This window comes from Platichthys flesus, chromosome 16 (assembly GCF_949316205.1).
Source record: "Platichthys flesus chromosome 16, fPlaFle2.1, whole genome shotgun sequence".
Taxonomy (NCBI): domain Eukaryota; kingdom Metazoa; phylum Chordata; class Actinopteri; order Pleuronectiformes; family Pleuronectidae; genus Platichthys; species Platichthys flesus.
Genome location: NC_084960.1, coordinates 13,871,418 through 13,932,365, shown reverse-complemented (window position 1 = coordinate 13,932,365; position 60,948 = coordinate 13,871,418). Strand labels below are relative to the sequence as shown.

The 60,948-nt window shown below is 42.2% G+C and overlaps 4 protein-coding genes across 6 annotated transcripts; 1 reads left to right on the top strand and 3 right to left on the bottom strand.

Moving 5' to 3' along the window:
• Nucleotides 1–355: 355 nt before the first annotated feature.
• Nucleotides 356–11,056, bottom strand: tlk2 (tousled-like kinase 2). 3 transcript variants are annotated; one of them, XM_062408493.1, is made up of 21 exons: nucleotides 10,389–11,056; nucleotides 9,227–9,309; nucleotides 7,747–7,818; nucleotides 7,571–7,640; nucleotides 7,439–7,482; nucleotides 7,167–7,265; nucleotides 6,511–6,612; nucleotides 6,215–6,307; nucleotides 5,910–6,020; nucleotides 5,662–5,798; nucleotides 5,249–5,401; nucleotides 5,080–5,146; nucleotides 4,873–4,970; nucleotides 4,698–4,779; nucleotides 4,063–4,154; nucleotides 3,855–3,944; nucleotides 3,559–3,728; nucleotides 2,964–3,102; nucleotides 1,815–1,926; nucleotides 1,458–1,565; nucleotides 356–1,288 (listed from the first exon to the last, which is right to left on the bottom strand). In XM_062408493.1, exons 2-21 carry the CDS (start codon nucleotides 9,305–9,307, stop codon nucleotides 1,115–1,117), a joined length of 2,094 nt encoding a protein of 697 aa, XP_062264477.1. In that variant the 5' UTR covers nucleotides 9,308–9,309; nucleotides 10,389–11,056; the 3' UTR covers nucleotides 356–1,114. The 3 variants fall into 3 exon arrangements, with proteins under 3 accessions (XP_062264477.1, XP_062264474.1, XP_062264476.1); XM_062408490.1 differs by having other exon boundaries at nucleotides 5,080–5,401; XM_062408492.1 differs by lacking the exon at nucleotides 7,167–7,265 and having other exon boundaries at nucleotides 5,080–5,401.
• Nucleotides 11,057–11,353: 297 nt separating this feature from the next.
• Nucleotides 11,354–15,149, bottom strand: mettl2a (methyltransferase 2A, methylcytidine). Its single transcript, XM_062408895.1, has 9 exons — nucleotides 14,970–15,149; nucleotides 14,243–14,331; nucleotides 13,758–14,014; nucleotides 12,910–12,959; nucleotides 12,739–12,799; nucleotides 12,500–12,639; nucleotides 12,296–12,402; nucleotides 11,994–12,059; nucleotides 11,354–11,899 (listed from the first exon to the last, which is right to left on the bottom strand). The coding sequence occupies exons 1-9, from the start codon at nucleotides 15,119–15,121 to the stop codon at nucleotides 11,736–11,738; spliced, it is 1,086 nt and encodes a 361-aa protein (XP_062264879.1). The 5' UTR covers nucleotides 15,122–15,149; the 3' UTR covers nucleotides 11,354–11,735.
• Nucleotides 15,150–20,069: 4,920 nt separating this feature from the next.
• itgb3a (integrin beta 3a) lies at nucleotides 20,070–32,500 on the bottom strand. Its single transcript, XM_062408469.1, has 15 exons — nucleotides 32,263–32,500; nucleotides 30,720–30,805; nucleotides 30,183–30,387; nucleotides 29,756–30,008; nucleotides 29,453–29,615; nucleotides 29,185–29,346; nucleotides 28,999–29,094; nucleotides 28,828–28,917; nucleotides 28,602–28,736; nucleotides 28,094–28,523; nucleotides 23,728–23,950; nucleotides 22,715–22,815; nucleotides 22,366–22,485; nucleotides 21,739–21,905; nucleotides 20,070–21,553 (listed from the first exon to the last, which is right to left on the bottom strand). The coding sequence occupies exons 1-15, from the start codon at nucleotides 32,357–32,359 to the stop codon at nucleotides 21,488–21,490; spliced, it is 2,394 nt and encodes a 797-aa protein (XP_062264453.1). The 5' UTR covers nucleotides 32,360–32,500; the 3' UTR covers nucleotides 20,070–21,487.
• Nucleotides 32,501–38,691: 6,191 nt separating this feature from the next.
• On the top strand, nucleotides 38,692–40,124 carry rprml (reprimo-like). Its single transcript, XM_062408537.1, has one exon. The coding sequence runs from the start codon at nucleotides 39,071–39,073 to the stop codon at nucleotides 39,404–39,406; it is 336 nt and encodes a 111-aa protein (XP_062264521.1). The 5' UTR covers nucleotides 38,692–39,070; the 3' UTR covers nucleotides 39,407–40,124.
• The last annotated feature ends 20,824 nt before the right edge of the window (nucleotides 40,125–60,948 follow it).

Sequence of the window (60,948 nt, the reverse complement as noted above, 5' to 3'; positions counted from 1 at the left end):
ACTAAGTATTGACATCATACTCATGAACACATTGTCAGCTGTGTTGTAGACGGAAGCTGGTCCTGTGATATTAAACCCAGAACAACAAACACATTTTTAACCAATAGTATTTAATGGTTTATGCAACTGTCTGCTAAGGCCCAATCTCCCCCACAGTACTATAAGGTAAACCAGTCGCTTGCATTTCATTGGCCAAAAGTAAATTCAAAACATACCTAAATAAATATGTGTTTATGGTAGGGGGGGGGGGGGGGGGGGATATCAATCAAAACGAGAACAGCTCTAGTGAAAGGCAACTTGAAAAAACAACAGTTTTGTCCATAAAACTGGTTGCATTGAAAAGTGTTCTTTGAAAAAAAAAAAAAAAAAAAAAAGAAAAAGTAAAAAGGGGTCATTCCTCAACAGCTTCCACTTCAGATCACGTAACACGACTCTAAAACCCTTCATTATAAAACTGAGGTGGAACACTGCCACCAGCTGGAAGTTAAAAGCTTTGGTCACAGAGGATCCCAGAAACAGCGAGTTGGATAAAACGGAGCCATCGATATTTAGGGTCCAATACAATAACAGGGCAGACTGGTTCTCTCAGCCGGGTTCAGGGAAATGAGAACAAACTAAATATGTTTGAGCTTGGGGAGTTCAGACTACCTTGGAGCAGAATGGCTCATGCATGGTGTATTTGTGTGAATGCGTACAGGTATGGTGCCTTCCGCAGTCCTTTTCATCTGGCCAAGCTGAAGCAGTTCTGTACTTCTTTGTATTTTCTTTTTTCGAGCTGAGGGGATAAATCCAAAACACTGAACCCCCCCTTTTAACCAACTTAGTGCCAAACCTCGCCCCTTGCTGTGTGAGTTGTCCAGGGCTTTGACCTCCAGAACAATGCCACCCTTCTTTGAGAAAGGAGGACAGGTAAGTCGGGGTGGGTGGACATGAGAGGGCTGAAGGTGAGGTCTGTCGCCCCTGCCTAGCCAACCATGACTCCTCACGCACCCGTTGCTGTCGTCCGACTTCTTCTCTTGGACTCTTCATGGCAAGGTGGGATGCTAATGGGAAGATGGACAGTTCGGTGCTGCACCCACCCACTCAACTCTTTCATATGGTTCAGGCAGTCAGTTCAGTTTGAGGCGCTGCTGTTGGAGGAGCTGGAGGTGGAGGCCACGGCCGTGCCCGAAGTGCCCGAAGAGGCCACCGATTTGCGGATGTGGGGCATGAGGAAGGGGTCACTGGACAGCTGGTGCACATCGATTCGGTCCTCCTTACGGTAAACTAAACAGCGCCTTACAAAGGCCTGGAGGGAGAAAGAATAAAAGATTGCTCTAACTGATAAGCTACAAATACCAACGATTACAGTGTATGAACGAAAATATAAGAATTCATCATTAACAATAGTAGAAAGGGAGAATTCATGGAGGTTATTGTGCTAGTTGCATATGCATAGATGTGAGGGAGTCCATTACCTTAGCTTCAGGTGTGACTACTGGTTTAGGAGGAAACTGCACATCTGTTGCCTTCAGTATGGTGTTCTCCTGCAGGATGTCCTGCTGGGACTGGTTGTGACCGAATGGCTAGAAGGTAAAGAGAGATAAAAAAGAAGTGTCATTGAAAACACGTTCATAAGGGGATCACAAATTTATTAAATAAAGTATAGGAATAGGACCAATTCAATTCATGATAAATACGATACAAATTTAACTATGAATAATGTAACATAACAGGGACATAATCCCAACTGTATTTTTTCTGTAATATAAATATAAGCTTATAGGTCAATAATAGCTCAAATGTTTATATTATTTCCAGTTTGGGTCTCCTACCTTTCGGCCATACAAACACTGGTAGAAAATGACTCCCACAGACCACACATCCACCTTGTTAGAGATTTTGGGGGGTTCCTTGCCAACCACAAAGCACTCAGGGGGCAGGTACCTAAAGGAGAAGGGAAGAGCAACATTAAGATTAGTCAAATTGTATATGACTTTATGTACCGTCTATACAGTGTATTTAATTGTTGTGTGCCTGGCAGTATGTTATGTCTAGGGGACCTCATGGTGTGCACCTCTACATTTCATTTTTGCGAATAAATGGGTGTTGAAGCCCTGTAGGTTCATAAGTCAAGACAAACATCAGTAATATTATATCTGCTCGGAGAAAACCAGCGCATTGATCATCACAAAATGATCGATACGGATAATTAATGAGTTAAATCTCTTTCTTCAGAGCAGTGCATTCATCAGCCGCTGGCGCCCGTCTTCCCCGGTTTCGGTGGCACTGTGGCCGGGCTGTGCACCTTCTCCCGGCTGTGAAGTTATCAATGGTCTCTGCGTCTGGAGCCAGAGACTGTTTTTTTTAAGTCATATCGTTGTAGAGGATTCATTGTTAGTGTTGATTTAGTCCCTAAAATGTGAGACTAGTGTCAACAATGTGTCAAAGAACTTAATTTGCAGACCATATTACATTCTGTTAACAAATAGTGAAAATAACACAAAATTTGCTAAGAAAGGCTTAGGTATGCAGTGTACTGGTTTTCAGTTGTTATTAATAGCCCATTACTACTGTGTGCAGATATAATCCCACTACACTATACACTCTGGAATTTATTTTCTCTTTCGTTGCTGTTGCAATAAAATGCCCCACGTCCGAGTGATGTAACCGTTGTGCCTCGAGTTCTCCTTCAGGCAAAACTAGAGTTGAACCGAGGCTCAGTCGCACATAGTGACCATACTGGACACTACACTACTATATTTTTAAGCATAAAATGCCTCCAGACAGAAAAATGATGACTTCCCTCCTAATGTCATATGACGTTTGAAAGTACTCAGGCATAGAGACATGCGTCAGACCTGACTATCTGAAATAAATTTGAACCTGAAGCTCAAAACAACAAATAAAAAGCACAATTTGTCATATCACAGACAATGTCCCCCCCCCTTCAGCAGAGTGTCGACTCCCACTGTACATCTTACCAGTAGGTCCCTGCTCCCTGTGATGTCAGCTCCATCCCGTCTACCGAGTTGTAGCTGTCGTCATCCATTATCTTGGACAGGCCAAAATCTGTGATCTTGATCTCACCACATGCAGTGCCATTCACCAGGAGGATGTTGCCTGAGCGGGGGCGAGAAAAATTTGGTAATAAAGCAAATGTCCTCACAGTTCAGATTGATATTTACATTTCTATTTTAAAAAAAAGACGTTTATCCCACAGATGAGTCATAAAAAATAATGAAGTCTGCTTTTAAGTTCAAAACAATCTTTATGGAACAATGCGCAGCAACTAGGTTAGAGGTAAAACTGTCTCACTCTTTCACAAATTATACCCTAAACTGACAACAGAGCCAGATTTAATACTCCAAATACTTTTGATGAATAAATCATAACTATTATTGGAAAAAGACTGTGAACCAGAATAAAAACTCTGTCTTAACACTAACGTCACTGCAGCAGAGTCTCAGGCCTTTCCTTTAACTGACAGTTTTACTTCTACATTAATATGCAGTAACCCCCAAAACAACATCATGCAAGCTCTCGGAGTGTAGCGGTCACTGTGATGTGTAGACGCACCAGGTTTAAGGTCATAGTGGATAATGGGCGGTCTGATCTCATTCAGGTACTTGAGGGCATTGACGATCTGCATAATGATGGAGCGGCCCTCTTTCTCGGACATGAGCTTGTGCTGCTTCAGGTAGAAGTCCAAGTCGTTGCCCTCGCAGTACTCCAAGACGGTGCAGAACCTGCACCACAACAAGGGAGAAGTTTATTATTAGAAGATAAGGTTCTACATACTGAAAAAGTCCTCTGCATACACTCTGCATGAACTTAGGTTTTGGAGGACATATTTTGGAGAGGAAATGACTTACGAGTCAGTGTCGAGCGAAAAGTAGTCGTAGAGTTTAACTATTCGTGGATGGTCCAGCTCTTTATGGATTCTATACTCTCTGCATGCATGTCTGAAACAAAGATGATGTTAAACTTTTACACAATTTATTTTAAATGCGAGTATCACACACACACACACAGTGTAACAGAACATAAAATGATGTATTGCTTCAAAAACACAGCACTCACTTGTGATAATTTTCCTTCTTCTCATCCCTCCAGTTCTTGTTTAACTGGTGGATTTTGACCGCAACATACCTTTGCTCTGTTAGGTCAAAGGCCTGGAAAATAAATGTCTCCATTTAGTTGTGAGCGGCATTTGGCACAAACTTGTTATGGCTGCTATCGAGACAAACATAAAATGGACTTGTTCTTTCAGCACTTTTACAGAGGTGACAACAGATTCTTGGAATCACACTCACATTCTGACAATCATTTACTTTGAAATGTTGATGATATCAACAGAGTGTTATGTAATGAAAAATGCATCTGAAAATATTTCCCAAAGTATCTAACACTGCAATGCCAAAAGAAAACTCAACTTGAATAGACATCTGTCACCACATAAGCAGCTGAAAACTAGCTTTTATCATAAATCTATTTGATAAGATTGCAATAAATCTACATTCTTGATACGGACCTGCTATCGTACATCACTTTCAATTCTTCAAAGCTGTGTTCATCTAGTACTAGCACTAGGGAATGTTCTGGCAAAGCTCGACACTCACTTCATCAGTTTAAAAAAGTTAAAATGCTGAATGGTTGACCACTACTCTTCATCACTCTGGGGACAAAGAGCTTATTACTTCACATGTTTCTCTCACCTTGTAAACTTCACTGAAACCTCCTCGTCCAAGTAAATAGAGGAGCAGGTAACGGTCATTTAGCGTTGGGTGATCTTTGAATCTGCACAGAGTGAAAACACAAGTTCAGGAATGAGACAGAGCCCAGAGATGCTACAGAACAACTAGTGAAGGACCATAGAAGAAGAAGCCATACTGGGAATTATCTTCATTGTGGATCCTTTTCAGTTCACGAATGTGCAGATTCCGCACTCGCTCCAACCTCTCTAGCTCCGCCTGGATCTCCGCCTCCTCCTGCAAAGGAAAACAATCAAAGCAATGTTATCAACAAAACGACTAAACAAGGAGAGACCAGAGGAAGTGTGTCGAAAGCAAAAACCTGTCACTCATAAATGGGCATTACCTTCTTAAGATGCCCTAGTCTTAGCTTGAAGATTTCCTCTTGTTCGTGGTACTCCGCCTGCGATAACCTGCGAGAACACAGAACCAACCCAAGTGCAAGTTCAAAAATATGAACGCATGGTAAACCAGTGGGTAAATTAAGAGAAGACAAATAACCAAAACACACGTACGCTTCACTTTCTGTTCCGTTGGTCTTGCTTTTGCGTTTGTTTTGCTCCAAGCTCGGGGGTGGAGTCTGGGCCATGGAGGGAGGCTTGCGTTTGGCCAGTAGCTTCCTCTGCCTTTCAATGTCCTCTCGCTGGGTGTTAATCCTTTCTTGTTGTCTGAAAAAAAGACGGTACATTGGCGCCACATACAGATCGAAGTAATTTCTCAGTTAGTCTGTGTATGATGTGATGTAATTTATCTGGCTCCCTGACTGAGAGGCTGGGTTTCCCTCTTGTATAAGCTAATGTAAACACGTTCGACTTTCTGTCTAGATATTTAAAAAAAAAATAATCCTACTTATAATACATTTTGAAATCTGTTGTATTTTCTGTACTAACATTCATTTCAGCAGGGGAAAAGCATGAAAGATCCTCACTTGATAAGGTTTTGGAAGGCGTATCCATCCGTCCACTGCTCTGTGAAAGATGCTCCATGTCTCACTGTGGTGAAGTGACCCAGTCGAAGTCTGTCCTGCATGCTTTTGTCCCTACATGCCATCTTCTCCTGTTTCGACTAAAGGAAGAGCAGTCCTAAATTAGAGCTTATATAACGAGCCCACAGTGATCAAATCACTTTGGCGACTAATAGCTCATAATAAATCAGATTGGTATTCAACGGACGTACTTTTTCAATCAGCAGCTTCTTGGACATGGTCACACACTTATTTAAGCGTTCCTTGTATCTCTCCAGCATCCTCTGCTGTTCATCTATCTGCCGCCTCAGATCACAGTTTGCCTGGAGCAGAACATAGGAAGCGAAAAGCAAAAGGTCAGGTAATAAGAATTTAAATATTAGCTAGTTTAGGCATGTACAGACAGAAGGAATGCATCCACTCCAACATGCTTTGAGTAAAAAGACAAATCTAAATATTTCCAAAACCACTTGAAGTGACAAGCAGAGTAACAAATGAAATGTAATGAGATTAGTACCCGGAGCAAATCGTCTATTCGGCCCTCCTTCTTCTCCAGGTCAGAGTTCTTGTTGTTCTCCATTGCTGTTAGTTTCTCTATGGTAAGGTCAGACTACAGGGTAAAGTGGGCACAAAACAGGGTTTATGTTAATGGTGCATCATTCGGTATCAGCGACAAATAGTAGTGCAACAGGTCGTCCCATCAAACGATATTTTGGATTGATTTTTTTTTGTTGATATGCCAAGTATTGAACAACTTTTGAATTACAGTTGAGTTAAATCAGATGAATGGCCATCTGAGGGTGTGTCAGGTACCTGGGTGGCTTTTTGGAGCATGTGAGGAGGAGCGGGCTTCAGCGAACACGTCGAGTGCTCTGTGTTGGCCGAGCCGATGGAAGAGGGGCTTCCTTGCTGCACCTGGGAGGCAGACACGTTCAAACAGTAAGAAACCATACACGTACAGAGGGTATCTTAATGTGTGAATTTCAACAAAGGACATTAATTAATCAAGAGCTGATACCAGTCATGATAAAACATGAGATTAATCTGGCAGACGTAAGAGGCTAACTGTAAACACTCAAATTAACTATAAGAAGCACATGATACTGTATAAATACAAAAAAAAAGTATAGACTCTTGGATTTAACTACTAAAAAAGACTCAAACAGGTTCATCTTAACTATTTTTAATCTAATTTGAATGTCCATGTGTTTATATATTTGCATTTCAACTATGTCACTTTCATTGATTGGTTTCTTTGGTTTTTGGAAAAAACCTTGGCTAATAATGGCTGATAATGATGATGTGTTACCAAAACTTAAAGACTAAACGCTACTACACAGATTCTTCCCGTTTATGAAAAAGTGCAGGAAAAAAGAAGAACATGAAAGAGGGTTGAGAGATTAACAAAAAAAAAAACAAGAAAAAAAAAAAAAAACACACAAGTCAGACCACAGAGCAAAGGTGCTCACCGTGACAGGGGGGTTGGATAGCGAGTGTTGTGGGGAAGAGCGGACCACTGGTGGAATTCCCCTGGCAGGGCTGGTACCAGGACCACTACCTCCCGCAAACTGACAGACATGTGAAGAAAGAGGGATAGGAAAGAAGTTCAATGGAAAGCCAGAGATGGCTAAAACGAGCGGTTAGAAAATAAGCATGAAAGGTTATGCACCCATTACTGAGGCATTTGAAAGTACATGAGCGCTGCTGGAAATATAAATCCGAAAAATGTTCTGCCACTCACCTCGAAATAATCACTAATTTTATGCCCCCTTGATCCGGCTTTGCCTGGATGAGAAAGAGCAGCGATGAGTTCAGAGAGAGGCTGAAATTTGGGATGCACGATGGAAGCATCGCAGCGGTCGACCAAACTTACCCTGGCTGCCGTCGAAGTGGTCTGCTTTCCGTTTTCTCACTCTCTGGTCATTTGCCTTTTTTTCAGGCGTCTGTAAGGAGAGCAATGAGAATCAAGCAATGTGCAATAAAAGGTGCGACACAGAGGTGGTTAGGATGAAGAAGAAAAAAAACACTTAATACAGGATTCAGACTTACCTCTGGCTCTTTATCACTAAGCGAGCCCACACTGCATAAACTCTGATTGGAGGACTCGTTTTGACCTGAGCCCTGTTAAAATAAGGCAAAAGAAATCAAGCACAATTAGTTAAGAAATACGAAGATGCTTAAAAGAAGCAAGAGATTTTAAACTGTATCCTCAACGTACATGCTTGTGTACTTGTTGTGTTTGCACTTGTTAAAGAGAACAAGTGAGAGCTTTGGCTAAATAACGTCCCCAATTAGTTTGCCACTGAATCAAGACCTGATTCAGTCCCAACGCTGGTTCCCTTGGTGATGCCTGTCAGTCAAATGAATCACATCAGAATTCAGGAGGCACCGTCCAATCAGGAAGAGGTACTTAGTCATTCAGAGCACACCAGAGCTCTCTCACTGAACCCTCCTAAAATGGCTGAACATTAGGCATGCTGCTGGGGATGTATCCCCCTGTCTGTCTGTCACCTTTGGATAATGTCATCCATTTTTCTCCCTGTTCACCGGTCTTAACCATTCTTCTCCTTTCACTCAGGAAACAGCCAGTGGAAGATGCTCTGCCTGATCTAAGAATGGCTGCTCATCCCACACAAAATCTTGGTTATCTGATATCAGGCATGTTCAAAAGGAAGTGCACTTTCTAGTCATTTTAGTGGCCTTCGCTGCTCCATTACCAAATGGGGTGCTACCTGTTTGTTATCAAAGGACGACAATTTTCCTTTCAGCGATTTCAGAGAGAACAGCAGTGACACGCAGCTGCTCAAGTGCAAGAAAAAGCTGCTCAGCGACACGGCAGGATTTTTAGACCACCAACCTACATTTCTTCATAGTCATTAGTTGACACACTTCTCTCTCACTTCCCCCACACACATTGTATCCCTTGTCATATGGGGTAGCTATGGCATGATGCCTTGAAGAGAGCTGCCATTTTCTCTGCGGCAGCAGCCATGCCATGCTCTGGGCTCGGCTCAGCTCTGCCTATGGCTGGCACGGGGCCCACTCCTGGCGCTGACTCTCGCTCCCTAACTGTTCCAAGATCACCTTCCACATAGAAAGCTCCATCCACGTCGGAAGCAAGAGGGCCGAAGGGTAAACGCTGCCTCCACTCACACCTGGTCAAGAACTATTTCGGCATTCCTCCTCTGCCTTCATTCCTCCTCCCCTACCACCCTTGTCCCGTCTGTGGCCTTTTTGGCAGGCATCGCCACTTGCATATACAGCCGCTACATCATGAGCCAGGGAGAGATGCCATATCACACCAGCCAAAAAACACAGACACAGCTCAACCTTCTCCAGAGACGGACAAAGAAAAGGAGTGGGGCCAAGCTGGTCCAGGCCAAACAGCCGAATGATACTGAGGCAAAGTGAGACAAAGAGGGGAAGAGATTCGCAAGAACTGTGCAATCAAGGCAATCTGTAATTTTGAGCACGTTGACGGGACGCAGTTCCCGTCCTCCATATCTGTGACATCTGGTGCAACACGAACCTTAGCCACACCAACACCGGTGAAGCGAGCCTCCAGCAGCTCCTGCCGTCGGGGGTCCAGGCTATGCAGTTCTTCCATCATGGCTGCAGAGACAAGAGCAAAGATTAAGGACGGCGTTGTGGGGTCTGGTGTATTCAAATGGGAGTGACGGATCACTGTTTCAAAGGGCACTGGTTGTGATGAGTCATGGCTGTTTTTAGCTATATGGATGTGGAAAATTCCTGTTCTGAGTCATCAATAAACCTGACAATAAGGTTTGCCACTATCATGTGGTGGCCGCCGAGCAGTTTGAGAGCTAATATAAAATCTGGACCAAAACCTGCTCAATGACAGATATTATAGATGTATGCATCAGAGAAGTGGGCCAGATGTGTAAGAGTCTCTGCCTTGGAAATGAAATCATCATGTGATAACGCCCTGGCAACATAAGACTAAGTTACATGGGGCTGGAGTTTTGAAAGGTCACTAATGGTGGGACTGCCAAGTGTACTTACAGCAGTGGAAAAGGCCACAATAGACAATGAGTGTCTAGCTTGTTAGCGTGTGTAAAGGTTGACGTTAAAGTTTCACGCCCTGCTGTGACTGTGACTCGCACGCATTCAATGAATAATGTGACCTGCACCACTCGTGTCCACTTAGGGACACGTTCAAGTCCTTGTCCTCGTCTCAAGTTGGTTTCCAGTGGGTTTGCTGGCTCAGCTAACGATCTAACCAAATGGTTAGAAACACCACCAGTGAGTGATGGAGCTAGCTAACAAACTGAGTACACGAGCTAACGAGCCTGTCGATGCTGGTCATCACTTAGCATTGCACTCCAGGAGCTAACGGTATCGCTAACTAGCATCGTTAGATCTGATTTAGAAGCGAAGCCAAAAGAGGGAAATGTTAGGATCTGCGTTGGTCAAATCAGAGTTGTTGTGTTGGCTCACGAGTCAAAACATGCATCACAACTACTGTCCACTGCAGTCACATGTATGACAAACATATAGAGGCTGGCTAACGTTAGGTAGCCAACATGCTAGCGTCAACTCTGACTGTCTGTCAAAAAGAAGCATCTCCTCGGTTCTGTGTTGTCAGGTGCCTGGGCCACGACGCCCGGGTCTACTCCATCAAGAGATACGTGCCGGAATATTGCTTTTAAACACCCCGACGAGATACTTACTGTAATTTGATATTTTCTCGGTCCTCCGGAGGGCCGGGTGTAAACCCTAAAACCGTCCCCGTTGTCTCCCCGGTGTTCGGCAGACCCTCCCAGGCTAGGCCGCATCCACAGCCGCGTCCCTCGAGTTACTGCCTGTTCGCCTCCGAGACACTGGAGCGCGCGGTGTCGCTCAAGGTAGACCACGGAGGATTCCCCTCGGAGGCCTCGACAGCTCCGGGTATCCCAAACCCGCCTTTCGGTTATCCTTAGGCGGGGATCCCCATCATATCCCTCTCCCCGAGGACCATACCGCGGCTACGTTGTGCACCTTCCTCCCACACAATGGCGACCCTCGAAACCCTGCGTTTTCCCACCAGGTATATGTGGTGTCTTTGAGCCAGTGTTGTAGTTACCCCCCCCTGTTTTTTCCTCTCTCCCCCGGCGGTGAGATGAATTTCGGGTCCGATCAAAACAAAGTTCGTCTGCAGTCGTCCTCCTCGCTGCGGGGGACAAACCAATCTGTTTCGGGGGAAGTTGTGCCGCTGCGACTACGTTTCAGCGGAATCCGGATCGATTCGGTTCGGTTCTCATTTTGCAATGTAAACAATAATCAGTAAAATCTCATATTTTCTCGTGAGATTGTTCAAGTATTTTCACCTTCGTTCAGTCGACGCCTGCCCCCAAATCTCTTGTCTGGACCAATGGTAAATCCCCGAGTGCACAACACAATTTGATAGCGCCCACCCACACAACAAAATGATCACTTATCAGAAAGTTGCCCTGATGTTCACACCCACTTACTCCACTTCCATGTTACAGGTAATTTGGAAAACTATTATTTAGCCCCTGCAGGGTGACATAAGGATTCCGCATTCATTGCAATCATTAGAATTTAAATGTTTCTATTGTTCAATACCAAGTAAAATTATTCAACATTTTTACAGTTCAGATGTTTATTAAATTTGTCCATGTACAAAAAGAGTTAAGTGTTTTTTTGTGTGTTTTTTTTAAACATGCGATTACTATCAAAACTTCAGCTTCTTGAAAAATCGCCTCGGGCTGAGTAGAAATGTTTATTCCGGGGGAACCAGCCCTTTCTCATCAGCAGGAAATGAGAAGTCATTACTCCTTCAGCCCCATCAGACGCACTTGCCAAAGAACCAGTCCGTGGATATTACAGGAGCTGGGATAGTGTACATTCTTAACACTATATAAACTATCCAGTTGTATGGCCTCTCATAATCACAATAGACCTTTTTCAATTCCATACATCCTCAGAGAAAAATAAAACAAAGCAACGCCTTGACTTCAGCTGGGAGTTTCAGTTGTGATTGAAGGACAAACGCAGGCGGCTCCTCTCCTCCGGCCTCAGTCCTGGTTCTCAGCTGGCAGAACTCGAGCCCTGCGGTACTTGCACTGGATCCACACCCTGTACATGGTGAGCTGCTTGCCTCTGTTCACCTGGAGCCTTCGGTCTACAAGGTTCTGCACTTTCTCCAGTCCTGCCTCAGCGAACAGCTCATGAAGCTCATCTGAAGTCAGACAAGAAACAGGATTTTTTCTAAAGCACAATTCTGAAAAACATTTCTTTTTCAATAAACTTGTTTTTGATTTAATTTTTTTTACCTTGAGTAAAGAAATATACTCTTGTTCCATCACCTCGGACATAGAAGTTTTCTGACAGACACCTTCCTATAAAAGAAGTAAAGGGTTGAAATTTACATTATTTCCAATAATCATTTACATATTTAAAAGCAGATTACTTTGACTGAACACTAATGTAGTGGTTCGTGCTGAAACACTGCGATCAGAAAAACAGACCTCAGTGAAACACATTTTCAAAGATCAGCACAAGTGATCCACCATGAAAAATCTGAATCTTAACAGCCATCAGAACTGGACTCTTGCTGGATTATAGTCTGATTAACCTTTCTTGAAGCGGAGCTGTGCCATGTCGTAGCGTCCATAGTCCCTGAGCAGCATCACTCCCCCAGGTCTAAGGAGCCGCGCCAGTCTACTGATTGATCCCTGCATCCTAAGACATGGGTGAAAACCAAAGCAGGTTTTTTTTGGGTGTTCATTGAGTAGAAACCAAAAAATTAGAGAGGGGGGGGCCGAGGAAAAGTTCATACTTGTCAGGATGCAATGCTGATAGCACAAAGATTAGCACTATAACATCAAGGGTTCCATCGGGGACGGGGTAATTGGCTTCCACGTCACTCAAGTCACGAACAAAGGCGAAGCAGCGCTCAGGGTCGTACTCTGGATTAGCCTGATGACAAGAGGGCAATTTGAATTCATCAGGTAGCCCACAATCCAAGGGATGAGTCCTAATCAGCACATCATTGTTACAATGACCTCATCACCTCACCTTGACTAACTCCACAGCAGTGCTGGAAAAATCACAGCAGTAAACAAAGAGGCCCGGGTCGCTGCAAAAAGCAAAGCTGCAGTTATGTACAGTAGATGATTCAGCTTACTTCACTGTATAGTTCAAGCATGTTGTGAAATCTTAACGTGTCAATGTCTTGGCCGCGCTTACTTGTTGGTTTTTAGTATCGGAAAAAACGTGTTTCCTACGCCGCAGCCAACCTGTCAACACAAATAGTAACATTTACAGCAGCCGGAGAGAATAATCCTGCAGACAAATACAGGTTGATACCGGTAGTAGAAAGTGTATAAATCTGCAATGGATGAATCAATTTCAAAATTGAATTCAGTAAACTACAATGTCACTCAGTAGAGCGCATACATCTGCAGAGGCACCAAAATACCCTTAATGTCAAGCCTCACCCAATTGCACACACTTGTAGATACGAGTCCTCTGAATGTGCCCGATGTTTTTAATGAAGAGCCATGTATTTCTCTCCCTGGGAAATCAGTGGATATCAAAAAATCTCTCAAAATGTTTGAGAAAACTAATTCTGGTCCCTGGCCCTGATTTGGATATGAAGTTCCAGGTTTCGTTGTAATCTGTTTAGTAGTTTTTGCATAATCTTGCTTAAAAACAAACATACAAACAACCAACAAACAAACAGGGCAGGGGTGAAAACATTGCCTCCTTGGCAGAGATTAAAATGTAGCCAGTTGTTTTGAGTTGTTGGCCTCCACCATCCAGTGAGATCAGTCAGTGAGAAAAATATAGTTTTATTTTCTTTAATATTTACTGAGTGCAACCTGCCAAATATTTGCACGAGCTAGATTGTTTTATTCCTATAGCTTAGTGCAGTAGTACATTAGAAGTAGAATACAAATAGGCTTTTCACAAATATGGCTCCTTTAAACCCAATTTTTTTATTTAAATATGTTTATACGTTTTGGAGATTTCTTTTTTTAATTTAATGTGTGTGGTGAAAGTTTAGGTAACGAGTGCTCAAATGAATCTCTCACCTCCAGAATGCGATGCGTGGCAGAGGAGCCAGGGAAGTCCCCGTCTTCGACCTCCCTGCTTCGCTCTTGATCCAGACTGTCCTGCTGGACGCCATCTGTGCCGGAGTCTTCAGGATGGGATTCGGGGTTCAGGAGGCCACACTTCGGGGCCAACTCTGGGAACTCCGTGAAGAGCCAGTGGCGGTCTTTGAAGAACCGATTCTCGTGGATAGTGTAGAAATCGTTCCAGTACTCATTGGCCCGGCTGTCGTATTCCTCTGCAAGAGAAGGTCAGCCCAGTTTGATCCTGATAATCTACCACTTTCTGCCACGGCTTGCACATGTAACAGATATATGTCCTTTCAATTTTAGCTTGCTTGAAGCCAAATATTAAAACAACTCAAAAATGAATTACAGACAGAATTTTATGAGTATATTTGTGCATGCATAAAACAATGATGAGAAGTTATAGTTCTGCTAATGGATCTCGGCAACAACAATGCAACCTTGTTTCTGCTGAGGTAGAGGCTGTGAGTTTTCCAAGACTTTGTTCTTAGCAGCTTCTTCTTGTTCCTCGCTCCACTCCACGTTGTCCCTGTACACAACAGAAAAACGTCATCATGTGACATTCAGACAGGGCTGGGATATCCTCCAGCATTATCATAAACAGGGAAAGCTACATTAAGATAAGACACGACAAGACAATACGATCCTTTATTAGTCCCATAATGGGGAAATTTGCTGCGTTGAAGCAGCAAAGATGAAGCGTCAAAGAAATAGAAAGCAGTTAAGGTAATACAAAAGTTAATATAAACCCCATATAGAGAATAGAAAGAATATATAGAGTCACAAATATATTTACAGTGAAACAGGATGGCAGATTGTACACTCTAGGATATTTATATACTGAAAAGTTTTCAAATATTTGAAGTGTTGGTCTAATAAAAAAAGAAAAGAAAAGACTTCACTTTAGTTTTTTGAGATCATATTATATTAAACTATCCATTCATTCATTATTTGATCAATAGAGAAAATTATGAGCACGATAATAAACAATGAGATTAATCATTGTTCTGCAGCCTCTTTCTATATATGTTTGTATTACAGTATAAGAAAGTGACTGAAATGATACTAGGACCTGAGGTTCTCTGACTCTTCTACCAAAACAACAGACAGACAGAGAGCATGATCAGTGACAGTGATGCATTCATGTCACGTCTTGGATCCACTGACCACGCGTTGTGCTGGAACACCTGCCGCGGGTCCGTGAGCAGCCGAGTCCCGAACTGAGGCCTCTTCACGTCCCCGGTGGATGAATCCTTTGGAACCAGCCCCGTGTCCCCGCTGCCTGCCTCCACCGCGACCACGGCATGGGGCGCCGCCATGTTGGATCTGACGCGACGGAAGAAGGGCCGGCCAATGAAGTGTGCTGCGTTCACTGACACACAGGAAATAAACACACTTTGGAAATAAAAGACAGACAGACAGATGCAATGTAAAACAATACAGTAACGTCACATCATAATCCTCACACCCCGGGGACGCACCGGTAGAAGCACCGCGAAAAGCGGTTCGCCTCCTTTCCTCGTCAATGTTAAATACTTGGGTTGTCGCATCAGCAGCGTAGTGCCGGGAAGAACAAGGAAGCGCCGAGAACAAACATACACACATAATCTCCTGTGGGGGGGTGGCATGGCGGCTACAGGCTTGCGGAGGTCAGTCACCTGTGAAGACCAGCATCATTTACCCCTGATGCAGAAATTACGATTATGATAAAAAATGAAATAAAAAAAAATTAAATTAAATTAAATTAAATTAAATGGAGAAAAAAAACTGCGTGCACACATCCTGCGCAGAAGCCCATTGCGCACATCCTGCGCAGAAGCCCATTGCGCACAACCTGCGCAGAAGCCCATTGTGCACATCCTGCACGCGCAGTTTTTAATTTTTTAATTTTTAATTTTCTTAATTTGTAGTATATTTTTTTCTGATTTTATATTAAATTAATTTAAATTTGCATTGTGTAAGACATTTTGCAATTAATAGGAGAAAGCCTGCCAATTTTAAGAGTTTGGTTCATTGCCAGTTTGAAGATGGGAAAGAGTACCGACTAGGCCACACCGCACACTGATTGTCATTAGGTCCTAACCACTTTAAGTGGATGGACAAATTCCATGTGATGTCCTGAGGCTGCCCCCTGCTGGCTGCTGGGTTCCTCTGCTGCTCTAGCTTGGTTTGTGCAGCTTGTGATTAACTAAAGTTGTCCATAAAAGAAAATCTTTAATATCCTTCAACGGCAATTTGATGTACAACAAGTGCACGACAAAAATAAACCAATATATACAATGTAAATACAACCCAATGTAAAAACCCTACAGACTAACTAGCAGGGGAAAATTAATAAATGAATTGATAAGTCAACCAACAGAAAATTACCCATCAACTATTTAGATATTCTCGAAACATTTCATTCTACTTTTAATTTCCTGTTGTGTTTCTAAAAATAATGAATGTTGGTGACATTTCCTTGATAAATGGTGGAGGTAATAGTTATGTTTTAATCTCTGATTTGTCAGACAACAGGTTTACGTAATAAACTACTGGACCAATTAAGCATGCAACTTGGCAGAAGGAAGCTGCATGGATCAGAGATGAACCTATACGGCTCTGTTGAGCTCTACTGAGTGCCAATCTAGTGAAAGAATCTGGAATCTTCTCTCAAAACACCCCCCCCCCCCCCCATAGGGTGTGTAGCGTGAAGCTAATGAGGAGTTTTATAAAGATGTGATCGAAAAAGTAAGACCAAGTGAATCCACTTTATGAACAGAAAAAAAAGAAGGGAGTTTCATTTCACCTCACAACAGTTCCTCATAGCAGCATGATGCACACAAAGAGATGTATATAAACCTACTCATTTTGGCAGCATAGTAGGGACATTTGCTGATGTCACCACCCATGGCTCCGTGGACAGGCAAGCCAGCATCTAAAACATCCTCCTGGATGGCTCCCTGTGTGAACAGTCAGGCAGCGGGTCGCACAGAATTTACGCTTCCGCCTCAGGTGTGTCCCTGACGTACACGCTGCGGTGATAGACTGCGGTTAGAGTTAAAGATGAATCAAAAAATGATTAAATTATCAGGTACACAATTCAGAAAGCACCGCAAAGTAGAGGAGGAGAAGAAAGAACAATATAGATGTAAGAATCAACCGGATTGTGGACATCATTAATGTTTATTTTTGTCGACGTGACATGATATGCGATCAGTACAGGACTCTTTTTATACTTTTTATTATATATTTTTATTATTTTTTATAGTTTACAAATTTGTCTGACTGTGTGTGCATCTGTATACAGTCCAAAAGTTCTTGGGGATGCATGACAGTTTGCGTGTGTATGTTGGGGGGCGCCAATTTGAAATCTCGCCTAGGACGCCAACATTGCCAGGGCCGGCCCTGGTAGTGATGAGCAGGCACCTGTACATGGTCCAGCCAGCGGGGAAAAGCGTTAGAGTTGATGAGGATGAGTGTGTTTGGAGAATAAGCTCCACCACGTTAGATATCTAATGGTATGTAAAGTTGTTTCACTCGTCGACCCATGTGACTTGACTAGGTTACACAGAATATTATTCTGCAGAAACAGATTTACTGTGATCAACTGAAACGTGACTATTTAAAGTCAAATCTGCATTTTAAGAGCAGCTGGTTAAAGTAGCATTACGTCTCCCAAAGCTCTTTATTCAGAGTATTGATGTTGACGTTGATGTGAAGCTATGTGTCTGTCTAACCTTTTTACTTTTTGCAATCATTTTACTTTAATGCTGTATTACAGGCAACATCTTTTTGTCGCGCTAAAGCATGTGAATTGTATTTTGAATAGAATTTCTGCTCCCTGCTGGCACTCAAAATGCAGTCCATAGTATATCTTACTGGTCTTTAAAGGCCTACTGATTTTTGTGACGGTGATATGACGTCATACTAAATTGCCCCACCAGAAATGTCAGGCCAAAATTGCCACAGCATAGATGTATAGATACATGCATAGATAGATAGATATATATAGATATGCCTGTAGATGCTGTGCAAATACACAAATGGTATTTTAGGTAAAAGTATCATGACAAAAAACAAAGGATGGAAGTTGGAATGGAAATTATACAACACAAAAAGTTGCAAAGGGTTGTGTTTATGTATATGGATAGTGTTGGGAACATGTATTAATTTGACTATGACTATTTTACTTCTCAAACATTTCCTCTGTTTAAAACTGGTCAAATATATACTCGTCAGAACTAAGTCTGCTAACATAACACACAATATTTGCTTTATTATTATTATTATTATTATATTATTACTAAGGTTCAATGCATTACTTTTTTATCAGGAGCTAACTGCAGCATAAGACCCAGTCTGGGCATAACTGCTCTAGATTTACAAATGTACGATGCTGTTGAGAGACGCGTGAAGATGAAAGTCTTTGTCCAGATCGAACTCTGTGGATGTGTAACTCCCCTGATCAACTGATCCACATAACCACACTATAAGCACAGATGCTGCTTGACAATAGAACCACATAACACTTCTGTAGACAGGCACAACTTACCCTGACCACATCTGATCAGTGCATTGTTTTAACACCAGAGGGAGACAAATACCAGGATTCCCTTTGCTGAGGGCCCCCTGAGCCACATGAATGAGGAGAATTCTGGGAATGAAATTACACAGAATGACTTCATGTGCACCAAAGTCTTTCAACTGCCCAAATAAACAAACAAACAACAACACTTTTTTTCTATTAACATGAGTCTAATTTAGTGAAATAATTATCAGAATTGACATTCAAACTGGTCAACATGCATTTCTGGACAGTTTTATGTCACCATGTTTGGGCTCCACACAACGGTTTAAGGAATGTCTTTGCATTGCCTACAACAAACTTTTAACAAGTATATATCTCATAATATGAATTACTTAGAGGTAAATATTTACTGGTCATGGTAAATGGACTGTTTCTGTGTAGTACTTATGTCTCATCGTCTACTTAAATTAACATGTCATGGGCGACCGTGGCTCAGGAGATATAGAGATATAGTTGTCCACTAACAAGAAGGATGTCAGTTTGATCCCTATCTCTCCCCTGTCTTGCGTGCCGGTGTCCTTGGGCAAGATGCTGAACCGCAAATGTCCCCTGACAGGCTTGTTGGCAGTGTATGAGTGATGTGTGACAGAGAAAGAGCAGCACATAGATGCGCTGTATGAATAGGTGAAGGAAGTGTGAAAAAGTGCTATAAAAAGACAGACCATACACATTTAATCAGCTCTATTTTCAGTATTTGTTGCCCAAGGGACTTCGGAATGTGTGGAGGTATCTGAGATCATACCAGCGACATTATGGTTTGTGGACAACCCTCTCTACCTCGTGAATGACAAGAGAGCAGTCATATGCTAGTGCCAGGTTTCACTTTAAAATGGGTTGAAGTCTGTGTGTAATGATTTTCTTTTCTACAGTTTTAAGCAGATCTGAAGTAATAGCGTCTGCATGCAAGGGCATCTGTAAGATCTTTCTTTACATGACTGAGAACAATCTCGACTAGTCGGAATGACTTTCAAGTCAGGAGGAACCTACCATCTGGACTGAGCAATTCGATTTGCGAAGACCTCCTCCCAGCACTGCATATGGAGACGCTAACCATTAAGAGAGAGGATTTACAGTGAGAGTGAGCTGAAAACAGGAAAAATCCCACTTACCAAGGATCACACCCTTTACAGTAAATTACATTATAAGCAAAATGTAAATTAGGTTTCTAAGGGATTAAATATGCAAAGTAATCCCCCTAGAAGGATCCAATCAAACAATGCACATGTTTAGATAATGCTATAATATGCGTCAACATATGTGATGTACAAGTCACCAGTAAGATAAACAGCAGACTCTACATATTTGTCAGTGTCATACATGTAAAGACTGACTGTTACCTTATAGGGCCTTTTATATATCAGACGAGTGTGAGCAGGATGTGGTTGTTTGGCAATGTGTAGAGTTATGTGACTTAAGTTGTAACCATTTTGAAAAACAGGGAAGTGAACCAATTGCAAGAGGGTGATAAGGCTTAATTTTGATGAGTGGTGCAACAGGAAATATTCTATGCCGTGATAAAAGTGTTATCAGACAGACATTCTGGACTCTACAGACTGATGTTAATTTTAGTAGCTTTCCAACAGTCACATAATCTTTAACTTGTTTGAATTTAACACGTTAAAAGTGATCTTCTCACAGAGTAAATATAGGAAATAAAATCTCTTGAAAATAACCAAACTGAGGTGAGACTGAGGAAGTCGTGTTTTGTAAATCTTTATGTTTCCCACAGTTTAAGGAACAAGAGATAAACCAGTGCAAAAACAAACAAACACAGAAAACAGACAGTGTATTTTTGTACCATGTCCTGAGAGGATCAGAGCTGTTTAACCAAAATACACCTCACACTGTAATATTATCACCTCCCGTAAACATAAAGGGCTTAAGTAGCAAGCGCAAGTTTGTCATTCACAATTCCAACACAATAACACAATTTACAGTTCAGCAATGGCAGGACAAATCCCTATGTACAAATACAACAAATAGAAAAACAGCCCAACAAGCAGAACAAGAGGTGGCGACGCAGTGACAAAGAAACATGTCATGTACCAATAAAGTTACCATGGCTGGTGTGCATTTCAAAAACAATATAGACCACAGGCATTGTAATGCAAGTCATTCTAAACACACGCTAGGTTCAACCATTGCTATAAACTATTTTGTATTATAAAAAAGAGATGGTAATGTATATGAAAGGCATTGGAGATTATATAGTGCACATTTGAGTAATTCTAATAAACTTTGTTCTGATGGTCTGAAAGTTTTAAATAGGCTGCAGCTGCACTCTGACACAGAAAATAACCACATTTAAAAAAAGGAAGGCTTAGAGGTCCTCAATACATCAAACTTGGTTGATGAAACTGAAAAACAACCCTCAGAATGTATTTTCTATGATAACGTATTACTATTATGTATCAGTGATTCCCATTTCTGTCTGAAAACAAAGCAATAAGAGTAACATTTAGTAAACCTAAATATATTGCAGATCACAAATAATGCAGTGGTAGAAGGGCTTCCCAATAAGAAAAGTCACAGCAGAGGCAGCTCTTCTGAAATCTGAACTGTAGTTGTTGGAACTTTGAGTGCTGAGAGAACGCTGCCGATATCAACCCGACCATCTGTGCAATTATCTATATTGCTTATCCTGTGAGGGTCACAGGAGGCCTGAGCCAATCCCTGCGGACTTTGGACTGGAGGTGGGGGGGCGGGGTACATCCTGGACAGGTCGCCAGCGTATCACAGAGCCAACAAACAAACATACACACACAGACAAACAACCATTCAAGCTCACGTTCAGGCCTATGGGCAATTTAGAGCATCCAATTAACTTAGCTCCAGTGTGCATGTGTTTGGACTGTGGGAGGACCCGGACAGAACCAGCTCACTGGAGACATGACAATGTGAAACAAAAACTGAGGAGCATGCAACCCCTTCATGTGACTCATATTAACAATTCTCATTACTTTTTATAAATTTCATCAGGCTGTTGACAGCAGTACTCCCTTTTCAGTTACAGTAGCTGGTCACATGACAGTGTAATCTTCTTCTCGTCCATTTCTGTTCTGCTACATTCCATCGTTGTCACTGACCCCTGAGTGTTTCTCTCTCCACCTCGCCCTCAGGTGCCTCGGTACGCTACGTTGGTGAAGGTGGAGGTGGCTCCCTTGTACAGAGGATTATTACCCTGGGAAATTAAAACAGAAGTGAGACTGGCTTAATTCAATCTCACACTGAAGTCCCAACTTTTTGAAGGGTTACGTCGACGCCCATCAGAGGGCCGCCACATTCTGTTACAGTACTCCATTCATCCTTAAAGCAGGAGCAGTTAGTGTATGTTATCATTGTGTCCCAATTAGGAATATTTCTCACCGTATCCCATTTGGCTTTGGCTCTCTCCTCCTCAAACCTGACAAACTCTTTGCGGTCGTGGATGGTGACCAGCAGCTTCCAGATGAGGAGGCCAACCAGGCCCAGTAGCAGAATGGCTCCGGCCACCCCCATGAGCACAATCAGGAGGTTCGGGCCCTCGGGGCACACTGACAGAACAGAGCCGAAAAGATAGTTAATATCTAAAGTTGGTTCCATGATATTTTCTTTTAAGGACACATTAAGTTAAGCAAAAACACTGCAGTACTCCAGTGTCAGACACTCGGCTGCACAACCGATGCACCATAGATGAATGGTATGAATGGGTGAATGGCAATAAACTGCACTGTAAAGCTCTTCGAGTGGCCATCAAGACAAGAAAAGCGCTATATAAATACAGACCATTTACAACAAGTCACTACCCTGATGTATTTGGGTTTCTGTGGTGTGGCAGAGCGTAGCTGTAGTTATCTGTCAGATGATGTGTTCTTTACAGAGGAGAATGTTATTAGATGCTGTTCCCCCTGAAGCTGAGGCATGCCAGATACAGACTGAAAACACATTGAAGAACACACGATTCTGTCCTAATAATGTAGCCATTAAGTGTGTGCAAAGAAACTCTCACAGTACCTGGCTCTTTCACCACAAACAGAATGGATTTGCCACTTTCATCTTCGTAATACTGGAAGTGCTCCAAGCAGTCATTCTCGTCTTTGTATGAGCAATTCACTGCATTTGTGTTTTGGAGAACTGCGGGATAAAGATGAGAAGAAGAAACAGGGTAATGAAAAGGATTTCAAGGTACGGTGAATTATCATCAATATTTATTAGTCCATTATAGTCTGTTGCCCCTATGCGTATAGAAAGGCTCCAGCCGCTTTCAACTTCTGCAAATATGATCAGAAAAACAGAATCATTTCTACAATAGCTCAGAGTTACAAAGTGAAATTAAAGAAATTAGAGATTCTAGATTTCTCACCCAGTTTATCCACCACTTTGATTTCATCTTTGCAGATCCTGTTGCAGCTGTTGTCTGTGGTGTACTGTCCTCTCTTGAAGTGCTGACACTCAACACACTCTCTGTGGGCGAAAGAACAGAAACACTTAAGACGTTGCCTATATCACATGAACCCATGTTAATAGAAAGGTTGATGTTCTCCAGCTGTACGTGAAACAAAAACTGAATCTGTTGCGTATGTGTGGGGGAGTAGTGTCGAGGGAATTTCACCCAGACATATAACAATCCTGAGAGAACTCAGAATCAAACACCACATATACACAAGTACTTGGTTTTTAATTGCAGTAGGTCGCAGCCAACTTCAACGGTACTTCCCTTTCATAGTGCATTTATTCACAAGCTCAGTTACAATGTATAGGTGGGGTTATATTTGAAAAAACGTCTTGACCGTCACATCTCTCCAGGCATGTTCCTTGCTTTGGGTACATTTCCTTATATGGCAAGAAACATACTGCAGTTACACAATTAGACTATTTGTGGTATAGTAGCAGGCCATCATGATAAAATAATAAAATATTTTGGCACAGCCTGAAGACGGCATAGTCAGTTGTTTAGGAACGGGATAATAACAAAATCGTATCTGATGACACCATCAGGTCAAGATAATCCCCCACATTTCACTGCATATCATGCTACAGGTTATTGAAAACTGAGTTTTACATTATATTTCTTTCTCTGGATATTCATAAGTTCATGTGTTTTTTTGAATCTAATGAGTTCAAATATTCATGGTCTCCAAAGGACCAACCCTTTGACTTTTGAGCTCTCCTTTTGAACTGGCCTCGGATCAAAATGTAAACTTTGGATCTCATAAACTAATTTCATGGTAGACTGAATGAAATTTCTCAAGCACACTCACGCTCCCAGGGAAATAAACCCTTTGGCATTTCCTCTAGTCGAGTGCCAACCTCATGTTTATTCTCTCCATATCATAGATTCTAGAACAAAGGGACTCTTTGTGATGGAGAACTCACTTCTTTATGGTGCAGGAATCCGGACAGGTGGGGCACTTCTCACAGGTTGCTCCGTAGGCCCCGGGCTGAGTGCACTGACAGACCCCACACTCACAGTTGCCCCGGCCGGTGCACAGCAGACCAATGCTGGACATGCAGGTGTCTATGATTGTGCTGCAGTTACAGTTTTCTCCTTTCCAGCCGGCGTCACACTGGCAGTAGCCACAGCTGCACTTCCCATGATCTGAAAGGATCAAGAAGGGGATGAGGATGTTGATAATAGTCACAAGATTTAAACATGACATTTTTATCTTCAGCAATATGGTTCTTGCTTTGGTCTCCCTGTGGGTTTCTCTGTGTTTGCATGTTGTCCCCCTGTATTACTGGGTTTTCCCCCGGGTTACTCAGACCCAAGCAGATTTAACTGAAGACTCTAAATGGACTGCTGATGTGAATGTCAGAGCGACCCATTGTTTTGTCGGCCTCGCGAAAGACTGGCAATCTGTAAAGGGTGTAGGACGCCTCCTCCCAGTGTCTGCTGGGATTGGCTCCCGCCCCCATGCAACCCTCAAAGGATAAGCGATTTAGATAATGGATGACTGATAATCACACAGGTGGGGCCATGCAAACAAAGCTATTAACTACAAATTACTCAATCTGAAAATGAATCAGCGTGTGTGGGAATAATTGTTTTGGGTGTAAATTTTGTCTGAGCTTGGTGTCTTGGGAAAGCCTACCTGTTGCCGCATTTGTTCATTAAGCAACATTTAATTGCTAGATAGGTGTGACTTAATGTTTATGAACTTATCTTTTATTTGTTTTGTTTACAAATGAGGACCTTTGTTGTTAGCGATATAACTTTATGGACTCGGTTCTGGTTCGTTTAATAAAACAAAACAACTAGGCACCCGCCTGGATTTTAAATAACAATGATCAACGTCAGACGACAGTGGCCGTAAATTTATACTGCTTCAATTGGGTAATGAAGAAATTTTTATAGCTGTAATTACGTAAGCATTGTGGGCAGCTTTGTTTTCACAGAACATATTCTCTTAAAAACAATCAAATGTACTAAATTACTTTGTGGCAGTCTGTTGTTTAAGTGAAGTCTAATCTCAGACAGGAACATTAGAGGGAAATATCTCTCAATCCTCCCTATTGTTCTACACTTTTCCGCCCTTCTCATGACAGATGCATTCCCACACACACACACACACACACACACCCACACACCCACTCACACCCACATGCATGCACACGCATACACACACACACACACACACACACACACACAGACAGGCATTTCTCCATGACTTCAGAGGGCATTTCATGACTTATAATTATTTCCTGCTTTCACAATAGTGACCACTTTCCTAGCCCTAACCCTTACTAATAGCCATACCTTAACCTAGTCCTAACATTATCCTAACCCTAACTTTAACTTAACCTTATAATATGTGTTCATCTTAAATTCTCATGATTTTCTTTATAAGAATTTTCTTTTTGTTGCCATTAGGTAGAGAAGTAAGAAATAATGTGACCGTGTGAACATATTAAGGTCCCAACAACACGAGAAGTACCTGGAGGCACACACACACATACACACACACACACACACACACACACACATACACATACACATTCTGAGGTATGTGTAGAAAGCACAGAAGCCAAGTCTGTCAGTGTAGGAAGAGTTTTACAGCAGTGGAGCCATTTGTTGACAGAATCTGGAGGCACGCTTCTCTCCCCCCGGGTCACAGAGAGCCGCGCCACATCAGCACATTAGAAACAAAGGTAGGACCCCGGAGACTACAGTGTTCTTAGCGAGAAACCAAACAGGCTTTGGCACTGGATGACTAAGAGCCAGGCAATGAGTCACATCCCAGCTGGATCAGACTGGGGGAGTGACTGGTCATGAAATATCGCAGAGGGTCCTATATGGTCCCTAATTCAAGGGATCAAAACAAATCGTCCATTGTTGTAACCTCAAGGAAACAAATTCCCCTGAGTCAACACGGGACAGCTTCTCATTTGAACTGCATTAAGAGCGGTGACAGGATCAGACTGTTTACTGGTGGTGGTGTCACTGGTTAATGATTAGGACGCTTACGTGTAATGCTTTTGATAGAGTTGAGTAATCTCTCTTACTCAGTCTTAAAGATTGCAGCTGAGAAGTGTAGAAAAACCTTACAAGACCTTGTAATTATAACAATTACCTTTTTTTAATAATCTTAATTAATGAGAGTAAGTTTCTATCTTAGCTGTCGTTATTTTAAAAGTTGATTCGCACACTTAAAAGAGAGTTTTTATCTCAGGTTCACATCGCCCTGCTCTATGAGACTGTACAGTAATCCTGCCCATTAGTCACATGCCTTGGCTTTTAGAGAGGGCAGACGTCGGGGGGCCACGATAAACAAGGAGAAACGGGGAGGGAGACAGAAAAGCAAAACATTACGCAGCTGGATTGAGAGTCGTGAAATGGTGGAGATAGAGAAGTACTGGAGAGGGAAGAGTTTGGGCAAGTTGCCAGCACAGGAATGCAAACTTTCCTGTTCTCTCCGTGTCCTCATATTTACGGGCCCTGGGGCTGCGCTCGGCAGACTGCTGCTCCCTGGACCCGCACCAGTCCCAGGGCCCCTCGGCAGAAGAAGAAATACACAGCCTCAGGGAGTATCCCAGACCTGGACGTTTTTTGTCGCTCCAGCCGAACAACGGCATGACTGCACCGAGACACAGTGACTTAGCGGTCGCTAATTGAGCTCTGTGGACTGTCATCCGACGGTTACGATGTGTGTTGCTGTGTGGGTGATCAGGTCGGCACCCAAGCCCTGGGTTTCACCGCTGCGTGACTCAATACCTGACTCTCAGAAAAACAACCTCCAAACTCCTCCTTGTTAAAGAAATTTAGCTTGATGTTATCGTCCAACTGCTCTGTGAGGTCATGGTGCACCCACAGGGAGAGCTCTGTGAACACTGCTTCGGTCTCCCTTGTCAAATTAAATAATCATCAATGGGATCGCTGTGGAACAGAATTAAACTTTTATCTTGAGATTATCTTGTGGAAATTAAGGGCTCAACATTTCGTAGATTTTCTTAAACGTCAATGGAGAAAATTGAAGGAAGCACTGTACTGTCACTGTCACTCTCTATTTACTATTCTGCTGTCATAAAATTCAAACAAGTGCAGGTCCTCTTCCCATGATTCAACTTGGTGGCATCTTTCAGACCCTCTAGTAATCACCCACATCTTTCAAACTTGAAGCAACTCCCACATTTAAGAGTCCAAAATGAGATAATACTGGTGACATCACTCATTATTCATCACTTTTACCTGTATTTTAGTAGTTTGACAGTTTTCCTAGTTTGATATTCCTACACCGCCCTCCTTGCAATCACAGGCCCAAACTGCTCTTGCATTAAATTAACCAGTGGCGCAGCAGTTTAAAGATTTATTGCTGTGATTGAGTAACCCTGCAATGAGCTGTACAGACTTGTAATGGAGAGAGATAGACCGCTCACATTCTGTGAGGGGTAAGAGCCCATCCCTCAAACTCAGGCAGCAGGGACTGGGTGTGTTCTTCTCTCCGACTATCCTTTAATGGAGGACACGCTACAAGTTTACAGGCCTGACAGAGAACAGGTCATTTACAAGCTTCACTGTTTATGCTCTGCAGTTGAATTGTGCAATTATTTACACGTCTTTTACAAGCAAGCATAGACGGCCATAATAATTATGTTGACTTTTGATTCGTCAAGCTGAGTAACAGGAAACTATGTAAACTGGCAAAGATGTGTTTACAGCCTGAGAGGGATGGAAAACAGCCTCAGTGTGATCACTAAGACTGGATGACGTGTCCGAGGAGCAAAGAGCTAGCAGCCATGACACTATGTTACTCAGGGCCCCCCAGGCCAATCTGTGGGTTGGACACTGGAAATAATAATTTTAATTAAAAACCTATTTACAATGAAGAAGAATATCTAGCGACAAATTATTTGTTTTTTAACATACAGCACTTTTGTTTGTTAAAAGTTGTGGCTGTGAGTCAGGCCATTTTTCAGTGGAAATAATCTATCGTTTAAAACTAATTGACCTGATGTATGATGAGAAAGACAATGATTTAAAGTAAAAGACCTCAGGTGAATAAGTTATAGGTGTAGACAAAAGCTGGTCTATCCAATGCAATGCAGGTCACCCAAACTTATCCTGCTTTAGGGACCCCTGATGCAGAGGGCCGGCCCTGACTATAATAAAGCACAATGAAGCAGCTTTCTACTGGGGTAGACCTTGATTGCCAACCATTGCAGCATGTTTTATGTACAGATCCACGAGACAACCTCCCTATTTAGAATGCATGTTTGCAAAACTGAAAGAAGAGCATCTACTCACCGGAGCAAAGTGCCCCTTTGAAGCGCAAGCAGTTGAAGTCGTCACAGTCGCAGTGCTTCCCCCACACCTGGCCAAACTCATTTGCGTGGCAGGAGCACTGTCCGCACAAGCAGTCGCCTCTCCCATTGCAGATTGGGCCGCCCGGCTTTTGGATGCAGTCAGCATCGTCTGACGGTCTGTTTTCATCCAACGAGCACTCACAGGAAGGGCCCAGGCGACCCGGGTGACACTGGCACACGCCGCACTCGTAGGTGCCGTTACCGTTGCTGCAGAGTGGGCTGTTGGCTTCTGCATCCGCCTCACATTCGCAACCGCAAGCGATATCCACCGTGACCTCCAGGGCATCCTTGAAGCCGAGGGGCTTGATGGTAAAAGTGCTGCTCTTCTCCTTAGGGCAGCCCTGCACCTTAGCCTCCACGCTGAATGACACCTGAAGAGGAGGACATATGTCTCTGTGCATAGCTTTGTGCAGATAAAAGACATGGGCCAGTACTCAGCGAATACGTACCGTGTCTCCAATGTTGAGGCCAGTACAGGAACTGAGTCCGACGGTGACCTCTCCGTTGAGGCAAGTTGCATTGAAGGAGAGTTGCAGCTCCTTCGGGACTCCAACCAGCTCCAGTTGCACTCTAGAGCGAATTTTCTGCACGACATGAAGTCATCAATCACACTTTATGTAGTTAGCTGTATGATACAAATGAATCAACAGACCTCCATTCCCTCACTCTCCTTACCGCATAAGCATCCTGAATGAGATCAATAACATTCCCAGAGTCGGCGGATAGAATTCCAACTGTTGTGCCAGGGATGAGCTTACTGAACTCCTGTAATAACAACATGACTTTGAAATATTTTAAATAAACAAAAAAACGTCTGCTGTGGTACAAGAAGAGCCGTTTAATCACCTTGTAGAGTGGCTCCACCAGGTCGGTTACTGCAAATATCAAATTGATGTTGTTTTTTGCCATTTTCTCATGCATGAGCGCCAAGGAGGGATAGTCCTGCAAGACACGGGACACAAATAATCTTGACTGTAATAGGTATTGAAACCCTCTGTGAATTACTGCAATAACTTAAATTGATGCCTTTACCAGCACAGTTGATTGGTTATAAATGTTGTCTTTATCAAGATGACACTGTCCATCGTTGGGCTGGACTATGCCAGCTAGACGCCCGTCCAGTGCAATGTGAGTTACGGCATCTGTGGTGAAAACCAGTAGGTGTGAGGCGTCCGGACGCCAGCCGACTTTCTCCTAATCACGATGGACAAAGACAAGAGTAAAGTAAACACTCAGTGCTGCACAGCATGGTGAATGTGGTTGTTTCTCTTATCTCTTGAACAATTTACATGTTTCATACCTTGCACACCACGGCCTGCATGATGGCATCAAATCCACCCTCTGGAGCATCTCTGTTTCTAGACACCCGCTGCTTCGCGACCTCCTCAGTGAAGCGTGCTACCTGCTCTGTCAGTGGCAGCACATGCTTGAACCCGAACTGAGGCTCGCATGTTTGACTAATGCTGCATATATTGAATAGATGAAGCAAGGGAGAGAGAGGAAAAAGAACGCATTTTCAATTATTGTTATTGAACAAGTCTTCTCAGAAAATCGGAAAATCTCCACCTCAGTTCCCTTTCCTCATTGAAACCCTCCCACCTACCTATAGCAAGGGTTTTCAACCGCTTCCGGAGGATTAGTGTACATGTAAGGGGAAATGGTTTTGTCCACAAAGGCTCCGAAACCCATGCGTAGGTTGCTTGTGGTCTTGCCCATGGACTCGGCGAGCTCATCGCCCAGCTTGACAAGGCGGGCCAAGTCATCCTTCATTGAATACGACAGATCCATCAGATAGTAGAGGTCCACTGGGTAATCCTCCACCTGTTTCACTGACACTGTGAAACGCTTGGAATCGCCTCAGAGGGAAGAAATCACGGGCAGGAGATAAGTGACAGAGGCTCAAACACTGCAGATGGTGGTAGTAATGGCACCATTGCATGTATCTTGTTGTCTACTCTTACTGTTGTCTGTTGTTAGTGCCTGGCTCTATTGTATATTTTTCTGCTATTGATGATTGTGTGTAAACGCACCTGGTCTTAATACAATGTGAAGTTTCTGCGGCCGTATCTGAGTGACACCATCAGCTGTACCAGAGGCCTTGCTGCTGAGTGGGAGATCCTCCCGAATCTGAAGTTGGCTGGAGGGAAACTCCAGATGGGATCTCATGCAACCTCCGTTCACCAGGTTCTCCAGAGTGTCGCAACGGGACACACTGGATCCTCCCACTCCAAACGACTTCAGAAAAGTAAAAAATAAACACATCCGATCTATTCAGCACTCGAGACATTGACGAGTTAGCGATGAGCCATTGCATTAAAGAAAATGTAAAGCTAAGAGATTTTTAAGTTTACTGTTTTTCCATCCTACAGCCGCTTTGGGTATCTCCTGAGTACAGGGGCCCCATGGTGAGTCATTACGAAGCAGTATTGTATAAACGTGTTGAAGAATCAGCATGAACTGCTGGGAGAGGAAGTTGTTTCTGTCACAACTTGCTGCGATGATGGATGGATGGATGGGAGAAGCTGCTGGATGCTGTTTGTGTGTGCTTGTGTGTGTGGTGCTCGTACCTCCTGGTAGCACCATGCACAGCTGGGGTGAACCGCCAAGCACTGCCGACAAGTGGTGGCTCCTCGTGATGTGCAGATGCTGGAGCCTGGGAAAGATCACTTCCGTCAACATTTCTTTTTTTTGACTTTGGCTGAGGCAACTCTGCCCAACTTCCTTCAACGCTGACACCAGGGCGACCACACATGTTCACACATCTACTGCTTTATGAAGTCACAGTGCAGCTCACTCTTTACACTAATACTCCTTATGCCTTCCAAAACTTAAATAACGGTTTTATGTTTCCCATATCATTTTGCAACTTTTAAATTCATATTGCCTTTAACTCCAAAATCTAAGGTCATCCAATTCATTGTATTTTAATTCCGTTTATCATTTTTTACGTTTCTATCTATTTTATCTGTATTATTTAACTCGTTCATCTTAGTTTTCTTCAGATTTATCCTTGTTTACTCTGCTCTCATTGATCTCTTTTACTTTGCTTGAGATTGTTTTTCCTATAGTTACATTTATTTCTTTCAGTAGTGTCTCCGTGTTCTTTGAAGTCGCATGTCTTCTAATGCCACCTCCTCTCTCTCCTAACGCCTAATACCCAAACCTTTATGACTTTGCTTTGCAGGTCTTTACCAGATCTGCCACAGGTTGTGTTTTTAAAAAGATTCAGCACTTATACTCTCCCACTGCACTGAAGCCTACTGTCACTTTGGATACAAGTGACACGTCAAAATCTTGATTTGATGCAAGTCAACACACTCATTTAATCCAAACCCTTTTCTCTGTGTTATCTTGTGTGGCCTATGGGTGTGGCTCACTAGAGTGAAACACACAGTCACTACTGCTCATTTACTTTGATAAAATCACACATTAAATTAAATATGGAGCGAAAACAGCAATCTGACAGAATAAATGTATTAAAATAAACATAATATCACTTGGATTGCTACCGGAAATCATGTAAGCGCAATTCAGCTACACCTTCAAGGGCCCCTGAGGTAAACAGGCCCATAATCCTGAGCTGACAGCACCACAGTGTGTGTATATGATTTCTGTTTCACATTTTTATACATGATTTATGATATATAACTGATATTATAATACAAACTGCAAAGAATGGTCTATCATTGTGCTATTATTATGCAGTTAGGTTTTGACATAATTGAAAACAAGTCAGAATTCACATGAAACCGGCCATTGAATACACCTGTGAGCATTCTGAGTTATAAAGTGATCGTTAGAAGAGACGATGTAGATTTTCCCGTGGAGGAATCTTCCTGGACAGTTCCACATCCTGACCATATAAGGAAACGGTTGCAAAAGCTCCATGAAAGGAAAATACAACCAAACAGTTCAACTAACAGGGACTGATTCAGTTTGAGAACATAATAAAAACCGTGATCACCAGTTAATACATTGTTTCCTTCAAGGAAAGCACACAACAACAAGTCGGGAAGGAAAACACCCTCGGTCTTCGTGAGCAGGTGAAAGTTTCTCTGGAGAGAAAATCCTCCTCAGAATAAACATGATGCTAACACAAAAACATCTTACTGAAAACATCCGCAGCGGAGGAGAGCAGGAGAACCAGCAGCAGTGGACGGAGAGTCAAAGTTCCCATGGCTGAGGAGTAACGGAGCGGAGCCGACATGAGTTGCCTGTGAGTTCCCTGTGGGCTCGACCTGCGCTTTTCCTCATTCTTTCCTTGACTTGACTAAACTCGTCATCGGTCATAGCAGCGGCTCTGCCTCACACACCAGCCCCTCCGAGCCGTCAGTCTGCCGGGGAGCAGAGTCAGGAGCATGCTCAGACTCGCCTCTCCGTGGTATGATTACGACCTTTCACTAAAAACTGCTTCCTCCTCAATACTGTTCAAGGATTTCACATAATACATCTTGTGCAATGTGTATTTGCTCATCATATTCACCCAATGTATTCACCATGTCACCTTCTGTGCAATAACCCTCATGTTCATCATACCACTTAAATACACATTTTTTATTAACAGTAATTATCTATCTATCTATCTATCTATCTATCTATCTATCTATCTATCTATCTATCTATCTATCTATCTACAATGAAGTTCATGAATCTTGAATATGTGCTTCAACATGAATCAATAAATGAATGTGTTAATGTTAATTAATGATATAACTTAAATGATATAAATGCTACACTAAAATATTTATTCATAGCATATAAAAAAGTGATTTATGACTGATGATTTGTGTTTTTCTTTAAAGAGATTCTGCACCCTTAAATGTGTTTTTGGAGCTGTAAACTAAAATATAAGACTGTTCTTAAATTGTGTTTTTAAGATTCACATGCAAATGTTGAACAGGGCTCATAACCTCACCCTGTGTTTCAAACCAGCTGGCCCCCAAGCCCGTTGTAATCTCTTTCCGGCCACTATACAGAAAGAAGGCCAAAATATCCTGGATACCAGTGCTACCATCTCATCGCGGTTTATGTCACTTTTTGAGAGTTGTCATGTCATCCATCTACTGTATAATGTTTGGTTTCTAGTAGAAAAAAACGAATTAATACATGCTATTATGTCATGAATGTGAACCTATGAGAATTTGTGTGGACATATAGGATTGTAGCATTGGCGCGAATGTTTAACTTCATGCTGAGCAGTTCTTTTCGGCCTTCCTGTGCTTTTGCTTTGCAATCATTTACAGATAAACCAGTGCTTCTCACACCAATCAGGAAAAGTAGTCCAAAGTCCACTAACATCCTATTGAATACAAAATAAAACCGGTCCTCTACTGGGCTGCAAACAGAACAACATAACAGTTAATAAAGGTTTCAAATCATGTAAGTGGAAGATCTGCCACAAAACTCCAGTTAAAACTCTGAGCTCAATAAATGAGTGACCACAGGCACCAAAATAATGCAACACTAAGTTGTGGAGTTGTGAGAGAAGGACCCCTAGTGGGGAGAAGAAATTATTACGAAAGGATAAATACAATAGTCGTGCTCATGATGAGAAGGTGACTGTGATCAGGGCCCCTCGGCTTTGGACCGATCCTCCTGAGGAGATAAGACTCAGAATCAGATGCTTCTTTTAGATCACTTCTTAAAACCCATCCTTTGCTTTCAAGTGGTGTTTTTTTTTATGTGATCAAGTTTGCATGGGACATTCTTTTATGACCACCTCAATGATGATGCCTGGGCCTTCCTTACCTGTTTTTAAAGGTACCATCTAAATAAGGTTTATTATTATTATCATCAGTCGTTTGTCGATTCTACAGGGTCTAAAAAGACAATCTCTGTCACAAGCTGCTGCTGTGTTACATCTCCTCTTCACTAAATGCATGAGTCTGATAAGTTCCCGCAACAGAAAACCTCTCCCTGTTTCGATGAATGTTGGAGCAGCTTCTAACACAGGATGAGGGTGAAGGGATAAAAAGAAAATGAGGCAGAAAATAGGATAAAAGCTCAGATTGCTCTAGAGAAATTAACTTTTAGGAAATGTGTGTGGCACTGCTTTGTGTGTGTGCGTGTGCGTTGAGTCTCAGAAAGCAGCACCTGATGCTTCTTATCGCTCACTTGGCCATTTATTGAATCTTTATCCATTTGCCCTGAACTTATTCTCCGGATGGTTGCTAAGTTACTGCCACCCCGTGTCCAAGAATTGCGGCTTGGAGAAATGACAGAAATAAGTAGAAAAGCTATAATAGTCAACTGTTCTGCTGGCATTAAGCGCTCAGTGTGGGCGGATGGTGCAGGTAATACACTGTGGGCAATAAAAAAAAAACCCTCTCCAGTATTGACTGATCGGGATCTATTGGTTCCAAAGACTCCTGCGTAGACCACCCCCACAGATGAATGGCATTTTGGGAAGAGCATAGCGCCAGTTGTCCTGTATAAAAAGCCAGAGACTGGGTCAGAAGGCGGCCAATTAAGTCCAAAGGCGTAGCGCGAAGAGGAGGGGTGGAGGATGTAAGGGGGATGGAGGAGTCCTGACCTGTGCAGAGAGCCAATACCATTATACACTCAGACAAAATCCGTGTTTGGTTAACTACGGCTGGTTTCCCTCTTTCCTGCTTTGCCGAGTGGACGGGCGTCTGGGTAGATATGAGTTTTGCTCGGGTTAAGGGTTCTCTGGCTTATGAAATGTGCCCTGGAGTCACTGACATTAATGGACAAAGTGTATTTGTGTTGTGATGCTTCGCCTTCTGACCCTGCCTCCTCCTCCTGCTCCCTCTCCGGATCTGCAGTTTAAATTCTCTCAGGGGAAAAGCGGCTTATATGCGCAGAGACTCAAAAATATATAAATAAACTGCGAACACACGAGGGAAAGAAGGAGAGGGTTAGGCAAGAGGGGCATCTCTGTTCTTGTGTTTTTTTTTTATTTCAGTTTATCCAGACTTCAGAACTATGAGACGTCTAATGAAGCCTGTTGTTAAATGTAGGGAAGAAGAAAAATAACGGCGTAGGCACAAAGAAAACAAACTGATCAAAGCAGAAAAAGGAGGATATAAAGTACAGATGATTGTGTCCTGCGTTACACTGTGGCGATGTATGTGTCTCAATGGAAGTGAAGTTAATGGTGAGTGGCTGAGTGAGGGAGATGTCCGTACTCAGAGTTAGTCTATAGTGTGTATCTCAAACTAATTTGCCCCAGCCAGTCAAACAGACGAGATGCAGGTACACACTTTAAAGGAGGTCTAATAATAAATATCTTTATCCCCCTGTTAACCAAACCAATGAAGCCATTACCTCCTTAAAATAACTTTAATGACTGATGTTTGCTTAGTTGTGGGTTGACGTGGAGCATCTCTGTGGCATCGCATCCCTGCAAACTGCATCCGTGTGTAATTAATGACTGTGTTGACATCGACGTGATTAAGATTCTGAAATGTAATAAAACCCCCGAGGACACAACACGGCCTCTAACCCTTTCATCTGCATCGTGCAGAACTTGATTTCTTCAAAAGTATTAGCTAAAGGCACTTTTTTGTAATACGCACTGACTTCAAGGTGCACTCACACTCTTTACCATTACACACACACACACACACACACACACACAGCGGATTCCTTGCTACCCTGTGTCTGCTTTGATTAAATAATCTCTTAATTGAAGAGAGGGAACTTATGAGGAAAGTCTGTACACTAAGGGCTGAGGATGATGATGATGGTGATGATGATGATGATGATGATGGTGATGATGATGATGCCGGGCTGAGGGGAGGTGGGTGGGGTCAAACGCCTCCTCCTTGTTGCTAGGGATGTCTTCACTTAGTTTGGGTTGCTAGGCTGCCAATTCCCTCATGTTAAGTGGAAACGTCCCCCCCCCCCTCCTCTCTCTCTCTCTCTCTCTCTCTCTCTCTCCTCCGTCCAGGCACCTCATCCCTCCCTCCCTCCTTCTCCTCTAAACCAAAATAACTTCACCAACCATCTGTCACTGGGCTCACAGGTCTACTGTTGCTTAGGAACAAGTCAGACACTTGCATGTCTATATGCATCCACAAATGAATATATCTTCATGTTCCGCTCTATATTGACAATAACCACTTGTTAGAGATGCACCTCTGCCAGTGGCCACTACATTCAGTGAAATGTGTGGCATTCGCAAACCAGTTCAGAGCTTGTGACGTTCCACTGAGATGATGGAATTTACAGGTTCAGCAACAGGTTCTTCAGTTTTCAGCTTTTTAAAGGGACAAACTTCTTGAAAGTGAAACAACACATTTTCTAACAAAAGATATTGATAATTAGTTCTAAAGAGCAACATTTTCTTTGAGGTTTCCAATTTGCATTCAATTTCTCCTCATTTGTCATTTCTCTGAAGTTTAAGCCTCTTTTTTTTGTTTTTACTGTAGCCAAGGATTTACATATTGACAGAGAGATGAAGTGCAAACTATTTTCCATAATCGCCCAGCAGTGAATAATAGAGCCAAATCCCATTTCACAGCATCGATTCACAAGCTGCCAATTAATTTACGGCAAATCCGTCTGCGGAGGAGATTATTTGATTTTTATTGTACACACAAAGGGCACACAGTACCACGCTCCTTGTTGTGTCTTTCCTCAGGGTTTTATGGAAGGTACTTGTGGCCGGAGCTAATCATTGTTTGTGCACATGCTTGTCAGTTGCCGGCTGAAAGCTGCTTACCCAGACATACGGAGCGTGTCTACCAAATTGAATCTCATGGCCTTTGTTTTTAGACAAACAGCAGATTAATGTAACGGCCTCCACTGTCAAAGCTTGAAGAGTCATTTCAAAATAAACATGTCTAACTTCATCCCAACTGTTGACATTGCCTCCATACATGTGGAACGAAGGGATTAGGATAAAATCTGAAAAGACAAATGCAATGTTATAAAAATAATTCATACAAAAGAACACATTTGGAGTAACATAAGAATATGTTAAAAAGACATTAAAAAGAAAATGAAATAATATATATATTAATATATAATTAAAGTAAACCTTACGATTAAAATAAAATAAAATAAAATAAAATAAAATAAAATAAAATAAAATAAAATAAATTCAAATAAAATAAAATAAAATAAAATAAAATAAAATAAAATAAAATAAAATAAAATAAAATAACTCCTGCGCGGTCCGCTCTGCGCAGGAGGTAAAAAGGAGTTTTTTTTTATAAAGAATAAAATAAAAGTATAATAACAAAAGCCAATTAATTTGCCTGAAAAAAACAAATACAGGGTTTTCTCAATCCTTGAAAGAACCAAATACAAAATACAATTTCAAAAATTTCTAGGACTCAAAAGCAGCACTGAGAGGCCCGAGCACATGTGCCTTTTGAAGAGTTGCATGAGGAAATATTGGCTTGGACTCCACTTGGACACCACTAAATTGTCTCATGGGTAATTTTCAAACCCAGTGGGCAAGTTTCCATCCATACACGCGACAAAAGAAGTCCGTTTTTTTTCAACAAGGGTTGTAAATTAATGCAAATCAACTTAGAGGTTAGCAAATCAAAATCAAATTACAAGTAGGACTGATTGTGACAAATTAGCTGCTATTATATTATAGAGGAGCAACTGTTGGATGAATAAATCATCACTGCTATTTCTGTCATTAAAACACTGACAACATAAAATGAAACCTAACAATGCATAAGAGAGCAAGTGAGTGCATGAAAAATAAATGGCATCATTTAGACGGAACAACAATCTGTCTAAATATATCTATATCTATAGGTACAAAGCACCTGAAAGACCAAGTGATAACGTTGTCTAATAAAAATAGAGCTTCAGTACTTTTCAGGAGTTTCATTTCAGCCTCTGCTGAGGAAAGGAAGCAGCAGGCGAAGGGAAGCCAATATTTCGGATAAATATTTGCCATGGTTCAATCATAGTTTATTAATTCATATCTTCATTTAAAGGTGCTGTGTTTGTTCTGCCTCTCAAGGCTCCTATGTATAAATCATAGGGACCGTTTCCTCAGCAACCCGCAGTAAACTCTCCTGTCAAAGTTTTAATTGTCTTTTAGAGCAGCTAGAATCTGCATCTCATAGTTATTCTAACTGAACTGAACATTTTTTTAACATTTTCATGGGAAGCCTTTAAAATGTATGTATGTCTGAGTCAATATGGATTCCAGGCATTATTGATGTGCATAAATTAACCCATATCTGTGAAGAACACACTTCAACATATCCATGTTCATGACATATTTGGCCTCATTCCTCATTGAAGTTAATATTTTTTTTTAAAATAACATTGACAGGGAGTACTGGTTTGAAATTCATTCACTTTTTGAAGGTTTTTTTAGGAAACACTGAAAGAAGGAATAGGTGAAGAATAATAATTCCAGATTACTACTTCAAATTAATATATATATATATATATATTTAATTTTATATCTGTATCTTTTGTACATCTGTTGAGCGGCGCATTATCTCTGGCCAGCTGACTGCCTCCTCCAGTGATATAGTGGTGTGGTCCACAGGGAGCTCATCATCACTTTAAAACGCACCAGAGACTTGGCACAAAAGAAGCGCTCGCAGGCGAGCCCAGGGACTGTCTGTCTCCTATTACATCAGGAGGGGGACACGTTTTGCACCTCGCACGCCGTGTAAGAACACTCACCAAGAGTCGGGAACGCATGGAATTTGAGTTGTAGAAACTTACTTTTAGTTGCGCCTGTAACTGCGGAGAGCGGTCAAGTGATGCGGATGTGGTCATTGCGCTGCGGAGCTGTGCAAACCTCGATGCTTGACTGTGAATCGGGAATTTAAAGGCATTTGTTTTTCGCTAATTCGCCTCTCATTATTGTCTGAACAGTCACATGACGCAAAGTTTTGCTTGGAGTGCGGGTTGGTGAGAACGTGCGCCTGACAAGTGGAGTCTTTTTGCTGATCACTCGCCAGGAATCATGAACGTCTCCTTCTTCGACGTGACCCAGGGCGCACTGTTTAACGGGAGTCAGACCCTCGCCGGAACTCTGGCCACATACTACGGAAACGGCACCAGCAACGTAGTGACCGGCGACGGTGGAGGGTCGCTCGTGCTGCTGCAGGAGGAGCGCAAACTATTTGTGATGCGGGTGGTGCAGATCGCGGTGCTGTGCGTGCTGTCGCTCACCGTCATGTTCGGTATATTTTTCCTCGGGTGCAACCTGATGATCAAATCGGAGAGCATGATTAACTTCCTGGTGAAGGAGCGCAGACCCTCTAAAGACGTGGAGACGGTCATGATCGGCCTCAGCTAGAACAGGAAGAGCAGGTACAGCGGGGAAGTGATGGAGCGGGATTCGGGATGAAGATCAGGTGGACTGTTCCAACCGCAGCTCAAGATCTGCATCTGCATGTACTTCAGAGACGTTCTCTCAGTGCCCCGGTGAGAACAAATATGCAAAGCCTTCACTTTTGCTTCCGAAAAGAACCACAGGAGACGGGTCCAGCGACAAATGTCCGTGCGTAAAGTTTGTGCGTAAAAGACAGCCAATTGTTTACACGTGGGCCGGTCTGTTGAATCTTTGGAATGAATTTAATATTGCCAACTTGAACAAAGTGACAAAATGTTTACAAGCTGTTACCTCATCTTTTTGTGAAGTTAGTTCCCTTTGGTTTTGTAAATTTGAAATGATTGTTAATGAATGTTTTTAAACTGTCAAAAAGCATGATTGTGAATTCGTATAGTTCCACGCATCTGCCAGTGTTCTCCGTGGACTTGATGGCTATATGGGTAATCGCTATACAAAGTATTTTTCTCGGTCTCGTTTGGTAACTACTGAAATCTTGCACGTTTTCCAACAGACTCCATCTCAGCTTTATGGAGTGGTTCTGGTCCTTCTTGGCATGCTCGCTAATTGATCTGTAGTGATTCTTGGACCTGTTTTGCACTTTGAAATCACTGATGCTGCATGAATTATTTTGTACCAAAAAGAACTTTATCTTGAAATTGCAGCATGCAATTAAATCACTGAAATGACCATATCAATCGTATCTCTGTCATCTGTTAATGAACATGATACACATCACGTCAACATTACCATGTTTGCAGACATTTCTGTGAGGTCTTTTTTTTGGAAAATTTTGTCCGCAATGTATTTTTTCTCAAATACTGTGTTAAAAGTGAATCACTTAACTTATATATTACTTATTTTCAAACTATAAATTTGATTAAAACTAATGAAAGTAGACTCTCCTCTAACCAGCTCATCAAGTCAGATGTGATTTTTCATTAGCACAAGATGAAAGAAGTGAATCCGGGGTTGCATTTCGAAATAATTAGATATCTTATTAATGTTAAATAAAATTATCTAAGAATATGATATTACACAGTGCTATGAAGACAAAAATGGCACAATCACACTTAAGCACAGAATGAGCAGCATGTTGTCGAGCTCATATTGGCTCCACAGCATTTAATCTGCTCGCTCTGGAGAGTGCCCAGCTGAATTCCACAAACCATCGTGCTCACCCTCACCACCTCCTTTCCCAGCAGCCCCCACTGCAACTAAAGGAATTTAAGGAATCCAGAGAAGTTCAACTTTTTCTTTTGTTCCATCGGAACAACCCGGCGGTGAGAGAATATTTAATAACTCAGTGCAGCTTTGATGCAGGATTTCACAGAGGAGAGGACAAATAAGAACATTCATGAACTGTCATCCCCCTTATATGATGTCATTACTCTTCCTGCAGATCTGTCAGCAGATAGCAAGCGCTCCCACTCTTCCTCGAGAACAGAACTTGCCAACTGATTCTATTTATGTCAGGCAAAAGATTCTCATAAAAAGTTCCATTCTGGCAGATATTAGGTTTCGATTCAACATTTTGGTTCAATTTCTCTCCAGTGTCTTCTCTCTTTCTATCTGCACACATCCCATCTCTCCTACGTGCCCCACTCAGAAGCAACCAATGTTCTCATTATTATTTCAGTACTTGTCAGGAGAGATGGGGCAGAGGAATCCTTACAAACACAGCCATGCATTCACACGTGTGCCCGTTCACCGTGCAAAACATCGGACACTGATGATCGACAGACCAGCAAATTTTGACATTGAACAAAAGTATTTTAGATAACAGCGTCGATAAATAAAAGCCATTAGATAAATAGACTTGAGCAGCATAAACAATCTCGACAATATATAGACACAATGCATAGCAAACCTGTAAAAGTACTGCAGATTGAAACCTGTTGACACGGTGACCACTGAAAACACATGTAAAGTGCCTCATTTTTTGGAGCACAGCAAAGAAGATGAGAGCAGAGATGATTATTCATTCTTACAAAGTGCAACATTTCTAGGTTGTGAGTCATATTTTCCTTTGATACAGGACATCAAAAAAGCATTTGTTTATTAGTCGGCTTATGATTTCACACATTGGTAGGTAAATTATCAGATTTTATATAAAGAGATCAAAGAGAGGCCATCTGCTATTAAAATAATTTATTACAGTTCTTAACAAACCTCATCCTTTCTTCCCAAGCCTGTAATCTAATTTTCTATGGAAAAAGTACAATCATTCTGGTATTGTTGCCATGCACCGGTGAATGCTTGCTGGAAACAAGGAGGCACGCATGCTATTTTTAGAGACAAGATACTTAAATGTTCTGTCATTTAACTTGCCAGATTGAAACTCAGTTTAAAAAGATATTGTGTTGTAAGTGGCTCATTCAGTTCAGTCGGGACTGATGGGTGGCAGAGGACCAGAGCTGGAGTGATGTCTCACTTTGTCCAGATCCAGAAAGGTAGCAACAGAAAAATGGCATCAAGGCTGGAAGGGGGTAAACACATATAAAGTGCTAATTGCAGCTGCTACCACTCACATCTCTATCAACCATAGACTAAAAGGACACAGGAAAAAAATGCAGGAGTGCCTCAAACCTGTATTTCCCTTGAGTAAAAAAGGCGACACCACTGGTTGCAAGAACGACAATGTTTCTATTGAAATCTACGAGAAAACAAGTCTTCTCACTTGATTTTACAACAGTAAACAAAGAAGTTTCAAGTCTTCTTCAATAAAGCACAGTGTTCATTGGATAAACAACGCTAAAATATGCTCAGCATACATTGAGGCATGAATATCATCTGATTGACAGCTACTACCATCCAATGGGTTCAGGTCGCAGCTGTAGGTGGACATACAGTGTCCTTAAGCTGTCAGTCAAGCTGTACTGTCCTAAATATGGTCACTTCGTATTTCAAAAAAACAAGATGGCGCTTGACAAAATGCCAACCACAAGGTTCTAAACTGCAGCTCATAACGTCACGAGGGTTTCCCACTTGATATCAACTGAAGTTGACACAGAAGATGGACGGATAGAAGGAGAAAAGGAACCGAGGAAACTCCGCCTCACCCGTCGTTGTACAAGTTTACTGACGCCAAAAATGTAAATGTCATTAGGAAACACAGGCAAGCCCAGTCGCCAAAGCACATCTGCATTATACTTGGAGATATCAATGGTGTTTTTGAGAATTTAAGAAAAAAAACTAAATGGCAAAACGAAAAAATCCTAAAACAAAAGAGAAATAAAAAAAAATATGTTTAAAGGGAATAAAAAACATACAATCTAGAAGAGAGAGTATTTATCAAAGGTCCAATGTTTTAGATTTCGGTGAAAGGGATCTATCGGCAGAAGTTATATAAAAAATAATCTTAGTTATGTTTTCACTAGTGTGTAATTATCTAAATTGTACAAATTGTTGTTTTCTTTACCTTAGAATCTTTATATTTTAATATGTTATGCTTACATCGGGAGCGGATCCTCTCTACGAAGGCTGCCATGTTCTTTACAGAAGCCCAGAGTGGACAGATTTACCCGTTTTGAGTTTTCAGGACAACTGAAGGCTGCCACATGTTCTTGTGATTGAGATGTTTGGAGGGGGGCGGATGAGGTGAGGGGTGTTCAGCTGCAACATGAGACTTCACCACCAGATGTCAATACATAAGTAAAAATCTAAATATTTTAATGATAGTGTTAGATTGTACATGTGAAACAATAAAAATACACATTTTTGCATTAAATAAATCTGTCACAGATTATGCAAAACCAGTAATGATAATATTATACTGTACCAAAGGAATACCATAATGATAATATTTGCAGTGGCACGAAACATGCAGTTGAACATTCATTGCGAGTGACAACTTGCATCAAGAAACTGCAGGTTCTGGAACATAAACTGAAAATGAGATGTTATGACCACATTATTGCTAATAGGTTTCAGCTTCCCTATGAGCTGATTCAGCCATCAGGAGGCATTCATGCAAACAGACATTGTTTTTCTCTGGCTCCTCTGTGCGAGTCTCTTTTTTTACACTCTTCTCTTGACTTGGCCGGATGAGGATTAAATTACTCACCATCTTGCTTAAGATGAACTCAAAGTTCCAATTTTCTCACATTTCGGAGGCACTACAAGTCGCCCACTATACCACTGAGCATATGCTGAAGAGTGAGCATGGATCAAACCGTCCATGTGTCCGCAATCTGTTGGGTACACATGCATCCTGTTTGGTGCTTCTTCATATCACAAACAGAATCATTTGCAATAACCACACTGTACAATTTTCAGGAGGAAGATAGTGTTTGTACAGTTTTTTGGGTCAATGGCCCGACAAAGAGACATTGTTATGAAGTGTGTGACTGCGCCATCAGAGGGTAAGATGCAGTTAATTATAATAACTGCATGAAGAAAATATGAATAAGCCAATATTGCGGTGGAAGCGCGGCAACAGCGCGTTAACATGTTAACCCCTCGCCCCAATCAACCAGTATGCGGTTGTGCAGGTCTGTGTGTGTTTCTGGCTCTCTCTCTCTCTCCATAATGCTGCTGTACGTTTGCTTGTCAGGAAGCGACACCACTGACCTTTTACAACAGAGACCTCACAGAAAATAATGAACCGTGCACCGGCCATGAAATCATGAGAGAAATAATGGTGATTAAACCAGCGGTGGCATTTAGCATTTAACTGTGAGGACGACAGCTCTCCCACGAGGCTCGGCTTAAAGTGAAAATACCTAATACATCACGCTGACGGTCGGTTGTTGTGCTTTGCTTTACCAACGGAAAAAGTTGAACACAATAGAGATTTGTCCGCGTGGGCGACACTGTGGTGCATTTGTTATCCCCCCAGTGTTTTTGATGAGAGGGCAAGACGCACAAAAGATCTGTCCGCAATGCTGACACGGGTCCCACCAGGTGGAAGTGGCCTTTCTCAGTCCAATTCAATTTGTTTCGACTGGGGTGTGTTCTATTCAATGGAGGAAGCAATAACAGTGCACGCAATGCAGTTAAAGAACGGAAACTATATCTCACACAGGGGAGTGGATATGAACACACCTTTAGGACAAACACACACACACACGCACACACAGACACACTGTAAGTGAATTTCAAAAATTGTCACATTACAGCATATTTCGCTTAAATGTTTCTTTCTTAAAGTGACACATTGCACGAGTTGCTGTCGGGCTCCCTCTTACAGGTGGGTTGCATACTTCTGAGCCTCCCCGTGCACACAGCTGTACACACGTGCATTTTTTTGACAAGCTGATGGAGGAGAAACCTTCAGCCTCTGAAGCCAAAGCACCATGTTTAACAACAGGTAGATTTGTAACAGACTGGTTTTATCTGTTGTGACATTGGTCTACCGGGCCTCTAATGACAAACTATAGTGTGTGGACAACTTCACTTACACAGCCTAACCGCAAGTATATAGAGCAGCACAAGATAGAGCAAACAACCAAAAGTTGTCCGGTATACACTGCGCCCGGTTGCCATGTGCCAGTCCTGCATCATTTGGCCTCTTTCAGCTCTCTCCTCTTCCTCGTTTCCCTTTAGATTTCTTCGGTGGCCCTGCTATAATTTCCACTCCGAGAATGGCGAGCTAGTTATCTCTCATATCTATCTGCTAGCTCCCGCTCTGGTTGTTAGTGTTTGACGTATGTTATAAAACAGGCTGTACTGTTCCGGTATGGTACACCAGAGTAACAGAGTGCAGTTGCAGGCATCCAGGGGGCGCTGTAGCAATGACAGACATGCCATTCTCCATAGTTTAGGTTTGTGTAGCATCACAGTGGTCACAGCCACTATTTCAAGGTATAAATACAAGTTTGGCTTTAAAGTTCTTCCTCTAACATTGCCACTAGAGCACAATGTTTTCTAAAATGAATTATTTTCTTAATGCAATTTTATATTGGTTTTATCGTCCTTGTGCCCCCCAGTGGTTTGGAGCCATTAAAACTAGTGGGAGTTTTAACAGTCTAAACACACAGGCATCCATTCACAAATGCACACACACATACAGACAAACATACGCACATATTTTCTCCTTATCACTGAGGCAAATTGTGCCACATCCGATTCAGCAGGGAACCGATAGTCCCTGCATTTAAGCTCCTGAAATTTTAAATAAAACTATTAGGTGCAGACAAATGAACAACAAACAACAAAATTTCCTCATTCTTCCCATTACCCACAATGCCGAGAAGTTGAAAAGCTGGCGATGCACTCACGCACGCACACACACTCTCTCTCTTAACTCAATTAACACATTTCAGAGCATCCACAAAATGATACACCTACATCATTTCACACCCTTAAATGTGGTTTCTTTGCTGCACATAGTCTCAGCGTGAACGCGAGCCTCATTGTCCAATGTGACTGCAGTTGATTTCATAATAAGAAAAGCTGTCAGCCTTAACCCTGAGGCTTTCTTCCATTTTTGGACCGGCGTGATGTGTCGCTGTGGTTTCTTTCTTTATACCTGCCTGGTCATGAACTTGGCCTGTCAGTGTGTCAGTGTGTTTCCCACTCCACCAGCTCTCTTCCATTTCCTCTCCTGAAGCTATTTTTTATCTGTCTGTGCTCTCTAAAATCAGTCTCTTTCTAGGACACTACTGACTAGCGAGGCACATAAAGGAATAATGGATTAAACTGGGAAGAAATAAAGAAGAACCAGAAGCGGACTGTGATAATGGCCCAACGTTTTGTTTTAAAAATAAGTTAAGTGGAAATATGGCTCTGGAACATAAAAGAAAAAAGAACTGGCCGGAAACCACAAAAGGCAGTTTGAAGTTTAAACAAAATGAATTATGCTCCTTTATTTCTGCACTTTGAAAAGAATAATATTAATAGCCACTTTAATCTTAAGGAAGTTGTGGTTTAAATTTTCGAAAAGGTGGGTCTCATAAATCCAAACCCACCCCAGTCCTCGCCCTATGAGTCATTACAAACAATATTGAAATGAACGCTTAGTATTCACAGGGTCGACTCTCACGTGTGCCATTTTGTGTAAAAAGTGCAATCATATTCAGCGGGAGCAGATGTCTGCAATAAAATAAGACAAACAGAGAGAAAGCCCGTGGCAGTTTTGTCAGGTAGACTGTGCGTCACTGCCACTGAGAACGACATGCTCTTCCTCAAGTGCCCCAAACTCTCATCGAGGAAATCATGAACTATTCTCAATTAAGTTATCTGATGAGCCTCCGTCCTGAAGGAGCGTTTTTAGATGGAGTATAACGATGCTGAGGCTCGTTGTTTGTGTCGGCCTTCGGCTGCGAGGTTATGACTAATTCTCATGAGGGACGGAGAGTCGTAGGTTGCAAATGAACCCTCTTTCATCTCCGTTTGTGTATTTAAACGGAGATCTGCATCTGGATACGCACACACACACACACACACATACACTCGCACAGATCCGGTCAGGGTGAGGAGACAGCTCGACACTGGGGGATTCCAGAGGCACGCAGAAGGAGGGAGCTCGGCACAGGTTGTGTCTGATTAAGTCGGCTTTTCGGCGAGAGCGGGAGCTGAGACACAGCGACACCAGCTCGGCTGCCTTCAACAGAGACAGCCACCGTGGGACTAATCAAGGCCCCAATAAACACAAAGCAAACAGAACGGGAGCTCACTCTGTCGAAGGCAAATGGTAATTAATATGCTCCTCTCTTATTGGCTGCATCCCGTCAAGAAGACAGTACGCGTCTCATCCCATTGATTTCCGCCGAAAATCACTTGTATTGACCACTAGCAGCGTTCTGCAGTCTCATCGCCTACGACACAACTCCCCTGTCACTTACATTGAAATGGCAAATGCAAGATAATTGGTGTCTGTGGCTATAGCTTACTTTGTTATGTATAAATAAACTGTGCGAGGGAAATGTGTTGATTGGCTCAAGATGGTGGTAGGCACTATACGAAGCTTGCCCACAGCCGGGGGAAGGAGGTGGAGGTGGCGGGGAGGGCCTGTCAGTCAGCGCTGCTCCTCAGGGAGGAGGGGAAAAAAAAGAAGAGGAGATATTCTCAAAGACATCGCTTCTCTGGCTGCCTTTATACCTCATCCCAACACACCATGTTCGGCCAGAGAGGGAATAACATTCACCCCTCTCGCGCTGTCCTTCACTTTGTTTCAAATAGTCGGCACTGTCATGTCACTGTTTGGTTTCTGGTCTCTCTGTAGATATCATCACTCCTTTTATTTTTCATTCATGATGACAGAAGACTGCGAATGAGATTTCCTCCGAACCTCTGCCTCCCTGAAGGGATCACAGTGACACGGAGCCTTTCTGTGTCCAGTGTCCAGTGGTCCTGATGGGAGGCGGGCTAATCACCTGCCGAAGGGGTTCAACTGGGAAGAGTTACAGCAACACCAGAAACTTAATACAACGCAACACACAAACAGTTTCGACAACTATAGCACGTGAGCATTTGCAACCACTTTAGAGCTCTAAGTTTAGAGCTCGGAGAGGAAGAGGATGATCTAAACATATCTCAGCTCTCCATGAACACACATCTACATGTGATTATGAACACACACATACACACACACACACACACATTCATTTACACACACACTGTTACCACCACATAAGGGCTGCAGGGTGGTGTTGCCATAGGAACGGGGAAAGGTAATGGCCATGTTCTTGAGCTGATGCCGCAGGGGGTGAGGGGCAAAAGAGGTGTGTGTATGTGGGTGTGTGGGTTTGTGTGCGTGCGTGCGTGCGTGTGTGTGTGTGTGTGTGTGTGTGTGTCTAAAGGGCGGCAAGTGAGTCACCTAATGACAAGAGTTTTAAGTTCAAATTTTCAATCTCTCAGTCACATCCGCCAAATGATGGCACCGACAATTCCAGACAACACCAGCGTACTAATAGGATAACATTTTTAAAAGGGAGTGAGTTTTAGGCAACAGCGATGACAGGCTATTTGCTTTTAATGCACCCAGCTAATGTGGTTGATGCTTTCAGCTTTGATGCAGAGGGGAGCTGCAGGTCGTCTTGATGCACAGCCGTCCCTCACCACCCCTGGGGTATGAATAAATGATTCCTAATGCAAGGAGCTGACCCTTTAACCAACACCGGTGATGACCACCTCTGTGTGTGTGTGTGCACGTGTGTGTGCCTGTGCATGATTAAATATTACTGAGTAGTGCAAATAATTGAATCATACCTCAGCAGCCCGGTCCCTATAGAGAGTTATTTAAGTGTCAGGAAGTTCCAGGGTCACATTCAAATTTGAAATATATCAGTGATGCATACGTGCCTGCTGAAATGTTCTAATAATATTCCCTAGATGCCGGAGTGTGCATCAGGATGCCGTGTGACCTCACTGTGTGACATCGACATCATGATCACTAGTCTACGAGATTCAGAATCAGTATTTTCTCCTGTACTGATATGCACGTCATGGGTGACACCATAACCACAAGGGCACTCAGTACAGAGAATAACTCTGCCAGGGCTGAACAATCCAATGATTGCGTAGCTCAAAAAATGGTGGTCTGGTAAACTAAAGGTTTTATTATCTTCACCAGGGAGGTTATGTCCCCATCTTGATAGTTAGCAAGATTACGCAGAAACTACTGGATTGATGGATTCAGCCGTGGGGAGTGAGCTCAAGTTCACTGAGCTCATCGTCTCCAGTTTGAGGCGAAGTTTTGCTTCTTGATGAGGAGCATTATCATGATGGAAGGAGCCATTAGAAGAAGACTAAACTGTGGCCATAAGATGATGAACAGAGCTGAGAAGGATACTTCCTCTTCTCATTTTTTTTTTATGCATGGCCTTATTACTCTTCCATTATACAGCTAGTAACACAGTGGGGGTTATCATTAAACTTGTGCCTGTTTCAACTGTGTTTCACAGCCCTGCCTTACGTGACACAAAACACTTAACCCATTCAGTTTTCTTCTTCAAGTCATTGTTATGTTTTTGTCTGTCGGTTTGTTTGTTTGTTGATTAGTGGTGATTTCTCAAAAAACGATACTTTCAATTTATATTAAATATGGTGGAGGGGTGTTACATGACCCACTTTCTTTAACATTGTGACATAAGACATGTTTGAACATTTTCATTGATTTCTCAAAAAAAAACATTTTGAGAAATACATATTTATTGGACTGCAATTTGGTGCAGATCAAAATCTGAATTGAGATCATTTGAATGTAGTTTCATAAAGGGGCAGTTAGGGCTCATCAGAGGTATGATCTCTTCCATGAGACATTCGAGTGTTAAAAAATGCAATCCAGAATAGATCATCAAAACAACATCACATCAGTTAAGACGATAAATCAATCCACGGCGTCTTGGATTGCTTCATTAAACGCTTCCCTTTGGGATGCGAATTCATTTTCTTCTTACTTTTCTCTCGTTTTCTTTTTTCTTCTATAAATAAAAAGTACGTGTTTCTCTAAATGAGATGATGTGAGGTGTGTGGGCTGCGCTGGACAACCGGATGAGAACTATCTTTGGGCCACGTTGCTAATTAAACACAGCTTATTAGTTCCCCTCATCTCTCACGGAGTTGGTCATCACCTGCTGCTGTGGTTGTTCCTGCCCCCCCCCCCCCCCCCAACCTTCCTCCTTCTCCGCCTCCTCTCTCTCTCTGCTTGATGCCTCCCTTTGTGTCACTTTGCCCACTCGACGACAGGGGGGCTTTTTTAAAAATAGAGACGATCCACCCAGATTACAGCGTTTTAATTACAGGGCTGGAGATGCGATGGGGGTGCGGAGAGGGGCCCCTCTCCACTGACAGGGAGTGGTGGTGGGGGGGAGGAGGGGAGGAGAGTTGGAAGGCACAGTGAATGTAAACCGCGTGCTAATTAGTGTTGTCTGCCACGGCGGAGCGCTCTCGGGCTGCAACCGTCTATTATACAAGCACCGTTGGCAACGTCTCCTTCGGAGCGCTCCTCCAACGCACACCTGTGGCCACACCACGTTTTAAAAATGAATGCTTTTTAAAATGACCTGTGGGGAGACTGGGAGCCGTTTAATACAAGGATTCTGAATCCCACTCAGGAAAGAACTGGAGCTCAATACTGTTTCCTGTCAACATCAGCAGAAGAAATAGAAATATGGATTTAGACGTGTGTAAAGTTTTAGTAATATCATCTATTAATACACTTGAAGAGCTCTACCGTGTCAACCAGTTATTAAATGATAAAACCCATGTAGCACAGTGGCTGCTGCGTCGGGTGAAGTGAATTGTTTGGTTTGTTTGGTTTCTAATGATAATGTTCTGATGTGGTTAATTCTATAAAATACATTTCTGATGATTACATTTCATCCGACAGGTTTTTACAGTGTGCTTATAAAGTGTGCATTTTATTTGGGCTCATGGCCTTTAAAGTTTATATAAATTAAATGGACGACCCACCTCCACTTCCTCCCACTATCCATAAATGAAGTATAACATCCCAGATAGGACCGCCGCATCTTTCGCATTTGTAGCCAGGGTCTGTGCAGTATAGCGACAGGAAATAGAGCGAGTCCAACACACGGGCTCAACCTAGTCTCGGCTGCCAATCCAGGCATTTCACTTCTTTTTTATAGCATCAAATAACTTACTACAGCAAAGCTTACAGGAATAACACTTGAACAAACACCAGTGTGATAAGATAAACATAGAATGATATAGAACATTATTGAAAAATATTAATTTTATGTGTACTTTGACTTTTGAAGTTGTTCAATGTCCAATCTATAAACATGGATGAAGCAGGGTATATGCCCTGTATTGCAGCCAGCCACAGGGGGCTGATCAAAATGATTATGGGGAGCTGGCATGTCTTCAATCTACTGTTTATACACAGTCTAGAAGTTAAACATACTGAAGACTTATCACAACACATTCAGAGTTTTACTATGTGTACCTATATATGCATTTATTAACTCGTATGTGTATACTTCACAACACATGTATTTAAAACAACCACAATTTAGATCTTTTTGTATATAAATGTCACGCTATGAACCTTGTATTTACTGTTTAAGTACTGATTAGTACTAAATAGTAAATAAGGTGTTAATCTGAACATCTGTGTTTATTTCCAGGCGGCTGATTAAGGCTGCAGTCTATATAATCACCTGTTGCAATAGTGCAGCCATTGGCCAGCACATACATATTTTATTATGTAACTGAGCCACATTGCAAAATGTAAGCAGCACCTCCTCTTTGTGTGTGCTCACTTACCAAGATGGAAAGATTTTGATGTATTGTCTTGAATGAAGAGAATCTGCATATGATACTTAATAGATGCTGATAAACACAATAGGATATATATATATATGTATAGTGCTGTGAAAGTATTTGACCCCTTCAGGGTTTCTTATGTTTTTTGCATATTTGTCACACTTAAATGTTTCCGATCATTAAACACATTTTTATATTAGACAAAGATAACCCGAGTAAATATAAAATGCAGTTTTTAAATGATATTTTAATTTATTAAGGGAAAAATCTAAATCTACCTGGCCCTATGTGAAAAAGTAATTGCCCCCCCATGATAAATCATGCATGAGTTGTGATTAACAACATTTTTTGGAAAGCTGAAATTCAATTTCACTAGCCATACCCAGGCCTGATTACTGCCAGACCTGTTGAATAAAGAAATAACTTAAATAGAACCTGTCAGACAAAGTGAAGTAGGCTAAAAGATCTCAAAAAGCAACTCATCATGTCGCGATCTAAAGAAATTCAAAAACAGATGAGACACAAAGCAGTTGACATGTATTAGTCTGGAAGGGGTTACAAAGCTTTTTCTAAGGCTTTTGGACTTCAGTGAACCACGGTGAGAGCCATAATCCACACATGGAGAAGACTTGGAACAGTGGTGAACCTTCCCAGGAGTGGCCGGCCTATCAAAATTACTCCAAAAGCACATTGACTCATCCAGGAGGTCATAAAAGACCCGAGAACAACATCCAAGGAACTCCAGGCCTCACTTGCCTTAGTTACGGTCAGTGTTCGTGATTCAACAATAAGAAAGACACTAGGCAAAAATGGCATCCATGGGGAGTTCCAAGGCGAAAGCCACTGCTGACCAACACAGCATTTCATAAAAACAACATCATACCAACAGTCAGACATGGTGGTGGTAATGTGATGGTCTGGGGCTTGCCATAAGTGATGGAACCATGAATTCTGCTCTCTACCAGTAAACCCTGAGGGACAATGTCTGGCCATCAGTTTGTGAACTCAAGCTCAAGCGCACTTGGGTTATGCAGCAGGACAATGATCCGAAACACACCAGCAAGTCCACCTCTGAATGGCAAAAGAAATCCAAAATGAAGGTTTTGGAGTGGCCTAGTCAAAGTCCGGACTTAAATCCGATTGAGATGCTGTGGCATGACCTCAAACAAGCCGTTTATACAAAAAAAACTACAATGTGGCCGAATTAAAACTATTCTGCAAAGAAGAGTGGGCCAAAATTTCTCCACAGCGATGTGAAAGACTCTTTGCAAGTTATCGCAAAAGCTTGATTGCAGTTCTTGCCGCCAAGGCTAGCACAATCAGTTATTAGGTTTAGGGGGCAATTACTTTTTCACATAGGACCAGGTAGGTTTGATTAGCTTTTTTCCCTTAATAAATGAAATCATCCTTTAAAAACTGCATTTTATATTTACTCGGGTTATCTTTGTCTAATATAAAAAAATATTGGACAAAGACTATTAATGATCTGAGACAAATATGCAATAACATAAGAAACCAGGAAGGGGGCAAATACTTTTGCACAGCACTGTATATATATTCCATTTGTTCCTTTTGACCGTGCCCACAGGTCACAGTCTCAGTGCCTCAGTGTGTTTCACCTCTTCATCCTTGGTCATCCTCGAGGAGGGCATCTTTCAATGTCCTCAGTGATCTAACTGAAGGGCCTCTCGAGCGCAGCCCCTGGACGGGCCCACTACGTGGCCTTGCCTCCTCTCGGAATAGTCTAATCCTCTTCCTCTCTCTGTAGGAGCATTAAATATAAATATAAATTTAAAGGGCCCAAACGATAAAAAGCCATTCCTACAATTTAGATGATTGAAAACATCACAAGGATTAGTTTAAATTAAATTTCTGCCAATCGATCCCTTTCAGCCTAAATCGTACACACTGGACCTTCAATAAAGAAGACTGCACCAAAGATGATGAAAAAGTTACAAATGAAATCTTTGGCAAAATCCTAAGGGCAGCCTTTATATTTCAACCTTCTCTCTGTGCACCGCATGGCTCAGTCTTGCTTACTTTCTGGTACGGGCGCTACAAGCAGAACAGAAGGTGAACTCGCACACTCTGGACACACTGGCAGCCTGGGTCAGAGAGCTCTGGGTGTATTTCAGTCCCCAAAATAGCTTTTGTGTCATCGATCCTTGACGAGTGTTACGAAAGAGTTTCTTGACTGTTGCATATTGCGCAGTGTGTGTGTGTGAGAGAGAGAGACAGATAGAGAGACAGAGAGAGGGTAGAGAGTGGTTATATAGCTTATTTGGGGCTGTTGAAAAATGCCTATGTAGCTCATTAGGGTTGCTTTTCTTTTTTGAAGGGGGGGGTCAGTATTGTATTCTTTCAGAGGGCAGAACGTTTATAGCAGCGCCCCTGTCTATATCACGTCCTTGAGGATTGCAGGGGAGCCAAACCCAGCTGGCCCAGCAAAAAAGCGGGGGTACACCCTGGACAAGTCGCCAGCTTAAGGGCCAAGATACAAAGACCCAAAAATGTATTTATTCATTAGTCTCCAATTAAACTAACACCTAATTTGCATGTCTTTGGACTGTAGGAGGAGCGGCGTGCCCGGAGAGAACCCACGCAGACAGTCTACGCGGGGAGATCATGCAAACGCCACACAGAATGACCCCCGGCCGAGCTGGGATTCAAACCAGGAATCGTTACACCCCTTGATTCCATCAAATTCTCAAAAGTTTTGGGATCCCTCAACTGAAGAGCACCAGAAGAGCGTTACGTCTCACCCTCTTGTAGCAGTCCTGGTTAATTGTTTTTTGACTGAATGATTAATCCATCTTTGATTCTTTTTGTAAAGCCTCTGTTCGATTTGAAAAAAACATCAGTGGTTCTTCTCTTTTTACCCACGACTACTTGAATAGCACTGAGAACATCGAGGGAACACAGACACATGTAATGCGTCATAATACATCAATAGAAGCAGATATTTCTTTACACTCTACGACACTAGGTCGTTAAATGAAAATGATTTGTTTGATCTCATTCAGTCTGGTTCTGGAGGAAATATCTCATTAGCACAATAATTGGTTATTTTGAATTGGTTGTTAATTAGCTGCTGACTCATATACTTGAGTGAATAAAGCCATTCTCATTTTAAACTATTTATATCCACAACACCTGCCTGTGTTTTTATTTAAACTGTAGATGTATTTATTCAATACACACACACATTGATTCACTGTTGTAGAAGCAGTAAAACAAACAGAAGTCCAAAGTGGGTGATTACTTTTTATAGTATCGTAGTTTTACTTCCCTGAGTTACGAGCTGCTCGGCTGGCGAAAGTGGTATTTATCACACAAACTGCGTTCTGTAGGTCAGTGTAGCGAGCACAGACGGAGAACGTGTGCGTTTTGTGGGTGTGTGTGTGTGTGTGTGTGCGGACTACCGCTTGTGTTTTGGCACCTTGGCAACCTGCTATTGTGTGTACTTCTGCAATCAGGATATAATTACTTACCGAGTATCAGCTGAAGACAGAAGATATTTATCCACACCTTCAGCCCTGTGATCCAAACACTTTTCAGTTATTTCCTGTGAAGTGTGCGATGTTCTGATTCTCTGACTGTGGCAGGTTCTTCCCAAACTCTTTATCTTGCCGACGATTAATCCCCCGCTCTTTGTGCAGCTCAAACACAAAAGCTATCCCAGAGTGTTACATCATCACACTTTAATCTCCGCTATTAGAAGGAGTGATGGCTTTAATATGGTTTGCATCATTAGTACCACGAAGGAGGTTAGGTTCATGTCTGTGAGTTTGTCTGTATGTTATCAGGATTACATCCGGATTTGCAGATCCAGGAAGTTTTCCACTTTCTGTAACATTGTGAGATGGGGCGTTGTTCAACATTTTCTGTTATTTTTCAGAAATCATATTTAGGGGACTTTTTTTATCTACTTGATTTAATAATGGAACTGTTCTACTCTCTCTTAGTGCCCCTCTAGTTCGCTCATTGTGTCCCCCATTCCTGTCGAGTAGAGCTTCACCTCCTGTAAAGGTAGATGCTACATTCTATTCTCAGTCCCTGTGCCTCGAGGCATATAGTGTCTAATTATGGTCCCATCTCTCCCAGTGTCCTCAGCAGCCCACCACCATCCTGCAGCAGCTCCCGGTGACCATGATGCCTCCTGGCTGCGCTCCCTCCATTAGGCCCTGGCGGTCCCGTCAAGGAAGGTATGGCAGACTGTCACCACACACAAACTACATCTCAAGAATTTTTCCCCACTCACAGTTGTTCACGTCTGCCTGTCACATTACCAGCTCGCTAGGAAGCACTCAGATATATTATTTATGGCTTACTCTGGAGCTTGGAAATGGGTTTGTGAGTTGATTAATGCCCGTGTGCTGCAGCGGGGTTTAGTCAGACCTGTTTATTGCCTCCAAAGTCATCATTCACTTACTTAGAATAAGGTTTAGTGAGTCTGAGTTCAGACATTCAAAGCAACCTCTATTTGTGACCAGCCACCATTAACTTGAGCTACATGTACATCGTGTTCCCAAAGTGTCAAAAGAATGTTACCGTCCGCCTGGGTTTTAGGAAGCAGATATAATGACTGCCTGAGCCCAGCGGTAGTGTCACAATCCAGTGCTCTGACTCAAACCGAATTGACTCTTGTGGTTTTTGCACATGCTCTCGGCTGCCTGAAGCAACTTTACATTTGAGTTGCAAATTTAGGACAGAGTCAGACCCATTTCATGAGACTGAGATCTGGTAATTTGAGGATTGCATAAGTTACTGTGACTGGAAAAGATTTACCACGAAGTCAAAACATCTCTTGGAATTGAAAGCAAAATATAGTAGCTGGCACATTGTTACCTCTGCCAAGAAGATCAGGTTTTCATCTGTATTTGCTTCTCTGTTTGTTTGTCAGCAGAACGGATTACCAAGAAACCCTGGGGAAGGATGAGGTACATGAGGAAGGAAACAGTCACATTTTGGGGCAGATCTGAATCAGGGGGCAGAATCCAGGATTTGTTTGTTTTACTTTAACATTGTGAGAAATTGGCGTGGCATTCCTCGACATTTTCGATGATTACTTAGAATGATTCATAGATCTCGATAAAGCATGTTTTATGAGTGTGTGCAATTTGGTGCAGATCCACATAAAATAGACTGGCAGTGTGAATTTGTTTATCTCGTTTCCCGAGTTAAAATTCTGGGTTTATTAATATGGGGCTGTCACTGTGAACACGTGCTGAACAACAACAACACAATCACTAAAACATTTTTAAACCCAACAAGTAACTTAGCAAATGCACATTATCTAAATTTTTCATTCATGCTATATTTAAGACATGTTGTCCATCTGAGCGATAAGGGCCCGGCTAATCCGGCCCAACCAGCCATCACATGTGTCACTGAGTCACATGCTCTTCACATGAATAGTTCACAGACAGTATCCGTGTATCATTCATGAGACATACTTCCCCTCTGCAAGATGGTGAAATATCAGAAAGTTTGCCAAATTACTTTTTGTTGCATCAGCTGACAAACAACTGGCTCCCAGAGATGTCGTTCATGTCATCTGGAATTCATTTAATGCATTTTCAGGGTGACAAATATAAAGTCATGTATTAAATAAGCTTTAAAATGACAGTGGGATTTAATAGACTCTCATCAGGAGGCATATTTACAGGATATTGCTTGGAAGGAGTTTAATAGTTTAGCCAGATGAGTCATTGCCAAATGAGGCGAAAAAACCTGAGTGACAAGGAGATGCGAAAATGAATCTTGGCACCTCATTCACCCCCTCATTTCGACACAATGCAAGTTAATCACCTCGTCACCCAGCGGGGAAGAGGGCTGAATAGCAGGCTGATGGAGGAGCTAAGACAATTAGGGGGATATTGCTGTGTTTGATTTTCTCACATACAGACCCTGTGGAGCTGATGATGATCCCGAACGCCCGGATGCACCAGGTCATCATGAACAATACGTCCATGTCGGCTCTCAGGTCGTGGGGATACACTGACCCTCTGCCGGGCCCTGAGGTGGGTGGATACCGAATAAGGGTCAGTTTGGTTAGGAAATGGCCAGAATTCAGATTAGAATATGTTTGGAATTTTACTTAGAATAAAAGAAGTAAAACAAAAGATAAAAGTTGTCATGATGTTAAAGTAAAAAACAAGTTTGAGTGTATCATCCCTTTTGAAATAATGAAGTTGCTGCACACTAGAGGATCATCAGGCAGATTTTTGCCCAACTGGAGGCCTGTCGGTGCTGAAGTGTGAGGGGTTTGAAAAAAATTGTATTAATGTTACTGATCGAGTCGGAGGCTTCACGATCTCCAATCGCAAATATTAAAACAATGTTTGATTTTTACAATAATCGTCTCAGACAGTAACCAATGAGAGTGAGCTGAGAGTGTCACTAACCGGATGTTGCGTAGTTTTACAGCAGCGACTAAAATGTTTAAGCCAGAAGAAGCATTTCATATACCTACTGTAGGCCCGACTGTGTGAAGCAGATTGAATCAGTGGTTTCTCCACAGATTCAAGTGACAGGACTTTATCTAAAGCGAAGCTGTGTGAAATGTTGTTGGTTGCATCGTTGTATTATTGTAAATCTTATGTCAAACTTATTGATATATGTTTTGACAATGTTTGTCATTTGAGCCTTCGGGATCATTGTTAGCAGGTCTGCTTTTATGTACATATCGATGTGATGACTTAATGGAAAAGTATTATTCTTGCCGTACTTGAAGTTACAACTTAAAGCAGATGCCTCCATAATACTTTCATAATACTACATCCCCGGTCAGCACGGTTCACCTGAAACTGTTTTTAAGGAGATATTTAGGATGGAGACAAAGGAGGGGATGCTTCACTGCTACTGGGCTGAAGAGCTTGAAGGACCTGTTCTCACCTTTTTGGAGAAAGAACACACAGCCCTAAGGAATCTATGCAACTAAGCTCTTTTCTCCCAAAATATGAGACATGAATTCAGAGAAGGACTTTGTGTTCCTTCACTGCAAAAAGGATTTCAACTTTACAAGATCACTACAGTAGTAATATTTGTGAATGTGGTGTTATCAGCTAACTGCTCATTTTCCTACTCCTCCAGCCAGCCCCAGTGGGACTGTGGGAGTCAACGTTACCCTGCTACAGGTAAATGCACGGCAACATTCACACAACAGCTAAGTAATGTTGGGTCAATCGTGACAGCAGCAGGGGCATCTATTGGCTGAAGAGATGACTTCATCAGATTCCTCAAGTCTGTATAATATTTCATTTTTCTTTATCTTTTCATAGAGAACAACAGTTCAGAACCAGAGACGAGGAGAGCGTGGTTGTTCATCCACTCATCAAAAAGGTTCATGATGAGCATCTTCAAGGAAACAATCCACCTGGAGTTGGACCTCACTCCAAATAAAATAGCACTAATGCTGATTAAAATTAGATGTCTTTTAAAGGCTCAGTGTGTAGAATCTAGTGACATCTGGTGGTGAAGGTATATGTTGCAGCTGAATACCTCCCGACTCACCTCCCCTTCCAAACATGAGAGAGAATCTGGGGTAGCCTTCAGTTGTTGAAAAAACTCAGAAGGTTTTGTTTGTCCGGTTTGGATGACTGTAAAGAAAACCATGGCGGCCTCCGTAGAGAGGACCCGTTCCAGATTTAAAATAGAAAGTAGTTAAATAGATAAGGCTCATTCTAGGGGAAATAAAACAACATAGATAATTACACACAATTACATCACTAGGATTAAATTATATTCAATTTCTGCCAATAGATCCCTTTCACCTAAATCTTACACACTGAACCTTTAAGTAGATACACAAAAAAAAGTAAATTCAAATTACTCAACATGCATTTCCTGAATTATCCAGCAGGGAGCAGCAACTGATTCTAATTGGGATGGCAAATAGACCTCAAGCTGTATAGTCGAGCACTCACAGTGACTCTGTGTGCTATAGTGCTGATGTTGGCAAAGCACATACCACTGTGAGCAACATAGCAAGCATATGACAACACATTAAGATCTATTTTTGTGTAACACTGTATGACCTTATCATTAAACGCACTGCGACAGATACTATACTATAATAAGAGACAGCTCACCACCTGATCCCTGCAGGTGATGGCAGTAGAAGCAAGAAGAAGTGGAAACGTTCGTGGAAAAATAGCAATGCATGAATTAAATTGAATATTTACCAGTAAGAAAAACAGTTGAGTATATTGTGTGTTTTTCTTGTGCCTAATGTACAATTTGCAAACCCACTGTCATAAGGATTGCATTAACTTGCAGTTGAAGATTGCTGGGTGGCATTTTTCAAATGGGACAATACAGTGAGCGAGATGCAGCTGCGACAGCTGAGCCTCTGGAAAGAATTTCAATGTCATTTACGTCGATTTGTCTTTGACAACAGTCAACAGCTCAAAACCCACATTCCCTTGGCCTCCACCCAAAATAGTTTCAGGGTTTGAAGTGTTATTTGGAGTTTGAGAAGTGGATTATAACGTGACAGTGCGGGGCGACGGGCACATTGTTGCTCCAGCAGCAGTGTGGCAGGGTAACTTTAGAGATAGGGAGAGGAGGCAGCGCAGCCAAATCTCTGATAAAACACCAGGATTGAGAGTTCAAACGAGAAGAACGTGCCAATGCGGCTGGCCCTCCTCTATCTCCGGGGCAATGCCAGTGTTTACCCAGCTATTAATATCCAACCAACACACGCCGCCGCTGGGAGGAGAGGCAGAGGCACAATAGGTCAGGGTGGGTTTAAGAGACAAACGTGATTGTGAGGATGGACGAGAGACGGGCAGCTGACGGCAGAAGTAATAAGGGATCATTTAGGCTGGAGTAAATTGAGATTTAGAGAGTGCGATGATGTGAAGCTCTGCACACTGCTAATGGAACAGTGTGCCCTGTGTTGAAGACAAACACGGGGGAACATGAAAGCTAAATGAGGGATGGAAAGTGTTGATGAGGGGTTTGTGCAGCAAGTGGAGGACGCTGTGACAGTATCCAAATTACAGGAGACAGACCCCCAGCTATCTTTGTCAGCATATCTGGCATTTTTTCCATCGCTTTCCCACCCATACAGCAATATTTTCTTTATTGATAAGTATTTTTATACTGATTATATTTTAATCAGTATCTTACTGTTTGCTAGTGTTTCCTAAGTTAAGGCTGGTAACTAAGAGTGAGCAGGCTTTTGACATCAGGATCCTGAGGCTCTGGAACTCATACCTGAGAAGATAAGAGCTGCCAGTACTTAACCTGTTTTTAAATCATTGCTTAAAACATAATTTGATAAGAAAGCTTTTAATGCCTGATTTTGAGCTTTCACGGTTGTTGTTTGT

Bases quoted from the DNA above. Each gene is read 5' to 3' on its own strand.
- tlk2 (XM_062408490.1), bottom strand. From the start codon at position 9,307: ATGATGGAAGAACTGCATAGCCTGGACCCCCGACGGCAGGAGCTGCTG. The intron at 5,799-5,909 runs GTACGTCCGTTG...CTCTTCCTTTAG, and splicing joins AGAAGCTGCTGATTGAAAAA to TCGAAACAGGAGAAGATGGC. The intron at 4,155-4,697 runs GTGAGAGAAACA...TTTATTTTCCAG, and splicing joins GTTTCAGTGAAGTTTACAAG to GCCTTTGACCTAACAGAGCA.
- mettl2a (XM_062408895.1), bottom strand. From the start codon at position 15,121: ATGGCGGCGCCCCATGCCGTGGTCGCGGTGGAGGCAGGCAGCGGGGAC. The intron at 14,015-14,242 runs GTTGCATTGTTG...CTTCTCTTGCAG, and splicing joins TCTACCTCAGCAGAAACAAG to AGGAATACGACAGCCGGGCC. The intron at 12,960-13,757 runs GTGAGAGATTCA...TTGTGTTGACAG, and splicing joins CCACGCATCGCATTCTGGAG to GTTGGCTGCGGCGTAGGAAA.
- itgb3a (XM_062408469.1), bottom strand. From the start codon at position 32,359: ATGTCGGCTCCGCTCCGTTACTCCTCAGCCATGGGAACTTTGACTCTC. The intron at 22,486-22,714 runs GTGAGAAATCTA...TTTATCCCGCAG, and splicing joins CAAAGTGGTGGATAAACTGG to TTCTCCAAAACACAAATGCA. The intron at 21,554-21,738 runs GTGAGAAATATT...TTAATTTCCCAG, and splicing joins CCAAAGCCAAATGGGATACG to GGTAATAATCCTCTGTACAA.
- rprml (XM_062408537.1), top strand. From the start codon at position 39,071: ATGAACGTCTCCTTCTTCGACGTGACCCAGGGCGCACTGTTTAACGGG.